The sequence below is a fragment of the Dipteris shenzhenensis genome, chromosome 30, assembly GCF_047967505.1.
Source record: "Dipteris shenzhenensis isolate YYH24624 ecotype China chromosome 30, Dip_SZ_1.0, whole genome shotgun sequence".
Lineage (NCBI taxonomy): Eukaryota > Viridiplantae > Streptophyta > Polypodiopsida > Gleicheniales > Dipteridaceae > Dipteris > Dipteris shenzhenensis.
In genome coordinates, this window is record NC_141625.1 from 12,065,937 (window position 1) to 12,138,025 (window position 72,089).

Genomic DNA, 72,089 nt, shown 5'->3' on the forward strand with positions numbered 1-72,089 from the left:
AGAGAGAATAAACTAGAGAGAGAAGGACTCAAGAGTCTACATAAGAGAATATCTACAAGAGGGAGAGAAGGCTCATGGAAGAGGCTTGGGGAGACTAGAGCTACAGCAACATGAGGCCTAATGGTGGAAGAGATTGATGAACAAGGGAGAGGAGGGCTCCTTTTATAGAGATTTTGTTACCCTTCTTCACCCATTTACAATTGCTGCCTGTAGATTCCTTTCCCCATCAATCACATAAGCACGTATGTCACCATCCATGTCCTTTTTGGCTACTCTTGCCATGTGTCCCATCAAAAGATGCTCAAGACTCTTAAAATATTGAGAAAGTCAAGAGTCTCCTCACATGGAGCCCATAGGGACCCTCTCTTTTCCACATGTCCACATCCTCCTTATTCCACATAGGAATTCTAGAAGGATTCCTCTTGACTTCACACTCCTCCACATGCCTTCCACACGCTTGGCATGTGGCCTCTCTTATATTATTGGAACACATTAACATGAGCCCACCTCTTTATATGACGCACTCTTCCTATTTTTTAAAAAACTCATAATATCCCATACATAAATAACTCTCACCCCATACCAAGGTATTTATAATTCATACCTATGGTATTTACAATGAGCCATTCCACTCATCCTCTCAATCCCATACAATATCATAGAAAATAGAAATAAGTGAGAGCCGCTAGGCTATCACTTGATACTCAAACTCTTATCAAACATAGAGAAAAACAATATCAATGCCAAGTTCAAAATATCAATTTTTGGTGTCACAATATGCAACCTATGGGAGTACATGAAAACAATGTCATTATGAATCACTTCACAACCCCCCTTGACATTGTGAGTATGTCTTTGATCCCCAAGGCATGTCGATGTCATAAGAAAATATCTATTCACAGGGCTTTGGTGAAGCTATCCGCCACATTGTCCTCAGATGGACAATAGATGAGATCAGTAAAGTCATCAGAAATACAATCCCATACATAATGATAATGATTTTCAATGTGTTTCATGCGAGCATGAAAGATAGCATTGTTGGCTATGGCAATGCAACTTTGGCTATCATAGAAGATAAAGTTTGCTTCGCCGTCCTGTTCATGATGCAAGTCATGCAAAAGCTTCCTTAACCACATTAACTCCGTAGTGGCTGAATTTTCAACTTTGTACTCTGCTTCATTGGAGGAAAGAGAGACTCGCTCTTGCTTTTTACTAAGCCGTGAGATATAGACCAAACCCAATGAGAAGCAATAGCCAGTAATGGACCATCTATCATCAATGTCCCCTAACCAATCTAAGTCAATGAAACCACTCAGCTTTAGATCACAATCTGAAGCATAATGCAAGCCAAGAGACAGAGTGCCATGGACATATCTGAGAACCCTCTTTGTTGCATTCTGATGTGTGATCATGGGACAATGCATGAACTGGCTCAAAAGCCCTGTCGCGTAGGCAATATCAGGCCATGTGGAGCATAGATATATCAAAATGCCAACCAACTACCTATATAAAGTGCCATCAAAGTTTTCAGCAATATCATGCTTACTTAGCTTGATTCCCTTTTCCAATGGAGTAGCCACAGGCTTACAGTTCTCCATTTTAAATTTCTGCAACAAACCCCTTCAAATACTTTGTCTATGACATAGAAATCCCATCATGGGTCTTCCAAAACTCAATGCCAAGACAATAATGCAATAGGCCCTAATCTGTCATGTCAAAGTTGTGACATAAAGCAGACTGCACTACTATAATTTGCTGCAAATCACTGCTAATGAGTATGATGTCATCCACATATAGTACCAACATGACCAATTTTGATTTTTGTTGTAGAACATATAAATTTGGCTGTGTATGAGTGTTTATGAAGCCCTATGACATCAAAAACTGATGTATCTTCTGATACCACACACGAGGTGCTTGCTTCAGCCCATATAGAGCCTTCTTGAGCTTGCATACCTTGTGCTCTTGTCCCTTCACCTCAAAACCTAGGGGCTGATGTATATAGACGTCCTCTTTAAGATCTCCATTGAGGAAAGTGGTCTTGACATCAATCTAGTACAGTGACCAACCATAAAATGCAGCAAGAGAGATGATAGAACGAATGGTGGTCATCTTGGCCACTGGAGCAAAAGTCTCCTCATAATCTATCCCCTCCTCTTGTGCATACCCCTTGGCAACCAAACGAGCTTTGTATTTCTCAATCGTGCCATCTAAATGGTATTTCACCTTATAAAGCCATTTCATGCCAACCACATTTTTTCCAATGGGCGCATCAACCAAGTCCCATGTGGCATTCTTCTCAATGGATTTAATCTCAACTTCCATAGCTTTCTGCCATGCCGGATTATGTTGAGCATCCTTGAAGCTCTGAGGCTCATTTTCAGCTTCCATCACTGAGGTGATCAAGGCAAAGTTGACCTTTTTTTAAAAATTTTGAGTGTTGGCCCTGGTTTTTCCCAAAATAGGCTGATCCTTAGCATCTTAAATGGTCAACCTTTCTCAACGTGGAATAGATTTCTCTCCTGTACCACTCGGGGCTGCATCAAATTCTTTAGTGGCCTCACGACATTGATAATGCCTCCAAACATGAGGCTGTCTATTCTCATTAATTGGCTACAAATCTGAAACATTTAAGGGAGAGCCATCCTCAACATGTGGCAACCCATCTGAACTATGAGAAGTAGAAGGGGAAGCATCAAGAGACTCCATCTCATCATCCTCAAACTAGATGATGTCCAAAGGGGTGTCATCGTATGGTGGCAAGTCTGCACTAGCGGGCTACATGCCCAAGTGCACACCCCTCACACACTTCATTTGCTGGTTGCTACAATTTTGGCATTCCCTAAGTCATATTATTACTGTACAAGTAGGACAATGCCCTATGATGGACATGTCCAAACCTTGGCATGCCATAAATCAGCCTGGGAAGTGTTTACTTTCTTTGGATCCTTGATCGTGCATTGGTTATCCTCAAATTCAACCAACATATGTTGATCATGGGCAATGTTTGAAACTGAAATCAGATTTTGTGTCTTGAGAAGCATCATTGGCACATGTAACCTGTCTACCACCATGAACAGGTGTGATGCTCTCAAACCACTCCTGGCGAGGAGTCACGTGCTTAGTAGCACCACTGTTGATATACCATGTATCACTTGCAACAAGGGAAGCATCCCTTGATTGATTTTTAGCATTCAAATCCCCTCTGGCATCCATCTTCTCATTAAATGCAGTAAACACAAAATCTCTATCACCTTGGGCAAGATGAGCTTCACCATGTGCATCTGAAGCACGAGTTTTAATGGGGGCAGGGCAACAAAATTACTGCTAGAGCTATCCCTTTGCCTTTTCTTTTCATTGGCAATCCTTTTTTAACACTCTGCAATGTAATGTCCTGGCTTCTTGAGATAGTTACAATTGCCCTTTTTCTTATTTTTGCTCGAACTGCTTGCATTCCCCTCCTTGGGCTGAGTTGTGTGGCTGTGTTTTGGCTCAAACTTTTTTTGAAATTTTTCCTTTCCACCCATGGCAAGCGCTTGCTCCCCCTAATGAGAGGCTTTGGCAAAATTTGAGCATCTCTCCTCTTCCTGCAATAAAAGCCCAACTAACTCATCAAACAAGAGTGGGGCTGCCCTAAGAACAATGGTCAATGATGTGACGAACGTGCCATATGAGGGCACTAAGCTATTGAGAGTAATAGAGACAAGCTTCTTGTCTTCTATTTTCTCATCAATACTTGCGAGCTAATCACGTAGATCAGTGATCTTGGCAATATGATCAGTGGTGGCCTGGCCTTCCTACATCTCGAGATCCTTGAGCTGATTTATAAAGGTAATGGCCCTTGCCTCATTCTTAACATGATACATGTTTGCCAATCTTTCCCATGCTACCTTTACATCCTTGCATAACTTGATAGTCGTCATAATGTGCCTCTTCACATTTGGGGCATTGTGGTGATCAAACTTCTTCTGCTCCTCCATCGATGCTATGGGACTAGCAGGAGTGCCTGTAGCAGACTACTGTCTACCTATACTCTGACCCGAAGAACCTATGCTGGATGTAGATGAGCCTGCTGGCCTCACCTCATCCCCACTAACAATATCCCACAAGCCCTTACGACCCAAGATGTTCTTAAGCATGAATGACCACAAGGCATAGTTTGGTCCATCCAGCTTGTCACCCTTAGACAAATTGCCAAAACTATCCAAAAGAGTCAACATGATGTAAAATGGGATACCCACAAGCTGCAAATGTACCTACAAAAAGAACTGCAAGTCCCAAAAGTACAACTAGCTACAAATGTGCCTGCAAATCCCAAACTAATATTGGCTGCAAATGCAAAGTACACCTGGCTACTCTAAAATGCCACTGACTACACAATTCAATCACTGCAAAAATGGCATCAACCAATCACTGCACTCTACACTGCAATTTGAAGTGTAATCCCAAACTCAAAATGCATAACCCAAATCTGAAATAGCGTACCCACGAGTGCTCAAATGCATCCAATGGAGCTCAAAGGTATCCACAATTGTAAAGTAACTGCAAATGCACCCAACAATGCAAAGTATCTGCACATGCACCTGAAAGTGCAAGAGTATGGGATGCAAAAACATCCCGAAGCAAAATACATAGCTCAAAACACTTACTGAAAGCACACCTTAGCCAAAACCACGTGAAAAACAGTCCACTGACTATGTGGGTAAGTTGGAGATGACGAAGGAGCTAAAATGAGCTGTTTGGAGCTGAATGAAGCTGTCGGGAGTACTTCTGAATACAATACACATGTAGGGAAGAGCTTAGAGAAGTATGGACATGCTTGGAGCTGCTGGAACACACCCAGGAGAGGCTGAAGTTGAAAAGAGTCCAGATCTAAGCAAAACATTGAAAAACAGTCGAAAACTACTCGAAATCACCTTCCAACAAGTCATACAGACTCCCAACACTATCATGAAATTGTATGGATAAAAATTGCCTAAAATGGTGTGGGATAGGTTTGTTTGTATGCGGGCAGCTCAAAAATTTTGAAAAATGTTGAAATCAGACCTCAAAAGATCAAAAAACTACCGCATGACACTTTTTTTTCTGCTCTAAAACAAGTTTCTGGCGAGGAAACAAGGCATTGGACTGAACTAGAGAAGGAGCTGAATGCTGGAGCTTACTCAAACCAAAGCTGGAGAGCTGAATGTGAAAACCAGGAACACGCACTAGAGCACTAAGCTTGCAGGTGTCTAGAAGCAAGCGCGGAAATGGGGGCTCTAGAGACAGAAGCGCTCTAATACCAAATGTAGGAACAAGGTAGAGACAAGTTCTGAACACACGTGAGCAAGAGTGCACACACAAGAAAGCTCCAATAGAAATGTTTAAATGAAACAATACAAGTACTTGGTGTATATAGTACCCAAGTACTACTGGTCAACCGTAGGGTTGACTTTATGCCTACAACACCATATCTTTGTAATCTCTTACAGGAACTAGGTAATTTTATATGCAAAGAGAAAATGTTAGATGTAGAAAATCAAGCCAAGGGCAAATATGGCCCATCTTCAAATCCTATCTATAGCTTGATAGGCTAGGTCCTCCTTAAGTACTATCAGCCCAATTCTATAATATTAGGGCTTCTTGGGTGGGATAGACCACCCTTTAAAAAAATTGTGGAGCATAATTCTCCTCTTCTTGATTTTTAAATGAAAATAATGAATCCCCACATCCATGTTCATTGCCTCAGTTAATATCCAGCCAAAATCTACATTTGGATTCATTTTTTGGCATTCATTATTCCTATATATTAGCTTCATAGGGTTGACTTTATGCCTACAACACCATATCTTTGTAATCTCTTATAGGAACTAGGTAATTTTAAATGCAAAGGGAAAATGTTAGATGTAGAAAATCAAGCCAAGGGCAAAAAAGGCCCAATCTTCAAATCCTATCTATAGCTTGATAGGCTAGGTCCTCCTTCAGTACTATTAGCCCAATTCTATAATATTAGGGCTTCTTGGGTAGGATAGACCACCCTTTAAAAAAATTGTGGAGCGTAATTCTCCCCTTCTTGATTTTTTAATGAAAATAATGAATCCCCACATCCATGTTCATTGCCTCGATCAATATCCAGCCAAAATCTACATTTGGATTTATTTTTTGGCATTCATTATTCTTATGTATTAGCTTCATATATCCTTACCAAATTTTCCATTTTGACCTCACTTGCCCTTATTCTTCACAAAGTAAGCATGCAACCTTTTCTTTCCATTGGTTTGAGAAGTTTCTTCTTGAAGCTCAATCTTAGGAATCATCTCACTCAGTATTCTTGTGTAGTAGCTTCACATGTTCTTTACAAATTTGGACCTCATTTGGCCTTTCCTTTTTTATCTTGAAGCTCAACCTTAAGAATGATCTATCTCAATCATCACATTTTTTGTCCCTACTAATCATTCTTAGGTTGCTCTGACACCTAATTCAATTCCATAGTTGTCTTATTATTAAACCACCATTCCCCATATTAATCTCCTACCTTGGACATAGATGTTAAAATATCTCTAGGGGTTGAAGGCCACTCCACCTTAACCCCAGTTATATACAATACTCAAACATATATATATATATATATATATATATGGATGACATAGAAGATTAGGGTATTCTACACACACCAAAACGTGTGTCTCTGTCTTTTGGCTCTCCCTCTCTCTCACCTTCTTCTATTCTGCTTTTGTTGTTGAGATCTCTCAATTGGTATCAGAGCGCGGGTGTTCTAATTGATCTCGAGTGTGAGCCTGGAGCCCGCCGAACTCTACTGCTATAGCTCCGTGGGAGGAAGGAGAATAATACCTGCATCCTGGTGTGCATAGACCTTGCAAAAACCTTTGGAAAGTTCTCTAAGGGGTTTTGGAGCAAAAAAAAATATGTTTTTTGATGATTCCCATGTTCCTTTCACTGACTGAGAGTCCGGAATGACTTGTAGAGGCAACCATTGCCTACTTTTGGTGTCCATTACACTTTGGGAGTTCAAAATCCTTCATTCTTATTGGATTTCTAACTCACTCTCTCTGCTTCAACATTTTTCTGCCAGTGTGTTGGAACTCAAGTTTGAAGCAACCATTCACATATCTGTCAGTTCTAGTGGACTTAGGAGGTCCTAAAACTTCTGTGTTCCTCATCATTCACACTCTAGTGGTGTTTACAAATAGGCCTGTTTGCAAAAACGTTTTTTGGTCCATGTGTTGGACCCGGTGATTGGGACCACGATTTCCAAAACCATTAGTTCCATTGCGTTTTAGAGGCCCAAAAACCTCTATATGTCAACTCTTGCATTACATAGAGATTTGGAGAAGTTCTGTATCTCTGAGGTGCCAAATTGTCTATTTCTTTGTCAAAAATCCATTCAAAGGTTCAAACCTTTGATTTTTGAATCACAAGTCAATTGCAAGGGTTGACTCCCTATTTCCCATTCACGATTGGGATTTTAGAGTTCCAGCAAAAGAGAGATATTTGCAAATTTCTTGCTGAGTCCGATTATGTAGTGATGCCCATGTTTTGAGGCATCCTAGGTTCTATTTTCACTAGCGATCATTACTGTAGGGCCGTGATTTCTTGGATATACCTTATACAAATCACTCTAGTTGTTGCAGTCTGAGCCATGTACGCTCATTCGTGGTTTGCATTGGCTTGTAGTGGATTCTTTACAGGCCATTTGGATGCGTTGTGATCCTTGTTGGATGCGCTGATTGGCCCAGATTGCCTTGTGGGATGCTTTATTGATGGACATTTAGCACATAGATGCTATTTTATGATGAGGGAAGCTTCGACACATTGCAATTAATGCACTCATAGTGTTATGCTCTCTTGGATGAGACATTGTTGATGCTTATGCCTATGGACGATGTTTATGCTTGAGACATTTGGCTCTTATTAGCATTGGGTTTGCCATTTTTTTGTCATTGCATGTTGACATTTTCTTTTGGGCCAGATTTGCTCATATGGATGCATAGTATAAGAACATGAGTCAGATTCATTTTGATGCTTTGAGCCTTGAGTTTTGGTGACACTATCCTTCATTAAGGCAGACTATTTGGGTGCACCTGGTATTTGGTGTGATTTCTCTCTTATAGGTACTAGCATTTGGGATTTTGTTTCACTTGCATCATGACATCCTCTTCAATGTCTAAATAGGAGTTTTTCAACATTAAAAAGTTTGATGGGACAAAATTTTCTTTATGGAAAGAACAGATAAGGGATGTGCTTATTCAAAAGAAGTAGATTAAACCCTTGGCAAGGATTGGACCTAAGCCTACAGATATGTATGAGGATGATTGGAATGAGTTAGATGCATTAGCAAAGTCTATTGTTAGACTTCATCTTGCAGAGTCAATCTATTTCACAGTAGTAAACGAGTAGACTATGAAAGATTTGTGAAAGAAATTATGTGCCACTTATGAGAAGAAAACTGCCTCTAATAAAGTTTACCTCATGAAGAGGTTGTTTGAGTTGCAGATGAAGGAAGACGTCTCCATTACTTCTCAGCTAGCTTCGGGCTTAGAAGATGAATTTTGATGGAGAGAGTAAGGCAATATTCCTCTTGTTTCATTGCCATCCTCATGGGATACCTTTCGTGCAACTGTCATCAATAACTCTACACCTAATAGAGTACTAAAGTTTGATGATGTTGTGGGCAGCTTGTTGGCCAAGGAGATTAGACAAAAGTCTATGGATGGAAACAAGTAGGATGCAACTTTAAATGTGCAAAGGGGCAGATTCCAACTTAGGAGGAAGTCCCATGAAAGAGGAAAGTCTCATAGCAAATCCAGGGCACAGAACATTGAGTATTACCATTGTGGCAAGAAGGGCCACATGAAAAGGGATTGCTACAAGCTCAAAAGAGAGCAAAAGGATAAGAAAAATAATGCAAATTGGGGTGCAAATAAGAAGGAAGAGGGTCCAAGGGAGGAAAAATGAAAAATAAACATCGAGGAGATTAATGCAGTCACTAATAATAGTGACAATGACATTCTCTTCATATCTAGTCAACCTGCAAACTTACTTACCACTTCAAATGATGCATATTCCCAGGGTTGGATTTTGGATTCTGGTGCGTAATTCCATGTTACTCCCCATACGGAATGGTTCTCCACTTATGATAGTGGAAAGAGAGGTTGTGTGCATCTTGGAAATACCTATGCATGTGACATAGTGGGAGTAAGTGACATAAAGTTTTCTTTTGCAAATGGGTCTGCATTTGTTGAGAACTACTGTCTAGGTCCTCTAGGGTACATTGAATGGTATGAACACATGAAATCTTGAATGGATCCTTCTTCTTATTAAACCTTTGAAATCCGCGCACCCTCTTTGGTAACACTAACCACACATCTGACGTTGGTACTGAACATGCAAGTCTGATTATAATCAAACATCTTGGAAGAAGAGGCATGGAGTGGGAAGAAACCTTCTTCTCTCATTTGCGCATATTTGGGTGTGAGGCATATGCACGTGCCAAAAGAGTTTCAGAAGAAGCTAAATCCTAAGTCTAGGAAATGCATCTTTCTAGGTTATAGTGAAAGTGAAGAGATGGGCTATCATCTCTAGGATCCAGAAGCAAAGAAGATGATATAAAGCCATGATGTAAGATGCATAAGACACCCATGAGGGATGTAGAAATGAGGAGAATCACTTTCCAAGATGTGAATCCCCCTAAATATGTTGATAGATAGCAAGTTGTCCATGCACCAAATGTGCAGGAAATGGTGCCACTAGGTAATCCCATAGGTACACAATCAAGGGAAGATTATGAATCATCTATTGATGGAAATGATGAGCCAAATGTGGCTGATATGCATGTGGGACAGCAAGCTGAAATGCCCTTGAGAAGATCATCTAGAGTGTCTAAACCGCCTAAGAGATTGTTTCCAAGGGCACAAACTATGTGATGCTTACTAATTGCGGGGAGCCTTCTTGTTATAGAGAGACTATGATGTGCGAGGATCAGCGCAAGTAAGAGTGTGCTATGCAATCAGAGATGAATTCACTCGTGCAAAATAAGACTTGGAACTTAGTTTCTTTGCCACATGGAAAGAAAGCATTGCCATGTAAATGGGTCTACAAAATGAAGGTCACAGGTGATGATGTGCCTAAGTACAAGGCCCGTTTGGTTGCTAAAGGGTCCAAGCAAGAGAAGGGTATGGACATTGATGAGATCTTCTCTCCGCTTGTGAAGATGACAGAACCTCCTCCTCGTCGCTACAAATTTTGAAGTCCCTTGTATTTTAGACTAGATGGCCATCAAAGTACACAAAATGTTTATCCATATACTAGCCAACGTATGCAAAATGTTTAGACTAGATGGTCATCAAATTACGCAAAATGTTTATTCATATACTAGCCAATGTTTAAGCTTGGAGACTTGTGTACCACCTCCATATCTCTAGCCCTTCAAATATGCTATGCAATGATACTAGCAACAATCTCCCAAGTCTGGTTAACAAAAATAGGGATAGTGTCTACGTGTGCCAAATTATCTATGATGTCAAACAAGGAAGTTGGATCCTTTCAAACTCATATATAGCATTGAATATATGCATGGGATTGTCTTAATATGTATGCTTAAAATTGTTCACTTATCAAACACATTATGTTGATTTTGCAAAACATGTGCAAGATCGTTTGTTAATTAATCATGAAGTCAAAATAAAAGGAATAAGACTCACATATATCTATGAGTATATGCTCTAAATAAGAGTAATTGCCTCACCGAGACCATTACAAAGACATCATAGAAAACTTTTCTCACATCAACTTGACCCATAATGATTTGAAACTAGTACCAAAGTGAAATGGCTATAAATTGATGTCAAGTAAATTTATAGGAATATAACAATTTTGAAATCCTCCATTTTGAGCTTAGAAATAAAAAAATTTTGTAATATAGTGACAGATATAGATAGTCAAAGGTAATGCCAATCGTGATTCACGTTTTACATTTTACTTTACTCTCCTTCCCCCATTCCTCTCTCTTCCCATCCTTTTAAGTAGTTTAATATACTCTCTTGCATGACTGTCACTAAAGTTAAATCTACTTAGAGCAAGGTGGATTGCCATGATAATTGCCTCACCTCTAATGTGAGGCAACCATAGCTTCCTTACAAGATGTAGTTGACCAACATTGTATTCCTCATGTATGAATTGGAACTTCTTGCCTACTGTTTTTGCGTGATATAGCACATCATTGAACCTTTGTTTCGTTGATGGAGTTGTAGTTAAGGAAGAGTCCGGAGGGCCCTACATCACTCGTTGAAATGGAGTTGTAGTTAAGGAAGAGTCCGGAGGGCCCTACATCACTCGTTGAAGGTAAACTATACATGCTATGATTCGATGTTCTTAGTTGGCAATTAAGACAATATACTCTTGACCACTAGGAACCCTTTTAATTTCTTGCAAGTAACATAGGAAATATCATTAACATATTCTCCCTCATTCCATCAAATGACTAGAAAATTACAATTTTTCACACTATTTATGCAACATTTATAGAGAGACTTATCCACCAAGATTGTGTTATGATCATATATACCATGATAGAAGTAAAGCATAATGAAGCATGTGTTACATGTAGGATGATAGAAGTGATGCATAATGGAGTGGATATTCAACCTTGTGCTCGACAAGGCAACTATAGGCTGTTTCTTGCTGCTCCAAGTGAGTGCAGCACTCCCGTTGTCAATAACAATTGTACAATCTTCCATGCTAAGAACAACTCTCTTAGCTCCAAACCATGAAAAATGGCAGCTTTTGTTGTGCTTGCTCCTCCATGAAAAATGGTAGCATTTGTTATGTTTGCTCCTCCATTAAAGTATAAGTGCACACCAAAGTGGCATATATCATGGTTGACAATATACCAATCGAAAAAAAAGAGGAAACCTTTTCCAAAAATAACCATCCAAAACATGCTTTATCCATTTTTTCCAACTCTCCTAAGACTAGGGTAGACAAGGTAGCTTCCATATCTTTTTAAAAGTACATCATTCAAATTTACAATAACTATCTCATCATGATAATGCTTCATTGGTTGTTGGAGGACTTGAAAGTCCACATTCCCACATGCAGGTGCATGTGTGTGTGAACGTGCGTGCACACACACAAGTATCTAAAAGAAAGGCAATTGAGAAAGAAGACTTGCGTAATATATGTTAAAACTTAATTGTCCATCTAAGCGATAGAGAGTTCTTTTTAGAATGCACCAATCATATGGACCATTATTTACAATAATTTACTAACTTGCCTATTGCACTTTATCATTTTTTGTAGCTTTATTGATTTTCCACTATGTTTTCAACGTCCATTCCAATGTGCACCTCAGCATCAATTACTATGTCAATGCATGAGTAGCATAGTCTTTGATAACATGACCAAGACCAACATAACTTTCCAACAATGTTATTGGTATTTGGAATGTTTGTTACTAAAAAAGGTACATAGATGAGAAATTTTCACCACCACACGTGGATATTTCTATCAAAAGGCTTGGCATGCACTACTATTTCCATACAATCCTTTCCTTCAATGAAAGAACCATCACTAGGGTAGACACTTCCATGCTTGTTGCATCTCTTGTGCTAGTTTTATTTTCAATTGTTGTTTCCCTATCAATACTGACATCTTACACTTTGCCATGCCTTATTGCATTCCAATGCCTAGAAAAAACATCATTTCCCATTATATGTGACTCTTTTCCTTCAATGCATCTTTTATGGTGCCACAATAAACTTTAGAGAAAAGAGCTCTTCGTAATTCCAGTTGCCAACTTTTGGCCATTTAAATCCTTCAAGAGTGTCTTCTTAACTAATGAGCCCACACATTCCAATCCATTGTGAAAGATTTGGAATCTTCCATGCCTTTTTGATCATAAACGCTTCCCTTGCGAGATCCCATCATGATAGGCTAGTACATAGTCCATTGCAATTAAAACCCAATATTGTCACTTGTGGGCATTCAACGAGCATAGTTTATAAGGATATATAATATCTAGACATAGAAGTGTCAAAGCAAAAATTTATGCGCATGACCTTGTAAGCCTAGTTATTTTCATTCAAGTAAATAAACACACAATCCCTTTCTTCATTTAAACAAGCTGATTCCGTATACCGAGGAGAAATATCAAAGATTGCCTTCTCTTGACTTCATCTACATCTCTTGCAAGAGCATATCTTGAGATGAAGTTGATGCCATAAGTCTTCACTCTCTCTAGCAAGGAGAATATCTTAAGAGGTATTCACTTCCATAGGCCTTGAAAAATTTTTGCCTATTTCGCTATCCATGTCTATAATAATCACATGCATCAACATTGATAAATCAATTAACTAACATGCATGACAAAAGAACCACCTCAAAGGACCAAAAAACCTACTCCAATAAAATAAGCTTTATACATCCATCCTCTTATGCGATCATACTATCTAGCTACTCTATGAATCTTTGGCTTACATGGTGAGCAAATGAAATGCTCACATCCTTATGCAAAACATGGATTCTTAATGGACCAAGTTCATCATGGCAAAGTGAAGTAAGCTCAAGGATTTTCTCATTGTCATAAAGCACCTAGAAAACGTAATATCTTCACCTTTCTAGTTGGTTTTCTTTAGTCTCCATGTATTTGTTTCCATGCCACCACTTACACACACACACACATATAGTGAGTCTATAAACTACACAAACTCTTAACGGACTAAGTATTTCAAGTTGACTCAAGGAAGCTTAGGGATTACACATGCATTCTTATCATGCTATCAACCTAAATCATGGACTCTTAGTGGACTACATCTGAATATTGTAAACTGACCCATTGATCAACTCAAGAATCACTTGGTCTTGCAAATCAACCAACTAGATTGTACCATTTCTCTAAACATCAATCAACCTATATGTTTCATTCCATCCGAGTGAGATTGATCTCCAATGGTCGTACCTTTGCAATGTGCAAAAGTACCAACATTCTCTTCTTCAAATTCTCCCAAATAGTATGCCAATCATGCCAAATTCTCTCTATTCAAAGAATGGTGCCTCCAAGAGCACATGAACAAGGTCTAGAAATGCAAGAACGATCTAGAAGATAAGTTGTGGAGACATAAGATGAGGTGAAATAAGATAGACAAGTGGCATGATGATGTGTAAAGCAGATCCAAAGTCTATCTATAAATAAAGCCTCTCTTTTATGGTTGACAAGGACATTGGAATACATTGAGTTGAGTGTGCCAACTTTGTCTCCCTCTCATGGCTTATTTGATATGGTTTGATCCTTCATGATCATATATGCCTATCTTACATTAGACTGGGCTTAACACAATCCCACATTCTTGACAATGGTATCAAAGCATAGGTTTAGCTAAGCTTGTTGTTGAGATTTCATTCACATTGAGAGAATTTTAGTCCATTTCACTTCATTGAAAGTTTTTTAATGAGTATTTGTGAAGAAACTTTCCATTTGTTCTTCTCATGAGAGAGGAATCCATCATATTCTTTTTTAGTTCATCTTGAGTTGACAGATTTAAAGAGGTTTTCTATTCCCTAAGAGAGAACTAGAAGTCTCTTGCCTATCTACAACACAAGATAGTAAGATAGCCACAAATAAGAAGCTAGCAAGCAACAGCAACATGACGCCACAACAACAATGAGCGGATGCAACAATACCTACACTTGACGCAATGACCTCTATCATCCATCTACTCCTTAATAGGGACCCTCAAATTAAATTTGGGGCCCTATTAATTAATTAGTTGATGATCACGAGGAGAGTCGATTAACATTTCCACAAGCTTCCAGATACTTCGGTGAAGCACCTCTCGCGGGCTATAAAAGGGGAGCAGGCAGTGCTGCGGGCTAAGGGAAGAGAGAGACAGAAGGGAGAGAGGGGAGATGAAGGAGAGGAGACGGAGGGCAGGACTCAAGGAGAGGAGACAAGGAAGAGGGGTGATCCATGGAGGGAGGAGAAGGGGGGCTGTGAAAGCCTCCTAGTGAAGAAAGGAGGAACTGGTGAGTGGAGGGAAAAGGGGAGGAGGGAGACTAAGCGAGGAAGTGGAGGGAGAGGGGCAAGGAAAAGCTGAGCGGTGGGAGCGGAGGGAGAGGGAGAGAGAGAGGGCGGAGAGTAGGGTGGAGCGGAGAGGTGAGCGAAGGGCAAGCTGAGTGTGAATTGAGGGGATTGAGGGGCATTAATTGAGGGGATTGAGAGGGATTAGCATAGGTAAATTGCGACTAGCGAGGGAGGGACGAGAACATAACTAATTGATTAGAAGTACTATTCGCACTCCCCTTGTACTACCCATTTTTCAATTGTTAGCACTGCCTTCAAGCACAGCTATCGTTTCACTTTTCTTAAAAAAGTGTCCCACACCATTTTTCGCCACGTGGCCCCTTACTATTTTGGTTCTCTCTCGCTCTCTCTCTCTCTCTCTCTCTCTCTCTCTCTCACGGAGTTTGCAAATCATTCGAACTTTCCTATACATGGGCTTCCATTACAAGTGTTGCAAATTAATCCCCATTTTTTCCCCCGAGCAATATGTATCATGGCCTTTTCGCAATGACAGTCTTTGCATTTCTTTGTTTTTAAAAAACAATACTTCTCCTTTGCGAGCCAGTCACCCAGTTTCTTGCACTATTGCCCCACCCCCCCTTTGTTGCTGGTAGGGTTAAGCACTTAGGCCCTTGGCAAATAAAGTGAAATTCAGCAATCAGAGATACGATAAGGAGGACCCTAAGGCCAATGATAATCGCATATACAACATTTGTATCCGAAATCAGAGGCTTGGTCGTGGGAACAAAAGGCTCTCTTTTTGCAGGCAATGGACACAGACTTTTTTCCAAACTACAGAAACAAAGCCACTTGTGCCGACGGATGAGGGGAAGGTATTTCTTTGGTCCAATAACAAAAGGTTTTTCTAGCGGGGGAGGGTAAGGGGAAGAGTGGTAGGCTGTGCAAAAGGATTGACCCTGGCAACCACTTTCGGCACGAAAACTATTGAGATATAACGTGTGATCCTGAAGACCTGTTTGATACATGTGTTTGGTTGACAAACAAAAATTACGGCGCCTTTACAAGCCAGTCACCTCACGGTTGACAACATTACTGTGACAATCATCCAAGAAACCTTTGGGGAATCACTTACAAAAGACATTGAAAACGAATCTTTGTGTGGCCTCAGCCAATACGCGTATAAGCAGAACTAATATATACAGTCTTGGAAGGTTGGTGAAGACCAGTAGAACGTCACCTAATGATATCTTCCTCTGCACCTCAGAAACCAGGGTTAAACAAGCTCTTTAATGCCCCAACTTAAAATCAAACAGACACCTACAGAGTTCTGTGCAAAAGCAGATGGAATATATACTCTCACCTGCTCAGATTTCCCGGCTTGCCCACCCATCGCACGAGTACTGCTGGCAACTATACCTCAACAGTTTGCTTTGTCTCTTCACAGACCTAGGGCATGAACCAAATGGGATGATATTTGAACTACAACTGAGTTTGAAATTCGATCAAATTTAAATGCTCAATCCGCTCATGTAATTTCTGAAAGCAGAGTGCAAGAAAAAACACCTTCAACTGGCAATCCAAGTCAAAAAACTACATGATTGAGAAGAGACATGGGATCATGCTTTAAACATTCAAGAGTAAACCAGAGTGTAGTGAAAGCGTAAACCAGAGTGTAGTGAAAGCGAAGATGTTATATGAAAAGATTGGTAATCAGCCAGTGACTCCCCATAAGATCCTTCAGGGTCTAACAAAAGTCATTACGACTGTGAAAGAAACATCTAGCAGAGACTGAAATTATCACCCGCCGTTGAGAGAAAACAAGCAACGTGAACGTCAGGGAAAAATACCAAAAGACCATACATTCAAGGCTGTCATTTTCATAGTACCTTTCCATTGTTGAGGGTCATCCCTGGGGTCCATGACTTTAAAGTAGTTGACCAAGATGCTTGTTCTTCCTGAAAAGTAGGTTTTACTACTAAGAAACTCTGAGAAAAAGAGCAATCCTTCAAGCTCTTTGAAGATGCATGGATGACTAACAACAAAGGCCTACCTCATATCTGTGCTTGGCTTTATCCATCTCACAACGCTCTTTATCAAGCTCCATAGCCATTTTTCTTAGAGCTGACCTCTCTGCTGCCAACTGTTTTGTTCGTTCTTGGAGCCCAGCTCTGTCCTGAAAGGAGAATTTTTGGATCATATCGTTGCAGAGTCTAATAGAGTTACAGGAACACATCAGATATGTATCTGTTTTCTCCTTCTAGTCTATCTGAAGAAGAGCAGTAATCCTAGTCTTACCTCCTCTGCTGCTGAGAGGATTTCCTCGTGCTCCACACCCAATTGCTCTATTACTCCCCTGCATGGCATTATCATACTTTATAACTGTATAATAATCATGGAATTGAAGGATAATGTACTGATGTTATAAAGCCAGGATAGCAATCAGCAGCTTTAACTTCACATCACAAACTTCTTTGTCCTAACTTTTTGGAAGGTTCACCTCAGAAACCTAGTAACAGAATTAAATTTTTAGAGATAATCTTTTGAGAGTGGCTAAGAGAAAACCTTGAACTGTCTTTCTTTGTAAGGTGCCTGCTCATTATAGATGCCTACAGTGTTGGAATGCCAATAAGATATTTAGTTAGTATGGAATTGCACATAATGGAAACAAATTATTGACACTACTGCAATGGCATAAACACTATTGCATGGCTGAGATGGTAAATAAATTTTACCTGCTCCTGGATGATGCTGCGAGCCTCAACAAGCTGTGCCTCTAGCTCAAGCTCACGCTCGCTAGCCTCACATGTCATTTCAGATCCCTTCTGAGCATCTTGAAGTTGCAGCATGCGCTCCTGTTCAATGATAAGGCTATTAGATGGAGCTTAACTGGAATGGCTCTTTTTTACAATTCAAGAACTAAAGATTCAAGAACTTAACTGGAATGTATATTTTATACAGTTCCAGAACTAAACATTCAAACTCCGTTGAATTAACACACGACAAAGACTGATACAGTTACTCAATCCTACATAACACCAAAGCACATCAATAAAATGTATTCTCTTCCTTTTCTTTTTCTTAAGCTCGATTATGATCTCCATATAGTGAAACTCTCAAAGGTTTTTATTATCTTATCACAACGCTTTGTTTCATAACTGCTATTATCAAACATAACTGCTACTATCAAACATACAGCTAGATTTTGAAATGAGTGTCTTGAGACTTGAAGTGTACTAAGTCTCTTAAAAAACCAATCCAGATGGCATATGAGGAGAAAGACCTGCTCCACTACAACACTCCCAAGAAACTCTCAAAACAGTCGGGATGACTTTTCTGATCGAAGTGAACGTGTTTTTTCACATGAAGCCATTAAGAAAAGCTCATCGTGACTCAAACTACTGTCGAACGACAACATTCACATACACACATTTTATTTTTTTGTAAAAGAAATTTTGCATTAAAAAACGTTTCACTCGTAGCTGCCACACACACACACACACATCACCCCATGCATGGATCTCTCTCTCTCTCTCTCTCTCTCTCTCTCTCTCTCTCACATAGTGGACTCTTGTTTGTACTAAGGTTTGAAAGGGGGCCGTGTAAAGTGCCTCTTGGGTGGATATTCAAGCTACGCAACGTGGCTGCTAATGCAATATGCGTGGCTCTTCTTCCATGCACATGTAATTGGTCGATTTGGGTTGGACGATTCTCGTGAAAGTGTTCTATCTAAGGCGGTTTCATGAATCTATATACTTACTCTACCCAGTGTCTCAAGCGCACATAAGAGCCGACTCTGGAGTGATTGTGACGCATGTACTCAAACCCTTCCACCCCACACACATATGTATGCATGCAACAATATGAGGTGGAATTGCAATCTCCCACAGCACCTTCATAATTCTTAAATGAAATACAAACTCAAATCTTCATTGAAAGCCACCAGACCTTGATTGAAGCCATCTTCGCTCTTAAACTCTGCTCAATTTGATCTCTAGCCATGTGAAAGGGAAGATCAAAAACATCCTGCATTGAATACTTATAGTTCTATTAGATGTGGTCTACCCAATGTCCCAAAATGAATTCTACAAATCCCCGTGAAGTAGTTGTCATAACATACCGTGCGCCCTCCTAGTGGAGTAGGTGGAGGCTCGTTATCGAGTACATTATTTGATGATCCCCCCTTTGTTACACAATTTGATGTGTTTAAAAAATCCCGCATATCGACCTGCAATGTCAAAAAATGATAGCCATCACACATCACTATATTAGAGCACAGCAATATGAAGATTTACTTACTGAAGCCTATAGAAGTAGCTCTTTCGGAAGCATGGAGAACATAGTTGCTAGGCGAAACAGAAACAGAAGAAACGAAAACAGAAGAAACCAAGGAAACAAAGTTTTCGGCCCCACCGAAATGGAAACGGAAGAAACGGCAATATGGTACAATTTATATATAAAAAATTATTTTGTATACATAATACAATTATCAATAGAGTGCAAATTATACATAATACAATTATCTATACTTGAAGCATCATGCATGCTTCTATGATTCTAAATTCCTATGATGATTGATCTATCTAGTATCATCTATTATCCATGAATGATGCTTCAACTATCAACATGTGTCATGAACTAAGTTCTAACTTCTAACTTCTAAGAACTTCTAACTTCTAACAAGTTTAAATTAGACGTTTGAGAGGGAGGATGGAGAGGTGAGAGGGAGGATGGAGAGGTGAGAAAGGATGGAGAGGTAGAAGGAGGACGGGGAGGTGAAAGAGGATGGGGAGGTAGAAAGAGTCCGCCGAGGAGGATGAGAGGTAGAAGGAGGATGGAGAGGTAAGGGAGGAAAGGTAGTGGAGGGATGGAGAGCTGAGAGCAGGCTGAGGATGGAGAGCAACTACCAGCCTGCAGGATGGAGGGATGGAGAGGAGAGCAGACTACGGGTGCCAGGGCCCAGGAATCAAAGATGGAGAGGCTGGAAAGCAGCAGGATGGAGAGCAGCAACACCAGAGGCGGCAAAAACGACAACAAGAGGCGAAGAATCGGCGAAAAACGTTTTAATTAAAAAAAACAATCTAATCAAAAGAGGGCCAATAACAGCCCCCCCCCCCCAAAAAAAAAAAAGAACACTGTTTCGGCGTTTCCGTTTCCAGGCCTGAAACGACCGTTTCTAGTAACTATGATGGAAAACTGGACCAAGAGCTGCAAGCTTTCAAAAGCAGTAAACCTTGGAAACAAAATACCAGAGACTGAAAGACTGATTTAGATGACCAATAATTTCTGCCTAAAGGAAGAAAGCTAGCCACTTGTCCAATAACATCAATGCCTAAATGCATGAAAATGAACTTCAAGCGGCCACACAACAGAAAAAAGGGAGATTGAAGACCTCCTTATATGCTGCAAGGAGGTGAGGATAGTCTACAAAGATATCCTCATCAGCCCATGGTGCCTTGCAAGAGTGTCAATGCTTCAATCTGACTGCAAAAGAGGGATGTTAACTGCCAGTGCCTCTCTTGAACTTGTGAAGTAAAATCCAGTCACCTTCTTATCTCCAGCTGATCCACTTCAGAAGGCTCTATCAATAGTGAATAGATATATGGATTCAGCCATGATACAGTGGAACACTTGATGCAGCGTCCACTTCTTGGAGCTGAAGCTTCATGGCTTGAATGATGGGAAATGGTCCAAAGTTCAAAAAGGATAGCTTCAAGCAGTCCTTCCCAATCTCCTTGATCTTTTGTTTACTATCCTCGTGCACTACCTATTGGTTTGTTTAGTATGCCTCCTATGCTTTGGCTATTTTCTCGATCTTCATGGCTACATCATTGATGACCTGAATGATGGGAAATGGTCCAAATATCTAATAGGACAGCTTCGGGAACTTCTTCCCATGTAGCCATTCCAAGATGTAGTCAATCTATAAGAAGAGGTTAAGTGCTTAATGTACCACCTGTACACAGCAGAAACGAACACAAACTGTTTCCAAAACACACCCAATAGTACACTGTAAATGAACCAGCATAAAACACTGATATACAGAAGATATGTCAGCAAGTAGAACCTCTAAAAGAACTCACTATATCTGAGCTCAGAAGTGGGAAAGGGTGGCTCCAAAGAGAGCACTATTGGAAAGGTCACCTCCCCATCTGTAAGCCCCCAAATGAGGAGAGCGTGGGGGAGGGAGACCTAGGGCAGAAGATGCCCAGAGAAGAAAGAGAGAGGGGGCTGCCACATGGGCAGCACCTCACAAGAGAAGAAGGCTGCAAAGGACGGAACCTGTGGAAGGAGCAGAAGGCAAGGACAGCAAGCCCTGGATCTGACCTGGCAGAGGCACAGATATGGCAGGGAGTGCAGGCCCAGATATGCGGCAGGAAATGTGACTGTCAGATGGATGCTGGAGTTCAGAAGGGGACAGTACAGGATTACACAAGCGCTTGGTGGGTGCCTCAATGAGAGTTTGCTTTCAGAGCGAACATTCAGGTAGTACAACATCTGGTATGTATTTGATATTCCGCATTTGAGCCTTTATAGCATGCTGTGGAGAGACTCTGCTCTTCATTTGTCTCAGGTGAGATAAGAGATTGGAAGGAATTGGCCTTCTTCGAAGGCAGAAGAGGAAGTATTGGTGCTTCTTCAAATCTCGGACGCAGATTGCTAGAAAGTGATGGACAAAGAATACTGAAGCCAGAAGAGTACCTGCTTGAGAACTCAGCGAGAGTTCATGGTCCAGGTTATCTGGAAATATTCATTGGTTGCAGACCTTGCCAAAGGAAGGACGGGTTGAAACAGACCCTCAGAGCATGGTGCCTGGAAGACTCCAGGTTGTTCACTCATTATGAGGGGGACGACTGGAAGATCATGACGGCTGGATTGCTCGAGTTCAAAGGCGGGAACGTGACTAAAGAAGGTGGTACCACGAGGTGCTACCAGAGATGGACCTCTGTACCAGGATGGTGTGCGGAAGCGGAACCGGACCTGGTGGAGCAGGAGCCACTGGATGAAAAGCCAGGAAAAGATTTCGACTCCGAAAGGTTCCAGAGGACTACGACCAGGAAGTTACTGGAGCATTTTCATCGACGTGTTGGCATTGGGCCGAGATGTGTCGGTGAGAGGGGGTGTTGGAAAGGTCACCTCCCCATCTGTAAGCCCCCAAATGAGGAGAGCGTGGGGGAGGGAGACCTAGGGCAGAAGATGCCCAGAGAAGAAAGAGAGAGGGGGCTGCCACATGGGCAGCACCTCACAAGAGAAGAAGGCTGCAAAGGACGGAACCTGTGGAAGGAGTAGAAGGCGGGGACAGCAAGCCCTAGATCTGACCTGGCAGGGCGCGATGACATCAGCAGTGTACGGCGCTGGACACGTGGCTGGGAAGAGAGCCTGGCAGAGCCACAGATATGGCAGGGAGTGCAGGCCCAGATATGCAGCAGGAAATGTGACTGTCAGTGGGCAGGAGGCAGGTCTTTTATAGGCTGGATACTTGCCTTGAAAGGAGGGCCAAAGGGCCCTGGAAGTTTGGGCCAAAAAGCCTTGGGAAGTGTGCCCTTTTTAGGGCTGGACCAGCCACACACTGGTCGCCCAGTCTGGTCGGCCAGTCTGTACCAGGCTGGTCGGTTTTTTTGCCAGCCCCCTTGGGGCCTATAAAAGGAGAGGCCCTGGGCCTCATTTCACATCCAACAGTTCAGCAGAACCAGCAGCAGACAGGAGCAGCCAGAAGGCATTTTCTTGGGCCTCATCTTGGAGGTGAAGGAAAGTAGAGGGTGTGCTGCAGACTGAGCTCTCAAGGGCTGAACCTTGGCTGTCTCTCAGGGCAGCAAGGTGTTGTGATCTGGACGGAAAGTCTACAGAAGCTCCAAGTGGAGCACGCGGGCTCGAGTCTAGAGATAGCCAGCAGATTGGAGAAGGACCTTGTGGTTAGATCAGAGGACCACACCATTGGTGGGACTCTGGATCTATCTCTTTTGTATTGTGTCCATAGTTTTGCACGGAAATATATTTTGGTGGTTTCTCTATCTGGCTGGTTCATTGTCTATTGATGAGTCTGCACATCTATGTGACGCACATTAAGTAAAGAAGTTTGTGATTCCACACCCACACCGCACACTGTGTGAGCTCCTAGGCATTACTATAAGTCTTCCGCTGCGTGTACCCTCTGTTGGGTCTTTTCTAACAAGCACAAACTCTAGCAAGTGCCAGGCAAAATGTTATGCTCTAGCCGAGATAGCATGACCTCGGATAGATCGGTGGGCATTTTCTCTTAGATGACCAACTTTTGTAATAGTTAATGTGCGTAATTAAAATGGTCAAGAGAAGTAACTGCCAAGGTCCTAGGTGAGGGCGGAATGGCATTGACTAGATAGTTCTGAGTGCTAAGGCCTAGGTGCACCTAAATGTGCAATAATGCCAAGGGGCAAGTGGGTTTTAATGTGCCCCAAGAGAGGGGTAAAAAGGTGCACCAAGTGGAGAGGCCAAAATGCTGACATTTGGCAAGGAGAACTATCTAGGGAATTGAGGGTCTCATGGATAAGTATGAAGGAAAATAACGAAGAAAATGTACGTAATATGACAAATCTACTATCCCTGAGAATTGGCTGGGAGGAACAACTGAAAAGCCATCGCCCGTGACTATTTTCAACGACGAAGGAGAGAATTAGAAGAATGAAAGCACTAGGATAGACGAAGTTTGTTGACATTTTGGTATCAGAGCGAGGTCAGAGCGCAGTTTTTGAAGGATATAGATCACGTTTTGTACTGGACGATGGGCGGCAGACTGGAGCAATGGAAAAGAATCAGGCGCAACTTCTAGAACAGGCGTAATTTTGACGAATCTCAGTTTGTATATTCGATTCTGATTCTGCAAGTAAATCGGCGTGGAATCTGATCTACTTCGAGGTCTCAGCCTGTCCTGGCAAAATTGGAATCTTGAAATCGATATATGACAATTCCTGATCGACAGTTTGGAATTCAGCGCTGAAAACTGTTCCAGATTTGGACCTGTTTAGATTCCTTTGTACTTGAAATTGGGCTTGTTGCAGAACAGTGCATTCAGGAATCAGATTCTGAGATTAGAGTGAAACCTCGGAACTGACGAAAGCAGGGGCGAAAGTTTCGAGTCTTGAAGTTGCATTCGGTGCATTAAATTCGCTGCAGATCGACTATTCAGAATCAGTTCCTGATACTTGGACTTGGACGAGTTTTTGAGAAGAAGAAAGCCCAGGGAGCATCTTTTTCCTTTCGTTTGAGTTTCTAGTTTTTCGATTTCCACTCTGTTATTGCGTACCGCAGAGAGAAATTCGAAAAGTTGTATATATATTACTTTGGAGTTTGGCGTGTTGAGGAAAAAAAAAACAGAAAAGGGAGAGAGTATATATTTTCGGGAAAAAAAAAAAAACAGAGATATATACATTTTATTTTTTCTTTGAAGAAAAAAATGGATACCGAGGGACAAGATTCTAGGATGAATCCTGAAGGATCTAGGATTCAATCCACACGACAGATGTCACATCATGCAGTACCTACTTTGATTGGTAGGATTTCGATATTAGAGGATGCTTTACAGCAGATTATGAACCAGCAGCTTCAAGTGAATGCTGGTCAAAATGAGATCAGGGAGATGGTGCAAGCCTTGTCGACTAGACCGTCTAGGATTGATAAGGGCAAAGCTCCAGCAGAGCCAGAGCCCAGTATACATTCCTTAGAGCGCGCAAGGGTCAAAGTGCCCAATATTGCTAATTATAGACCGGAGAAGTACGCTGGTCGGATGACCGAGCGCAGCTCTGATGTGATCGAGGTTTGGTTACACAAGTGGGAAGAAGCCTTCGCCATTTGTGAGATTAGATCCGATCTAAAGAAAATCCGCGAGGCCACACACCTGTTTATTGAGGCAGCGGACAGATGGTGGATAAAGCAACAAAAGGATCAAGTTGCTCCAACCACCTGGGAAGGGTTTAAAGCTGAATTCAATAAACACTTTCTCCCACCTGATGAAGAATCCCGAGCTTGGGATGCTTATAGAAATCTTCGTCAGAGGAGCTTGTCAGTGGCAGAGTACACTGACAAATTCAGGGAATGTGTCATGAAGATAACAGAGCCTCTCCCTATGTCGGTTCAGTTAAAAGACTATATCTATGGACTGAACGACAAGATCAAAATGGAAGTTCGGGCTAAATATGTGACTACACTAGATGAATCTATAGCAGTAGCCCTGAACTATGAGGATGCCAGAGGCAGATCTGGTGGATTTGTGCAGGCAGGGACTCAGTATGAGCACCCGAGAAAGGGGGGATTTCAGAGGAAATGGGTTTCAAAGACAAGTGTCTCGCAGCCAAGTGGCCAAACCAAGCAGGTGAAGCCGGTTGAGGGACCAGTAAAAACAAGTACCACCGTTGGGGTGAAAAGGAAAATAACTCCAATGGCAGCCCGGGCTTGGTCAAAGTCCTCATTGACCCCTGAACAAAAAGAGAAAGCTAGAAAAGAAGGATTGTGCTTCGGCTGCCTTCAGCGACATCAGTGGAAGGATTGTCCACTGAATAAAGACCGTCGCACAGCTAATATGATAATATCTGAATGCGACGTAGAAATGCAGGAGAGTCCCAGTGCGGAACATATGCAGATGCAACTGGCGGGACCTTCTCAGAGGAGATAGAGGATGACATTTTGGTATCAGAGCAGGTTTCGATCCTGGGACCTGTGGGTTATGGGCCCACCACGCTTCCGCTGCGCACTGAATAATATCACTGTTAAGCACAGGTATCCGATGGCTCAGATTGATGATTTGCTAGATGCATTACATGGAGCCGTGATTTTCAGTAAGATAGATCTTAAGTGTGGCTACCATCAGATCCGGATTAGAGCCGAGGATGTGCATAAAACCGCTTTCAGAAGCAGGTTTGGTCATTATGAGTTTTTGGTAATGCCCTTCGGACTTACCAATGCTCCAGCGACCTTGGTCATGCTATCTCGGCTAGAGCATAACATTCCTTCCCTCTTCAAGCATCAGCGTCCTCAATGATGAAATCTGGGAACGCTCTCCGTAACTGGTATACGGATCCCCAGGTAGCTTCCGATAGAGGCTGACCATGCCATGCAACCAACACCGTGGGTATCTTCCGATTTCGTATTTGCATTGTTCCTCGGTCCAGGATTCTTGTTGGCTTGCGCCTTGCAATATCCTCTATCTCCTGAAACAAAACTACACCTTCGATTAGTGAGTCACCTGTATGCAAAAATTTCTTTAAGCACGAAACATGAAAAACCGGGTGCACCTTACACCCCGTGGTTAATTCTAAAGAGAATAGGCAGTGTAGCCTATAAATTAGAATTACCACAGGGGTGTAAGGTGCACCCGGTTTTTCATGTTTCGCGCTTAAAGAAATTTTTGCATACAGGTGACTCACTAATCGAAGGTGTGGTTTTGTTTCAGGAGATAGAGGATATTGCAAGGCGCAAGCCAACAAGAATCCTGGACCGAGAAACAATGCAAATACGAAATCGGAAGATACCCACGGTGTTGGTTGCATGGCATGGTCAGCCTCTATCGGAAGCTACCTGGGAATCCGTATACCAGTTACGGAGAGCGTTCCCAGATTTCATCATCGAGGACGCTGATGCTTGAAGAGGGAAGGAATGTTATGCTCTAGCCGAGATAGCATGACCTCGGATAGATCAGTGGGCATTTTCTCTTAGATGACCAACTTTTGTAATAGTTAATGTGCGTAATTAAAATGGTCAAGAGAAGTAACTGCCAAGGTCCTAGGTGAGGGCGGAATGGCATTGACTAGATAGTTCTGAGTGCTAAGGCCTAGGTGCACCTAAATGTGCAATAATGCCAAGGGGCAAGTGGGTTTTAATGTGCCCCAAGAGAGGGGTAAAAAGGTGCACCAAGTGGAGAGGCCAAAATGCTGACATTTGGCAAGGAGAACTATCTAGGGAATTGAGGGTCTCATGGATAAGTATGAAGGAAAATAACGAACAAAATGTACGTAATATGACGAATCTACTATCCCTGAGAATTGGCTGGGAGGAACAACTGAAAAGCCATCGCCCGTGACTATTTTCAACGATGAAGGAGAGAATTAGAAGAATGAAAGCACTAGGATAGACGAAGTTTGTTGACACAAAATACAGCACAGCCCTAAAGCTGGCCGGCCAGGTTCACCCAACCAGGCTAAACAGCCGGTCAGATCCAGTGAGCAATCTGGGCCAGGCTCATTGCACCTTACCAGGCCGACCTGGTCAACATATTGACCCGAGCAGAGGGCTTGTACCAGCTCACAGAGTGGTCCTATTTCAATATCTTCATCATTATCGCCTTGAGCCCTTCTCCCCGCACAAATCACTGCAGAGTGCAACACTAGGTCCCAACATTCTGCCTCGAACAGACGCCGACTACATCTGTCAAAACATTGTATTTCCTACCCCCGCCAACCCTGATCTACTTCCCAGCATTTTCGGCTCACAAACGGGGTCAATGAACTCTAACACCCTTTCTCACTGACTCAATATGAGCCAACCCCTATGCATCGAATAAGGTACTTCATCTGATCACAAGAAAGAGCCGTGGTGAATAGGTCTACATCATTTTGTTTTGTTGGGCAATAGGTGAGCTCGATCAATTTGTCCATTATCAACTTTCTGATGAAGTCGTACTGACCCTCAATGTGTTTTGTCCGTGCATGAAACTTTGTAATCGCAATGCAGCTTTAGTTATTGCAGAAGATCTCCACCGCTTCTTCTTGTAGAACCTCCGTATCTTCAAGGATCCACCTAAGTCATAAGGACTCGCATGATGCCAAGGCAGCTCTATACTCTGCCTTCATGGATGAAAGAGAGATCATTGTTGCTTCTGTTACGCTCAAGTCGAGGTAGCATGACCTCGGAAGGGTCAGTCGACATTTTCCTCTAAAGGATCAATGTTTGTATTATATTTGTTTGGGCTTCATGTAAATGATCAAAAGGAATCAAGGTCAAGGTCCTTGGTAAGGGTGCCATAGCACTAGACTAGGTGGATCTAAGGCTAAGGGACCTAAATGCATGAAATGTACCAAGGGGCAAATAGTTTTAATGATATCCCAAGAGAGGGGTAAATGATGCATTAAGGAGGGACCCTAAAATGAAGACATGTGGCATACTAGATCCATCTAGGGAAATTTGGGGCTTGGTGGAGATTTAGTAAGCAAGAGCTTCAATGTAAAAAAATTTAGACGAGAAAGCTTACGACCACTGAGAACGGCTGGAAGGTGATTCAATGTGCCTACGCCCGTGATTTGACGTAACAAGCTAGAGGTTTTCGTGTAATATTTAGTATCAGAGCGTTCAAGTCGATCACGAGAAGTGGAGCGGGACAGGCTGGAAGAGCTATGACCGTATGGTCGTTGTAACCAGACGCTGCCGCAGGTTCGGTGATTGTCGCGAACAATTGACAGACCACGACAATCCACGGTATTTAGCTGCAAGCGATTGGGAACAAGGGAATTGAGAGAGGCCCTGGACTGGTTGGGAGCAAGATTGCACTCTAGTCAACATGATCGTTGCTTGGTTTCTTATTCGTTTGTAGATGGACGGCAAATAACAACTCTTCCCTAAGCCGTAGCGTGCTACCACCGGGAAGCCAATAAAGGAGCAGGGAGCTTCTCTTACGGAATCAGAGAAAAGGCTAAGAGTGGCGCACACGCTGGTTTACTGGTTATAACCTTTAGGACTAGCTGACCGTAATAATTCAGTATCTTTCATTGTTGAATGAAGATGTGGAAGACGGGATTACAGGAGCCTGTGAGCATGGGCTAGTTTTATAATTACTGTGATTCCGTTCGTCAACCTGCAGCTAGCTTAGGGCCATGGAACTGATCTAGACATCCACGACGAACCACTTAAAGGAACTTTGGCTTTTGATATCTGCGTTACGTGGAGGTCCTTCACGTTACATATGTTTAATGAGGTAGCGGATAGGTGGTGGATAAAACAGCAGAAAGATGGAGTGGCATCCACTACTTGGAAGGGGTTTTAAAAGGAATTTAGAAAACACTTCTGACCTCCAGACGAAGCATCCCGAGCTTGGGACCGATATCAAAACCTTCGTCAAAGAAAGTTATTAGTGGCGGAATACACTGATAAGTTCAGAGAAAGTGTAATGAAGGTTGATGAACCCCTACTTCAATCAATCGAAGTATAAGATTTTAACCTTAGATTGAATGATCGAATCAAGATGGAACTTCGAGCTAAGTATGCGAATACGCTAGATGAAGCAATTGCCATAGCCCTGAACTATGAGGATGCAAAAGGGAACACACCAAATGGGTTTGTGCAGGTTGGGACTCAGTATGGGTACCCGAAGAAAACTGGGTTTAAGAAGAAGTGGATTAGCAAAGCGAGTGGTGCCTCACAGCCTAGTGGTCAAGCCAAGCAAGCGAAACCAGTTGAGACTCCAAAATCAAGTACCACCATTGGAATGAAAAGAAAAGTAACACCAATGGCAACCCAGGCTTGGTCAAAGTCTTCTTTGAACCCAGAGCAAAGGGAAAAAGCGAGGAGAGAAGACTTGTGTTTTGGATGCCTTCAACCTCATCAGTGGAAAGATTATCCACGAAACAAAGATCGTCGGATGGCTGAGATGGTGGTCTCAGAATGCAGATTTAGCTAGCAGGATCTTCTCAAAGGTCAGTACCTGTTTTGTTATATGTGTATGTTGCTAAGTTAGTAACTAGTGCACTTGATAATATCCTCTCAAAGCCCGCAGCAACGGGGTATACAACCTTTAATGATACGGAGTTAATTAAGATGAAAGGACAAGTAACTGATCATGATGTCATTGTGTTGTTTGACTCAGTGTCAACGCACAATGTAATTAACTCCAAGCTTGTAAAGAGGCTGAAACTAAAAACTAGCCCATCTGACTATGCATATACAATCAGGATGGCAAATGGAAGTTCAACTGAAGTATGGGACCAAAGGGTTACCCAGTTGGAGCTTCGAATTCAAGACTATGCTGAGAAGCTTGATTTTGAAATGACTAAGCTTGCTCATGCAGACATAGCCCTGGGTAAGGCTTGGCATTCTAGGAAGAATCCAGCCATAGATTGGAAAAAGCACATTTATCAATTCAAGATGAATGATGTGTTGTATGTCTTACGAGGTGAAAAAGATATACCTCAAGGACCGTTGGTTTCCGTAATGAAAATTCGAAAAGCTCAAGAAGAGTTTTTGTTTCTTTGTACAACATCGATAGAGCCGGTTGATGATTCTTCGGCTAGCACTGATGTTGTCCAAAATGGAGAGATGGCCAAGCTGGCTGATCAAATAGCAGAGGAGTTCTCTAATTGTTTTAGGGATGAGCTACCTTATGGGTTACCTCCAAAGCGGAATATTTAGCATAAGATTGCACTAATCCCGGAGGCAGAACCTGTAAATAGACCTCCCTATAGGTTGAGTTTTACTGAAGAGACGGAGGTGCGAAGACAATTGGAAGAATACCTCAAGTTGGGGCAGATTCAACCAAGTTTCTCACCTTTTGCTTCGCTAGTGATATTAAAGAAGAAGAAAGATGATACTTTTCGCCTCTGTATAGATTATAGAGCATTGAATAATATCACTATTAAGCACAGGTATCCAATGGCTCGAATCGATGATTTGCTAGATGCATTTTCAGTAAGATAGATCTTAAATGTGGATACCATCAGATCCGTATTAGAGCCGAGGATGTGCATAAAACCGCTTTTGAAGCACATTTGGACATTATGAGTTTTTGGTAATGCCCTTTGGACTTACCAATGCTCTAGCTACATTCGTCATGCTTATGAACGATTTACTACGTCCGTATCTCGAAAAATTTCTAGTACACTTTATTGACGATATTCTGGTATTCAGTAAAAGCATTTATTGACGATATTGTGGTATTCAGTAAAAGCATTATTAAGCATCACGAACACTTAAGAATAGTGTTCAGTACTTTGAGAAGCCAGTCTTTATGTAAATAAAAAGAAAACTATACTGTGTATAGTTAGACTTGAATATTTAGGATTCATAATTACTCCTGAGGGGGTAGAAATGGATCCAAAGAAAGTGACTGCGATACGGACTTGGCCAATCCCTCAGAGTTTGACCGCTTTGCGATCATTCTTGGGATTTGTTCAATTTTATCGTAGACATATCAAAGGATATTTCGAAATAGTATCGCTATTGACTAATCTGACCTCAGATAAAGTACCTTTTATATGGGGACAGAATCAACAAGAAAGTTTTAACACGATAAAACAAGCTGTGATCTCAGGACCGGTGTTAAAAATAGTTGATCCCCAGAAACCGTTTTTCCTTGAAACCGATGCAAGTGGCATTGCAGTAGGAGCAATTCTCCTCCAAGAGGGAAGGCCAGTAGCCTTTGAAAGCAAGAAGCTTTCTCCCTCTCAATGAAATTGGCCAACTCATGAATTACAGTTGTATGTTGTTGTCCATGCTCTGAAAACATGGAGACATTATTTGTATGGATCATAGTTTTATGTTGATGTTGATCATGATACTCTGAAACATTTTTGTAAACAACCTCACTTAGGAGTTTAACTTGACGATTCGATACCGAAGAGGGAAGGATAATAAAGTTGTTGATGCGTTGTCACGCATTATGCATAATATAAGTTTCACGGTATTAGAGAGTGCTCTAATGACCGAGATTAGAGAAACTCAAAAGGTGGACGGGTTCGTCCAGAGCCTTTGGCCTAAGGCTCATGTATTCAAACCCGGGGAAAAGGATGACCTGGCATCCAGAAAAGGCCAAACTTATGCAAGATATGCCATAAGGGATGGTATGCTGAAAAGAAATGGCAAGATAGTAGTACATAATCAGAATGATCTCAGGCAGAGAGTCATTCAACAGTGCCATGATAGCCCATGTGCGGGACATCTAAGAGTCAAGAAGACATATAATCTCCTGAGACAAGATTTCTTTTGGCCAAAGATGAAAAGCATATTCATGAATATGTGACACGTTTTTCGTGTCATGTAAGTAAGGCAGAGCGGGTAAAGCCACTCGGACTTTTACAGCCCTTGGAGACTGGATAGGTGGGAGAGCATTTCCATGGACTTTATTGTAGGTCTGCCTACGACACAAGGTGGATATGATTCTATCCTTGTGGTGGTTGATCGTTTTACCAAGATGGCTCATTTCATTCCAACTAGAGAGTCTGTTAGTGCACCACAAGTGGCAGATTTGTTTATTAGACATATATTTCGTTTGCATGGATTACCCAAATCCATAGTGTTAGACCAAGATGTCAAATTTACCGGTCATTTTTGGATTGCGGTCTTTGAGCCACTAAGGACTCAGTTGGGAATGAGTAGTGGGGATCATCCAGAAACGGATGGTCAGACAGAAAGAATCAACCAAATTTTAGAGGATATACTTAGAGCATATGTGTCATTGAGACAACATACATAGGACAAGTGGTTGCCATTGTTAGAATTAGCCTACAATGATAGAAAACATTCCTCTACAAGGTTCAATCCTTTTGAGCGGAACTATGGTTATAGACCAGCAAATCCAACTATAGTTGGAATACCTCAGAAAGTACCTAGTGCAGCGAACTTTGTGGTTCAGATGCGTGAGATGCTAGCACTTGCGAGAGCTAACATCCGCCAAGCTATGGATAGAGCTAAGGCGTATGCAGATGAAAACCGATCCGCTAGAGAATTTAAGGAATGAGAAAAAGTTTTTCTCATAGTTCCTTCGCACTAAGTCTTTGACTGTAGGAGAGTGTGCTAAGTTATGACCTCGATATTATGAGCCATGGTTAATTCTAAAAAGAATAGGCAAGGTAGCCTATAAATTAGAATTGCCACAGGGTTGTAAGGTGCACCCGGTGTTTCATGTTTCTCGTTTAAAGAAATTTTTGCATACAGGCGACTCACTAATCGAAGGTGTTGTTTTGTTTCAGGAGATAGAGGATAATGCAAGACGCAAACCGTTTCAGGAGATAGAGGATAATGCAAGACGCAAACCAACAAGAATCCTGGACCGAAGAACAATGCAAGTACGCAATCGGAAGATACCCACGGTGTTGGTTGCATGGCATGGTCCACCTCTATCAGAAGCTACCTGGGAATCCGTATACCAGTTACGGAGAATGTTCCCAGACTTTATCATCGAGGATGCCGATGCCTGAAGAGGGAAGGAATGTTACGCTCAAGTCGAGGTAACATGACCTCGAAATGGTCAATCGACATTTTCCTTTAAAGGATCAATGTTTGTATTATATTTGTTTGGGCTTCATGTAAATGATCAAAAGGAATCAAGGTCAAGGTCCTTGGTGAGGGTAACATGGCACTAGACTAGGTGGATCTAAGGCTAAGGGACCCAAATGCATGAAATGTACCAAGGGGCAAATAGTTTTAATGATATCCCAAGAGAGGGGTAAATGATGCATTAAGGAGGGACCCTAAAATGAAGACATGTGGCATACTAGATCCATCTAGGGAAATTTGGGGCTTGGTGGAGATTTAGTAAGCAAGAGCTTCAACGTAAAAAAATTTAGACGAGAAAGCTTACGACCACTGAGAACGGCTAGGAGGTGATTCAATGTGCCTGCGCCCGTGATTCGACGTAACAAGCTAGGAGTAAACAGGTTTTTGTGTAATAGCTTCTTACTGAGCCAAGAAATGACCCCTAACCCAGTAGAAAACAGTAGCCAGTCGTGGAAGGCCAAGTGTCCCGGTCTCCAGCCCAATCAAGGAGTTTTGAAACGGCACATTTCGAAACGGGTTTCGGGGTGTCGGAAACGTTTCAGGGCCATCTCGAAATGTCTGTAAAAACGTTTGGTGCATAATAGGGTACTAATAAATTTAGAAAAAAAATCCCCAAAAAATAAACATTTTAGTTTATTACCACGAGAACTCCAATGCTTGAAAGAAACTCATCAAACATAGTGCACAGACATGTGATATGTCACTTAGAACATGAAATTTGAAACAAATTACTAGTCTCTAAATCAGAAAATCAACAACACATCATTGAAGATTCAAGAGTCAATGGTCATATTTCAGAATTGAAAAGGATGCACGAATCATGATCATGTCACATGACAAGAAGTTCAATCTTCAAGCTGAAATGATGCTAACAGATGCTCCAGGTTTTTTAGGTGCTCCACTGTAGCACCAGCATGCGGCGAAAAAACAATCACATGACAAGAAGTTCAATCTTCAAGCTGAAATGATGCTAACAGGTGCTCTGGGTTTTTTAGGTGCTCCACTGTAGCACCAGCATGTGGCGAAAAAACGAACAGAAACTCTTTCCAAAACACAACCAACAGTTTACTATCAATGAACTAACATAATATGACAGCAACTGGAACCTCGAAAAGAACTCACTATATTCATCCATGGAATTGGGAAAGTGTGGCTCCAGTTAGAGCACAAACTCCATCAGGTGCTAAGCAAAATACAGCCATGTATCAAAACTGAGGGAGATGAAGGCTGCTACAGCTCTGTGTATGCTCTTGTGTGCCTCGATGAAGAGGGTTTCAGATGGATGCAAAGACTGAGGTAGTTGCCTCCTTTATATTAGGCATTCTATCCCTAACCCTGGCCAACCAGGCTCAGCCAATGACCAGATCTGGACCAAGTCCATTGCACCTAACCAGTCTGACCTAGTCAAGCTGTTTGACGGGCCTGTAGCAGTAGACCGGATGGTCAACTGGACTGGCCAAGAACTGAGGTCTGTTGACTGTTGAATGTGAGCTAAAGTACACACCTGACTGTATTATCCGTTTCCTTGACAAAATGTATGGACAGCTGTAAATGGGAAATTCATGCACTTGATGAAGCCTTGCTCTTAACAACTTCTACAATTGTGTGTCCATGTCATCCTCTGGCCGTACTGGCAGTAACAATGGTGGTAAACCGTAAGATCAATATCTTAAAAACAAACCTTGAACTTCTGTAACAAAGCTCTTGATGTGGATTGTTGGCTGAGAATTCTGAGGCCAAATTGACAAAGATTAGGTAAACGTCCCCACTCAACATAACTCCCCATTCACCTAGCTGGCTGATATTTATAATCAACAAGAAACACTGCTGGAATGGTGATATCCAGACCCTTCTTCTTGTAGTTAGGTGAAACCACAAATACAATACTTTGGCCATTGAAAATTCAAGGCGACTAACTCTATGGGCAAGAGAGTAAGTTGGGGACTCTACCCTACACTGGCAGGGATAATATCAGCTAAGCTCTTGGAATCTGTAAAGTTCACAACCTTCTGCTCACCTATCTGAATAAAACTAGAACATGGCCCACTTATCCTTAATCTCCTCGATGACAATGTAAGTCATTTTGGTCGGGGAGGAGGATGCAATGGGACTAACCACAACCACCGTCTCCTCACAACAATTTTTGTCATGAGAACAATCCTGCTTGTTGTGGCCCTATAACACCTGACTCCACAACAGTCAAAGTTCAAATTTCGACTTAGATATCTATGTGGCCCTATAATACCTGAGTCCACAACGGTCAAAGTTCAGATTTAAACTTAGATATCTATGTGAAATGACACCTAGAAAACAAAATAAAACTAGAGAAGCAAAGATCACCTGCATTGTTCGTAGAAGAGCCCGAAGATCAGAGTTCTCTGCCATAAGCTCATGCTTTTTGGATTCATAGGCATCGACCTAGTTTCAAAGGGAAAAAATTAGAGGGTTAATCCCTACAAAATAAACTCAAAAGAATGAAATGAAAATCTTCACTTTTGTTAGCAAAGAAAACATCCTTGCTTACAATCATCTTGTAGAAGTCCCCATCAGCTTTCTTTCCATTCCAAGTACCGCGTTGCCGTCCTTCTTTCTATACAACCAACATAAGAATTAAGGAGATCAATTTACACCAAGACATAGGAAATTGGCATCACATCTAGAAAGCACAAGTTACATAAAAATAACCTTGTAGATACACATGCATGCATGCATGCATACATACACACATATACATATGCGCATTATTTGTGCGCGCACTCACAAGAGTCTCTCTCTCTCTCTCTCTCTCTCTCTCTTTTTGTAACATTCCATTGGGTCCCATGGGTCGATTTCAGGCCCCCAGAGGACGATAATAATAGTTTCTTTCTTTCTTTCTTTCTCTCTCTCACACACACATACACAAACACGAGAGCTCCTCAAAGAGCCACCAGGTTACCTGGATATATGGAACCTGGGTAGGTACTAGGAGCATTAGCTTTGAGCACCTGATACTCTTCTATTTTGCTACTCTACTATTTTTTTCATTAGCTTAGCACTTTAGCTTTCAGGAAGGGCCTTAGTGAGCCCTTTGCTTCAGCCTTAGTGGCATGTACGAGTTACCTTTTGGTTTTGCACTTTGTCTCATAGGCTCGTGAGGCCTCTTGCAGACGTTAATACATCTTTCTTTCTTTCTTTCTCGCAAAGAGCACTTGCGCAAGATAAAAGAAAGGGTCAAGGCACACAGCCAGACTCTACCAAGTGCATGATCATGGAAGTTTTCCAGTCAAACCATACAGACCAGCAGACAACCGATAGTCGGCAAGCCCGAGATCCACAGCCAATTACACGACAAACTTTACAGCATGCTAACGCACGATCATACTTGGGAAGACCTCCCCTTCATGTTCACTTTAGATCGGGGAAATGACCAACGGTCGTTATAGTTGCTCTTGTTAGACGTAAGAGCTTTGTTAGGAGACCAAAACGGACTACACACACAAACAACTGCCCACGCTCCATCATAGGTTTCCTGTCATCTCAGCCGCATTTACCACTGATCCCCACTCGGCCACAATTCCTTATTCCTTTCATGTTACATTTGACACAATTTGATTATGTTGTATTCATTGTGGGTGATGATGCCCAATTAGAGGCTCCACCTTAGTAGCTCATTGTATCACGTTAACTTCAGTCTCATATACCCTTTGGTCTTTCAAAGACTTTTAATAAACTCTCTCCACGATACTGGGCTGGATTTTGCTTTGTACTTTGATGACACATATGATGATAGTGATGATGCAGTGGATCATAAGCTTGGTATCAGGTTATAGACCCATCTCTCTCTCTCTCTCTCTCTCTCTCTCTCTCTCTCTCTCTCCCCATGGATTAGCAATGAGAGCCATCGCCACAATGCTACCAATCAAGAGGCGCACATACCACATGCGGCACAGAGAGTGACAAGAGCACACACGATTATGGTCCGGTTTATCTTAGCCCTCCTCAGAGGAAACCGCCAAAGACAAGGTGTCACCCTTGACGTAGCCCATCGGATACAGAGATCGAGGAGACCATGCCCTCCGCCACCCCAAGAGACAACTCAACAAACACGATGCACTACTCGGAATGTGCAATTGTGTGTCGATAGCATTTAAAAGGCCAAAGTTCTTGCGAAGCATCGAACCCTCTATCTAATTTATTATAAGAAATGTCAATATGACTTAAAAATTTAGGACGATCAATTGTATTGCAATGAGTTGATGATACGAAGCATGTAAGAACAAAAGAGAACTCAGCAAGCATGTGCAGTAGAATAACATTCCTACATATAAAATATGAGACACATTTAAAAAGTAGAAAGAAAAAAAGTATATTGATTGACAATATGAGACAAAGACATGCAAGCATGTCACATCCCAGGGAAATCAAAGGTTGTAGATTTGAGAACCCCCAAACACTACTCAAAGTCCTTATGAAACCTCCTTTTAGATGGGCAAACGAAAAACCCCAAAAAACAGTGACTCTTCTCATGGGAAGAGGGAAAGAGAGTTCAAATAGTCAATATCTAAATGGGAGATACCTCCTCAAATTCCTCCCGAACTATTGAAAACTAGCAAATTTAAGTAGAGTCCTTAAGTTGTCAAAAATGACAACAAGAATTATGTGCTATAAGTGCCAAAGTGTGATATAGCAGCCACATGGGCATATCAACATGCAGGGCCATCCACATGCCCATGAGAGAGCTCAAACAGATTCCATATACCCAACGCACCTAAGGTGGATGACTGCACCATAGACTTTATCCTCATACCCCAAGAAACAACCATCACAAGTACCACTCACTAGATCATGAAATTGTTGAACATCCAAAGAAACCAAGCCTATTGTTCAAACATTGACTAGACATGCAAGATGTTGTCAGCACTTCATTTGTCATCCTGCTCCACTATCCTTGTACAATATTTGTAGGCTCTTCAACATACCTACTTATAGACTATGAGAAGCTTTGGTATTTGCAGCACAAATACTCCCCTTTATCTTTATGTTACTTCCTATTATAATCAATCACATTCTATACTATTGGAAAGTCATAATTTTTAACTTTTGATTGCAATAGACCTACATGCAAAATGATGTCGTTTGTCCTCTAAATAAAATACCTGCAACAAGTTCATGATTTCCATCCCTGATTTTGACTCCTTTTTCTTCTCCATTAAGACTTGATTAAGCTTCTCCTGTTCCAAGAATAACCAAAACAACAAAAAACTTAGCTCATCAAGAATAATCTAAACAATCATATCAATTGTGGATAACAATATCTTTTCCAAAAACGTTATGAAAATGACATTCTACCAGACCTAGAAATCCTTCATTGATTGTGGCAAATATTAATTTAAAAATCGCTTACATTCACTAGTGCTGAGAAAGTTACAAAAGTAGCTATCAAAACTCAACATTTGTTAAATTGTTCTAAGATATTGCTTTATCAGAGGTGTAGCAAACAAACAAATGGCCTTCTTTAAGTGGGCTCACTTGTTTCCCACATGGAAGAGGTTCCAGAATGGTTGTCTATCCCATGGGATCCCCCTACCTTAGCTTCTCACAACACTAACTTCTCCATACCACTACCACCCCCGAGCCAACAATACCTACTTGTTCTTTAGCTTTCCACCGAACACATCACAAGCTAACTTCTTCCTACGTCGCTTGCATCTTTACTTTGCTTGCTGATGTTAATTGCACCCCTGCAAGAAGATAGAACTGCTTTGATCACACACTCCCTTTGCAATGTCACTCTTGAATCTTGCCCCTACACCACCAACTCCACCCACCCACCACCCATTGGATCCATCCCTTGCAATAGCTAGTAGCCTAGTAAGAGGATGAGTGTAAGGCATTGCGCCGTAACTCAGATTTGAGACCAAGCATCCCCTTCCAACTGAGACAGAGACCCAACAAGACTATCATTGTCTAGTCCATCGCAGTACAGTGATTTCATCCGTCAGAATGAGGAAGAATTACTAAACATTCTGTTTAGTAGTAACTTTAAGGAGTCTTGACAGAAGTTCCTCAAGCGAAAGTCCCCATCCGCCTTTGTCAGGTCTGGAGTGTGTCATCGACAATGAGAGAGCAACTAATGTTTTGGGCTGCCAACAAGAGCCTTTTGAAGTAAGTGTGTAAGAGGGTAGGTCAACCTTTTATGTCTGGCCTCATGGGCATAAGATCATGAAGGGTTACACAATGAAGGGGCAGATTTTTACCCTTGTAAGCCCCTCTACTCATGATCTTCTCTGCGTAACCTTGCTAAAACTTTAATTTCCAATGGACCTATGTAGTCAGCTATCTTAGGTCCTCAAGCGCTTAATAGCCATCTCACATTGATCGAGTGCGAGTAGTCTAAGATTAAGCACATAATTTGTTGATCCCGGTTAAAACAAGGACCGTGCATACAAAATTTCATGTCGTCTTGACTATAGGACATACCATTTTTTACTTGGGTCATCAAAGTATTAAGGCTGATCCACAAGAGTTCCTTGGCTACACAACTCAAATTAAATAGTGCATTCAAACTACACAACTCAAATTAAATAGTGCATTCAAACGAGGAAACTAGGCATGGCAGCAATCTAAACTTGACCATATATTCTTTCTAAAACTCACAAGTTTTCAATGACTTCTTTTAGATTAAACGTGGGGAGTAAGTGCTGGCACATTGATCTTTCGGTTACTCAAATGGTAATTATCAAGCGGAGTGCATTGTCACCAACATGTTAAGAGCCAAAGAATTTGTCTTTAGGACCATTCGAGAGCTTCAATCATTGGCATAACATCATGGATCTATTGCACCGCTTCTCTCGAAATTCCTTTCACCTTACCTAAGAACCAATGCCTTTATAAGCCACGTCTCCAATGGCATTGGCCTGGCACACTCACGCATCGGTAAGTGACTCAAAGAGTGAGGATCTAGTGCCCCATACTCATCATTCTAAATTACATTGACAAACACAATTTGTGGGTGGTTACATCACATTTATCTCAATAATGCTCTCATATTGTGACGCTTGACACATTTGATAGGATTGTCGCTTGACACATTTATCTCAATAATGCTCTCATATTGTGTCGCTTGACACATCTAATAGGATTGTCGCTCCTACATGCTTCGCGGTTACATCACATTTATCTTATAACGCCGTCATGTTTATATGAGTGGACCTTAATTTGCAAGGGATCTACGACTAAAACCACCGCTGTCCACTAGCACGCATGGTCCCCAACTCCAACCACAACGAAAACTTTACTAGCTGCCCATCTTTATTGCATCAATGCTGTTTTTCATAGGTATCACACTCAATATCTCTATAATTTCTCCCATTTACCTTTTCCTTATGGTCTATACGCTATATCTTTGTGCAATCACATTTTTCAATACTTAATAGAAAGACTTTTTCTTTTGCGGAGGGAAGGTCGGGGTGTGTTGTGGGAAGAGGGGTTGAAATAATTGGATTGCTGTAAGAGTAATGAGCAAACGTGGGGCAGAGTAAGGTTCACTCATTGCTTACACTCTACTGCAATGGAAGTTCTAAAATCGAAGGATTCAGCAAGAAGAAATTCGCGAAACTTTATTTTCTTTTCCAGAGAAAAGAAAACTTCTATTAATGCTTGAAAAAACCCCATGCTTCTAGCCTCCGTAAAGGGACGAAGATGGTAAATACAATGAAAAGGTTGTTTAGAAAACACAGCCTGTTCCCAGGGTATCGGCTCACTGCCTAGGTTGCCTCAGGAACAGGGGCTAACAACCTCGGAGGTGGTCTATTCTACCAGCGGATAGGCCAAGCCATTCTGCTTAACTTTAAAGTTTCACATCCAGCCCTTGTTTAAATTTTCAAGCAACTCATCGTGTGGATCCCTTATTAATATCAAGTAAAAGCTAACATGACACAAACACATATCAACAAGCCTTTAGTTGAACCATTGATTCTCGCACGAACACTTCAATTCAGCAAGAAGAATTCTGCAAAACTTTAAAGCTTCACATCCAGCCCTTGTTTAAATTTTCAAGCAACTCATCTTGTGGATCCCTTATTACTATCAAGTAGAAGCTAACATGACACAAACACATATCAACAAGCCTTTAGTTGAACCATTGATTCTCGCAAGACCACAACATCAACAAAAAACGTCACTTAGAACTTTACTTAGAACTGAAAAGATATAGGAGTTGTGACTATGATTATCTATAAATTAAATCCAACAAGCACTTGCCTGCAATTTGATGTATTCTTTCTCCTTCTTTTTCATTTCATGAAGTTGCTGTGTACGAACTTGCTGTTACAAAATCATTTCAATGTATTATATCTGACCAGCCCCAAAAAAGAAAGATAAAGCCCTGGAAATCTCTTTCATAAATAATGTAATAATTAATCTGATATCTGGATGTACTTGATTTCCGATGACCATGCGCTGAAACTCATCACGCTCTTGCTGAAGCTTCTCGATTTGAGCTCTGAATGCAGCTGATGCTTTCTGCTCCTGTTTTACAAAATATATGCTTTTTAAGCAACTATGATGAAATAGATATATGCAGAAAATGGTTTCTCTTGAAAGTGGACATCAAAATCTTCCTTTCATCCTCCCCTGATTAGTTAAAAGTTTGAATGAAGAACCAAGGCTCCATGGTTTCACTCCTGTATGAACCATGAGTCTAATGAATGCAAAAAACAGTCTGCATAAAATCACAAAACATACTGCCCGTGTGAGTGCAGCTAATTCGCGTTCTTTGGAAGAAAGCTGACCCTCCAAGCGTTCCACTTTGGCTTCCAACCGAGCCATATCAGAAAGAAGCCTGTGTTAGCACCAAGGGTCAGGCTATCAGACTTCCATTGTCGTTATGTGTTTCTCTCTAAATACCATGGATAAAGAACACAAATTTCCACGTGCTGCCATTGTCATGATGTGTTTCTCTCTAAATACCATAGATAAGAACGACAAATTTCCATGTGCTGCCACAGATATCACAAGAATGCAGCACAATAGAAGGATTTGTGAAAAAGCACAGGATCATTCACTCCTCAGTTGTCCCTAGACAATCAGCATATAACCCTGAGGAGACCTTAGCATACCAGACAGGGAATAAAAATGAATACAAAGGGCAGTATAATTATCATAATTACAACAGCATAAGCCTCAAATATTTAAAGTGTGCCTGTAATTTTCATGTGATGCTCTGAGATTCCCAAGGAGGATACTGTTAAAACTAATTTCTGAGATGGAATGTCCTAAATCAAGTCCAATAAGACATCTTAAATTTTGGCATTCTCGAGTCCAAGATGGAAACTTTGGAGTGTCTCTCTCTCTCTCTCTCTCTCTCTCTCTCTCTCTCTCTCTCTCTGTCTCTCTCTCTGTCTCTGTCTCTGTCTCTGCGCACCCCACCTTGGATCACATCTTCACATTATGCACCATCATAGCGGATGCCAGAAAAAAATATCAGAGGATGTATAAGTGCCTTGTTGACTCCTAGAATGCCTTTGACTGAGTGCCACATGCTCAACACTTACGATTCCACATTCCCTACAATTCTAAAGGTCATAACACAGCATCACCTGTATCCCAAGGTAGGCAAACATGCCCTTGGAGCATACATCACAGCAGTCGTCTATGCCTCACCTCTGCAAAGTGAAGCTCAGGCTGCCCCTTATTACCTCTGCTACCCTTCCTCATCAACTCAACTGAGCTTGCCCAGGCTGCTTGGGGGCAAGGGGGGAGGAGTCCCCTCCCTAAGTAGGGCTAAGGGCCTAGGCCAACTCAGGATTGATATATAGAAAAGGGGTTGAAGGGAAAACACATCGACATGGAATGCTCGAAGCTGAAGACTTTTGCATTGACTCCAACAGGAAAATATTCCAACTCAACCATTGCTTCAATCCCTACACCAGTCCCATTCAAGAAAGTGTACCAAAGACAACATGACAGAACACAAGCATTTCAGGTCTACAAGAGCAGATTTCTCAGCTACTGCAAGAGATTAAAGACCCTAAGCTGCTACTTGCAGCAATGGAGATGAAATTTCAAGACATGGAAAGCACTAATAACTAAGAAGTCATAAAAAGACATTTTAAAAATGCAATACATCTCCACATATGCCACAGCTTGTTTCTACTTTTAATGAAATGATCACTACCCAAATGAAGGCAATGGAAGCAGAGCATAGTAAGATCCACCGGGATGTACCTCAGGTTAAGGATCTTTTCGGGATACCTCTTACCCATAAGGGGGTCCTACTTTTGGTTTTTTCCCCCCCCTTGGGATCCCCCCAGTTTTATTCCGCAGGGCATGGGGGCGCGGCGGGAGGTCGGGTATTATTGTTAACTAATTATACTAATTAGTTAAAAAGCATTTCACATATTGCATAGGCAAGCATCCCAATCCCTCTAGACCTGTGCATGCTGCCCGTGCAATAATGTGTTTATGCTCTTAACCTCTCCAGCATTCAATCCTCTCCATGACCTCTCCACGTCTATAGAGCAGCGGAAAGGGCATTGAGAGGTGATGGAGGCAACGGAAAAAGGACAAATTGGTGGTATAAAGGCACGGTAGAGTCATCATTCAGGGACAGCAACCCCCACCCCATCCTAAATAGTACACAGCCTGTGGGACCACTAGTGCTATGTCCTTTGCTTTCTGAAATGGCAACGGGACTTTATGGTCCTCACCCAGCAACTTTTCTGAGACTTTCAAGTTTCCAGGGGAAAGATCTCATAGTATACACCAACACACACCAAAGCCCATAGAAGGGGCTGCCCATATTACATGGGTACACATGGCTGTCCATACACTGATCAGAGATCCCGCAGCAATGGAAGAGTGTGGATCAGGGGGTGGCAATTCTCTTCCACTCACACCTCCAGACACACATAACAGTCATAAGAACAGCTAAGCATGCCCGCTACATGTGGATTCGATTGTCGAGGAAGGCCCCATCCTCACATATGTACATCGCAACATGCTGCTTTCCACCAGACATCCGATTGTGCCAGAATTGGAGGGGACAGGTTTCACCTTTCTTGGCACTTTATGAAGACATCCAAGGATACGTATAGTTGGGGGAAGGTCCTACTCATAGGGGACTTAAATGCCAAGACCAGGGACATGTAGGCAGCGACTCCAGATTTCCAAGACGGAAAACGGGGGGTTCAGTCGCAGATTGGAGGATGTACGCACTGGGTCCATTGTCAGACAATATGGGGGATATTTACTGGACACGTGCACCATTCATGAGCTGCTCATCTACAATGGGTTACAGAGATGGCCAGGATCAGAGAGAGACATCCTGCCACACGGATGGTCACAGTGTGTGGACTACATCATGGGATCCTCCGCCTTCACCTCAGATTTCTGACCTCACAGTTCAAACTTACTTGTGCCCGAAAGGGGGCTATTGAGGTCAACTGCCACACACAGACACATCACCTCTTTCCATCAAACCTAATGGTTCAGCAGCCCAAACAAGCAATTGAACGTCCCATCTCAGATCATAGAGATTTCATCTAATCCCACATCACATTCTACGAGTTCGATGAGAGACACTACATAAACATGAGAGACCACATCATAGCAGTCTGGCTCTCCCATTGATCGTAATGGTCACCTTAGGACATGTATGGAAATTTTCATTCGCTATCGCTGATATTACTAATTTCTCCCTTTTAAAATTGAAACTACATTAAACTTCCGGACAAGCTCAAAGGTGGAATTCAGAAACATTTTAGAGATTATCAATGTGAAGCAAGAACAGATTGTTTAAAAAATCATTTGCAAAGACCAATCCACAATCTCTGTTACCTTTGTCTCTGTTCATTTGCTGATTCCCGAAACTCGATATCCTTCTGACGCTGCTGTAATAAAGCATAAATGCAATTGCAGGTGCGCACGACCAATGCCTGTGATAAGATAATAACAACAGGGGACGCTTTTGTGACGCTGTACAGTAATCCTGCTACTCATGAATCAAAATATCAAATCCAAGTTTGGGATAGTAACCCATCCGGGGAATCAAGAGGTGCCTTTTCGTCAATCCAAATTTAACATATAACACAGTTCAAATCCAAGTTTGGGATAGTAACCCATCCGGGGAATCAAGAGGTGCCTTTTCGTCAATCGAAATTTAACATATAACACAGTTCAAGTTACAAGGAGTTTACAGGATTGCTGGAAAAGAAATCGAGTGCTGCAGGGAAACCAAATGTCACTAGAGATTGATTGAGGTATTTGATGCAGTGATCCAAATTGTTTGTGTCTGCGAAGACAATTTCCCTGCACAAAAATCAATGACAGCCATCTTCTGCATTATCATCAGGAGCATATATATGGAGGTGCTCATTCACAGCGTGTACTACATGACTGAGCAAGTTTCAGGTCACTAGCACAAATGTGCACGTTTAACTTTTAATCGTCAATTTGGACCATTCAGAGTGAGCGACTAGATCTTCCTTTTAGACAGAGGGACCTGTTAATCTCATTTCGTTCTTAATCGTTCAATTTTGGAATTAAATGAGATGACGATGTAGAAGGGCTGAATATGTTTACCCCGATATGAAACCCGTATCCATTGCAGGCTGCAAAATGCAATAGCAAGTATTAGCACGAGCCTTGCGAAACGAACCAAGCATGTGGAAGGATCTAATCGCTGCCGTGATAAAAAGGAGCACAATTGTTTCCGCTTCCCAAAGCAAATATAAACGATCCGACGTTTTACACAGTCGCATATTCTCGAAACAATCGACCAAGCCGAGAGCACTCGTTGGATAGTGGCGCCCGCTCCTGTAGATTGACTAATGTGAATTCGGCACACAGGATATTACGATGTACAGTTTGAAACTTTCTGTCGCGAAGGCTAGAGGAGCATAAGTTCGACACACTGCGAAGTGACCTTGACGACTAACTCGCTTTGACAGCGAATTACCGGGTCACAGCGCAAAGCGAAGCGATTTTTGGCGGTGTTGTGACCCAACATTATGGTGGTTAAGGAACGGTACGAAAATCTGAGCAGATGTGAGCTCAAACGGGCAATGTGGCTTCTAGCAAGCAGATGTAAGGGGAAGAAGTGCTCGGAGATGGAATCTCTCTCGCTATTGCCCCCTCACTTCCCCCCGCCTGCTCTCTCTCTCTCTCTCTCTCTCTCTCTCTCTCTCCGACCTTCACTTCTGGTGGACAGGAATGCCGGCAGGAAAAGACGGAAAACGGGAGAAGGAAGCGAGGAGAAGAGAAGTAACCTGGAGGTCTGCGTCGCGTGGGAGGTCAGTGAAGCCCATGGGGGGGGGGGGGAGGCGGAGAAGATCAGGAGGCAATGCGGTGAAATGGGAGGGAGGAGGGTAGATCTAAGGCCATGGAGAGAAGGAAGGATGGGAGATGTGGAAGGAGATGGGGATGGATGGATGGAGGGAGGGAGGGTGGGTGGGAGGGATGGTGGTGCTTCTGCTGCTACTTCTTCTTCTTCTTCTTCTTCTTCTTCTTCTGGCTTCTGCTTCTTATTAGTTTGGTTTGTTATTAAGTTTGTTTGTTTGTTAAGTTTTTGAGAATAGAGTGAAATGAAAAGACAGGCCTTGTCCTACTATACTGCCGGCTTCATACCCATCCCCTCTCACTCCTCCATGGCTATTATTTCAAATTTCAAACGTTTCTCTCTCCTCCCTCTCTCTCTCTCTCTATCTCTCTCCTCTCCTTTCAAACTTTTTGTGCCAAGCACCCTTTTTGATCACCAGCTTTGCTTTTGAACCACGAGAGTGACTCTACGTCGTTGCATGTTTTGAGTTCAATCCCTAGTATCCACACCTGATCCCCCCCATCAACGCCCTGTGCCTTGTCACCCCACGTTACAGCATTCTTCTTCTTCTTCTTCTTCTTCTTCTTCTTCTCACTAATGGGTGTTTAAGCCTCACATAGAAAAAACCCGCACTCGAAACTGAAACAAAACTTTGATGCCCTTCAAGCAACACGTAGCTCATGTGGCACATGAATCGAAAACAGAAGCCCAAACCATGCCTGAAGATTGCAATCGGACTGCACGAGCAAGTAAGGGTAAGCAATGATCCGACAACCAGTGAAAAGCCACCACAATGAGCCCTTGCACTCCATCGATTATGTGCCTATAAATTCGATAAGATCTAGAATAAGCCATGTGTCCCTATTTCCAGTTACAGCATTCCTAACTAATTGCAATCTCTAACACACATGTGCTCTCTCTCTCTCTCTCTCTCTCTCTCTCTCTCTCTCTCTCTCTCTCTCTCTCTAGTTTGACCTCAATCCTAGTAATAAACTTAAATCAGTTCTATACCCATACTTTTGCACGGGCATTAGATGTGCGAGGGAATTTACGTTGGTGATTTTGAAATTAGAGGCATGCCGGTCTCAACTTGCAAGGAAGAGTGGTGCCATTGCTTGCCACATGGCACCCTTCTCTGTTAGAAATATAGAGATAGAGATAGAGATAGAGAAGAGAAGAGATGATTGGACCCAGTGCCTAAATTTGACATTATTTCATTGTCATTGGGTGTTTCTTTGTCCATTACCAACATTGGGAACTTTTAGATGTCAAATGAAAAAGTAGAAATGGAGAATCTTTTTCATTTTTCATATAAAGTAAGTATGTACGATTTATTTTTTATTAATGAATATTTGTGATGAGACACAACTTTTCATTTGAAAAGAACACTCCTTAGGCTAAAAATTCCATCTCTCTCATCTGCCTCGACACATCTGCCTCGACATTAAAAGATTGTCTCAATGGAATGAGACATCTTGCACCAACCATTTTTCGCCACCCAACACATAGACTAGTTGGTTAACGTGATGGCCTCTCGATGTGGGTGTCTGGGTTCGATCACATAAATCAAATCAAGTCTCCAGTCAATTTTAAAGCGCTCTCTCTCTCCTCTCTCTCTCTCTCTCTGTCTCTCTCTCTCTCTCACACACACACACACACACACACATATTTTAAACACTTCCTTTGAATTTGGATCTCCATGTTGCACATCTCTATGCACCCTCACATAAATATTTATCCCTACACTCCGTACATCTTAGCAATGGATACAAAATTGACATCAGTTGACGTCTTTACTAAGGTTGCTAGCCAAGGTCCTTTGCTACATTAGTTGCCATGCATAGTCCTTATCGGGTTGAAATGAGTGGGTCCTTGTTATGAGGCCAGCCAATAAGAGTTGAAGACATGCATATTTTTTAATATAATACTCCAATATATATTTACATACTCCATCTCAATATAAGCAAAGCAACCTGGCCTAAATCTACAAACAAGAATCCTTAGTAGTGGCAGAGCCCGCTATGCTACCAACGTATCATGATTGAATTTCCCATGTGCAAAACACTCAAGGCATGGACCTCTCTCAATAGTTATACAACCTCCAAATCCTCAGAGCAAGTGTTCTATACCCCTAAAACATGAAATGGAATGATGATTGTCAATGCCATTATAAAGAAACAAATTCCATCCTCTTCGAAATAGATATTTGCATCAAATTATACGAATTTTATGCCTTTATTTAAGAGCATATGACATTTGCACGTTGGACTTGTTGCGTTGGAAGCAATATCTTCAAAACCACCCTTGTATATTTTGGAAAATGGTGACAATATTAGCTTGGTACAAACAAATAGATAGAATGAAAGTGACCGAAAGGTAAAAGGTAGAAGCTTGGCCCACATTAATGTCCTTCCTTAGTTCTTTATTGTTGCTCTGTGTGAGTCTTATGTGAGTCATGCTATGAAATGCTCAACATTATGTCTCCTAAAGGCATCGCATCTTAAAGTGGCCCCCCTCTTATGGTATCTTCCTTCTTTTACATGGAAACTGGATTGAGAAAGCTCATCAAAATACCAAAAGGTATTGCATTTTAAAGTGGTCCCCCTCTTCTCCAATGATATCTACCTCCTTTTACATGGAAAGGGGATTGAAAAAGCTCATCAAAAGACCATTCTTGCATGTGAATTGCACATACACAAATGAGCGTAGACTAATGCCCAAATATTCATTGGCAATAAAAGAGCTACATTTCTTAACATTCTAATGACATTTTGTCATCTCTTTTTTGCCTTCAAAACATGTGGGTTTGCAATGTATATCATACTAGCTCATCAAACACCATATATGTGACAACTAAAAAAATTTTTAGGAAAAAGTACATATATATAATGCTTGAAAAAGTACATATATGTTATATTTAAGGACGTTTCTCGGCTTATTTTGTAAGACAAACCACATATATGTAATGCTTGAGAAAGTATTTTGTAAGAGGAAATTGTATCACTTGCAATTATGAATGGTTTACAGGCCCATAAACATGGTAAAAATATGCATTAAGTTTTGAGATGGAAAATGACACAAACGATTTTAATGGATTCTTCCTTGCAAAATGTGTTGCATGTGTGCATGCTTGCATGCTTGCATACATGTGATGTGTGCATGTGCATGAGAATACATGCAGACATGTGTGCATGTCTCTACACAAAACCTACATTAAGCATTGCAATGCCACCACTAAATTTGATAATGCTATTTAGGCTTGAAAATCCTTCCCTATAGGTATTCCCTGGCTGCCATAAAGCTAGCAACAAGTCACTTTTCCAATCTTAAACGGTAAATCCCAAGTCCATTGCAAGAGAATAATTTAAAGCAAAGCTATAAGCTAGTGATCTTGTGAAAAATATAAACTAATCTTAATACAAGAGATGCAAGACTATTCTAGAAACCTTGTTGCATTCACTAAAAGGACAATTCCAAATATTTATAGTGCTTTTAACTAGTAATTAATGTTTAGACACAGCGATGATACTCATCATGAAGTATATTTAGAAAAGATCATAGACTAAAATTTTCAAATTCCAAAACTAAATTGGATAGTAAATATATCACATCAATGCAAGAACCATCTTTTTTAAATCACAAAAAGGATATTATATTAGGGGGGGCAAAGACCAGTTACAAAAATTGGATGAGCAAAAGGGGGCCACATGCCTCAGCTTGCATTGCGCACAACAACAAAAGGAATACCCCCTAAGTCCAAACAAAAGTACTCATCAGAATAAGGTTCCTACTTATCACATGTTCCTTATGAGTCAAAACCCAACCAAAGTCCCTGAGGATCCCTTTAACCAAGGTCACAATTAATGCTTCACGATAACCGACTCCTTCCCAACTCCTCCAAGATCTGCATGGCATCTGAGTGATCATTGGACCACACAAAGGGTGTTGAATACTAAGCTTAATATTCAATTTTCCAAATATGTGGAAACCTCAAATGAATGTGGTTAGGATATTTTGGTTGTGATTTTGAGGAGTCACAACACCATTATGCTTAGAGCTTGTTGGTTTTGGCTTGAAAATTGGTTGGCTCCATGTTGTAGGGAGAGTCTAAGAATGTGGATGTAAACACAATATGGTGGAAACCTCGGACTTAATTTAAGATAGTTATTTTTACATATAAACTACTCATATGGTTTAATGTTTTGTTCCTCTTATGGATAACTTTCTCTTTTGGCCATCACTTCTTTTTCTAAGAGAGAATGTATATGTGGAATTCAGTACATGTCTTCATTTTAAAGAATGAAATCTTGTCTTTGACATTCTATTGAAACTTGAGATATGTATCTTTTTTGGAGAAGCAAATTGTAGGCCATCATAGTGAAGGAAATTAGCTTATGATACAGAAAGGGTATTGACAACTAATCTCAATATTCAATTTTCCAAATATGTGGAGACCTCAAATAAGTGTAGTTCTAGTTGTTATTTGGAGCATTAACAACACCATTGTGCATGGGTTTTGGCTCAAAAATTTGCTGGTCCCATGTTGTAGGCAGAGTCTAAGCATGTGGATGTAAATATAATAGGGTGGAAACCTTGGATATCCCGGAAGAAAGTCGAAGGTGGGAATCGATGCAAAGCCAAGATTGAGATTACAATGAGTTTGAAAGAGTGCAATAAAGGATTGTGGAGCTATACCTCACCAAAATAGCACGACCAATGACTGAGCCTCCTAAACTTTAATGGGACCTAGAAGGTCTTGAAGGAATGTGCGCAACAGATGAGCCATCCCACAATTCCTAGTGATAATACCCCATGTTTAACCAGTTCAAAACAATCAGAGGTGGATAGTCATGAAGTACCACAATACTTCAAGAACTATACAAGTGGTAGTGCCCCCATAGCAATGACAAGACCACTAGGGGAGTCAAAAGTACAAGAAAGTGATAGCATTGGTGAGACTCCAGTATATAAGGGACCAATAAAAACCAAAACAATTAACCTTGCCCTTGAAGGGGAGGAAGAAAAATCAGTATTCATTGGGAAAAACCCAAGAAGAATAGACAAAACTCAAGGAACTCCTAATGGAATACTGACACTACCTAGCAAGATGAAATGATTTTCACCAGAAGTGGCCGCATACCATGCCCACCCTAAGGTATGTGGGCCATATCAAACAAATTCCAAATATGGCTCCATAGTGTATGATGAACTAGAGAAGCTCTTAGATGCAGGATTCATCTATGAGATAGAGCACACCGATTGGGTTTCCCCCATCATGATTGTGCCTAAACACAGCAGGAAGCTACGGATATGTGTGAACTTACAGAATGTGAATGATGCCATCATGAGGAATTACTATCCCTTGCCCCTAGCATAAATAGTATTGGAAAAGTTGGCGGGATTGAAAATATACAGCTTCTTGGATTGATTTTGTGGCTACACCAAGTGCAAATAGATACCAAATAAAAATCTAAAATGGCATTTGCAATGGAGAATCTTTGCCTACAAAGTCATGCCATTTGGATTATGCAATACCCATGCCATATTCCAAAGAGTCACGTTCACCACTTTCAAATCTTTGCTCAACAATTCTCTATAGGTTTTCTTTGATGACTTGTGCATACATTCCAACAAGCAAGCCCACCTACAATGCCTTATGTAGGGAGTATGGCATCTCCCTAAATCCAACAAAATGCTAGTTCACAATCACCCACGGAGTTTTGGACACATTGTCTATCAACACTGAATAGCTATTGACATGGGAAAAATTGAAGATTTTGCATGACCAAAGCTCCGGTCCCCCTTGTCACCCAATAGTGTGACTTTTCAGGAAATATCATTGGGATGTTCTCATCCTCAAGTGACTTGAAACATATTGGTCGACCCATTTGCCAGCGAATGGGTCATGTAACGATTTGAAAAGCTACTAAGTTTTTTCAAGTAGATTGGTAGAGCTTTCCAAAGCAATAAAAGCATAAGTTCCTAGTCACCTCATTGGTAGATTGGCAAAGCTTTTCAAAGCAATTGGATATTATTTGCATGAAATGTTATAATTGGAGTAGAAAAGACAATAAGAACTTTTTGGGTGTTCAAGTTGTTGTTGCTTGAAAGGCTACTAGGAACTTATGTTTTGAACATGTTTTTGAGTTTTTGGGTTGTATTAGTTACTTTGAAAAGCTACTAAGAACTTACGTTCTGAATAGTTTTTTTAGTTTTGATATATATAACTTAAATATTGACTTCAAAATACCATGGCTCATGTAAGGAAAAAATATTTGTTCATAATTTAAAAAAAATGGTTTATTGTATGGTTTGCCAACTATAGTGTGGTTTTTTGCCTTTTGTAGAAAAAATTCAAAAGACCCACTCCAACTACAAGAAGAAAAGGAAGAAAAAGCGAAATTGATGAGGATTGGAAGTTTTTGGGTAAACACATGTTCTATGTGTGGGAGGAAGACCACATGATAGCATCCTGGATGGATAGCATTCAAGAGATTCACAAATTCATAAATTCAAGACACATTTAAGTACATGCACAATTCATTGAACCAACTTAGAGAGATGAAATCAATGTATAGTCTCCCTCCAAATATTTAATTATTTGAGTATGCATGTTCTAAATTTCAGATGGATTACCATTGACACAATGAATGATGAGTAAATAATATTCATATCTTGACCTCTTCTTATAGGATGAATGAGGAGGCCATTGTCACAACAAATTTGAAAGACGCTCTTGGTGGTTGTGAACATCATCATTTCCTTGAGGCTTTTTTTGAAGAGGAACAGAAGTGTACGGAGAATCCAAGACAAATGCATATCTCACAAGGTTTAAGGACATGGAATCCATTAACAAAAATACTTTTAGGATGAATGGTATCTTATGTAAGTTGTTTCTTACTATGATTATATTACACTGGGTAAACATCTCCTTCAAGGAAATTATAAGGTTGATTTGTAATTAAAAAATTTTGGGCAGAAAAAGTAGTGTGTATTTATTGCTTTATATCATGTCATACATCAAATAAGGATAGAACCAGAACTGACTATTGTGGCGAATATAGCCCTTACATCCCAAGGATCAATAAAAGCAAACATCTCAAGGATGAAATGAAAAGCTGAAGGTATCTTCCTTAACATCTGAGGTAGCAGTAGCAGAGGCGTCTGAAGAGTGTCCCTGGGCAACAATAGTGTCAGAAGAATGACCATGAGCAGCAGAGAGGCCCTATAGAGGGTCAATAGACATATTGGGTAAGATCAGCCGGGATAGGAGTATTCTGAGTTTTGGCTCCTAGAGAGGCAAAACTTGAGGCTGTTTAGATGAGTCAATAGCAGAGCCATGGATCTGAGTTTTGGCTCCTAGATGAGTCAATTGCAGAGCCATGGATCTGAGTTTTGGCTCCTAGAGAGGCAACTTGAGGCTGTTTAGATGAGTCAATAGCCACAAAAGGGGAGTTGATGGAGAGGCTCCCAAAAGTAGAAGTAACTAGTAGAGGGAACTTTGCTTGTAGAGGCATGAGCTGTTGATCCTTAGGAAGAGGGAAGGGGTTCACCAGTTGTGGTAGATCTTCTTTGAAGAAAAGAAGGAATCTTTGCATGATCATCTGAAATAAAATAGGACAACTTGTGTCTAGTAATATCTGCACTTAACCTTTGATGTTCAAGATTGTATGCACTAATGATGAAGTCAATTCTCCTTTTTTCTTGTTCCACCATGCAGCAAACATAGCATCAGTAGAAAGAACTTTATGATTAAATTGGAAGTTATTCCTAGATATCCAAATGAACCAAAGTGCATGGGCCCTGATGATAAACCAAGGCTCATGCCTTATCCTGCAAGCATCTCCTAATAGAATAGCTTTCCAATTAACAGGTTCACCACATTCCATCTACATAAATTTCCATACTTTCCTGGCATGAGGGTAGACAACAAAAAGGTGGAAGACATCTTCAACATGGTTTATACATCTCATACATTTGCCCTTGCCTTTGCCAATGCTGAGTCCTCTTGAATTAGACCAAACAGATTTATGAAGTATTAGCCAGGTAAGACAGGGCATTTTCTCAGGCACACTCTTAGTCCAAATTCTGTGGAATCTCTAATATTATTTGGTTCTATCATCATTCAACTTCCACCTACTGTATGTAATGGGGCAACAAAACTTTGTGCCATGTAGATGGAGTGTGGACCTATGCATGTTGGACCTTCCCACACGTTGCATAGTGGATGACTAGTTCCATGAAATTCCACCATGGAATATCATCACCAAGGACCATGTCTTGTATCCCCTTGGGATTTGTGTGACTTTCAATAATGATTTTGATTGGGTAGTGGTAATACATTCTCCCATGGTTGTATCTATGGTTGAGAATTTAGGTGCACATGGGTGCAGGTGGATGTATCCATGAGGTGGTTGGTGCATACCATCGATGCATAGTGCTATGCTCTATGTGGGTGGGAACCTTCTCATGAAGGTAATAATTTTGTCTCATTTAGACTTCTTATGCAAAAAAAATTTGAATTAGACAATAAATAATAGACTCTTTGATGTTTTTACTTAGTTGATATGATTGTAGGTGAAAGCTTTCCATGTGATAGCCTTGTAGCATTTGAGCCATAAGGATCATAGAGATGCTAAAGAAGCCAATATTGTTGGCACTAGTTTATGGAAATACTTTAATGAGTATCAATACCTGCCACCTTTAGAGCATGCATGTAGGGAAGGAAAGAGAACATGGAGATTAGGGTTAGAGAAGAGTCCCTCATTCATGTTACATATGATGGAATTTCTATGTCCATTAGGGGGCACTATGCTAGGGATTGGAAGGCCTTGTATGTGAGCCGTGTTAAAGTATAGGCATGCTTGTTTAGCCATGGACAATGATTCAAACATATGCAAAAAGTCCTTATAGCCTTGTCTTTCAAAATATGACACAAAGGGTGAGTTAATTATCATTAATCAAGCTTAATATGATAAATAGTTTCTCTCATTATTATTTAAATACAAACACTCGCTATGTTTTTAGTTATGTTTTGTATGATATAGTTTTATGGTGCAAAGCTTTTGGTTTTCTAAGAGAGAATGTATATGTGACCTTTAGTACAAGTATTCATCTTACAAGAATATAATGTTGTCTTTGACATTATATTGGAATTTAAGATACATATTTTAGTTGTGTTGACAATTTGGAGAAGCACATTGTAGGCCATCATAGTGAAGGAAATCAGCTTATGGCACCCTCGTTTGAGAAAGGGTGTTGGCTACTAAACTCAAAGTTCATATTTCCAAAAAAGTGGAAACCTCAAATGTGTGCGTGGTTAGGATATTCTAGGTGTGGTTTGGAGGAGTCACAACACCATTATGCTCAAATCAAGGGTTTAAGATGGTCATTTTTATGGATGAACTATTGATATGACTTAATATTTTGTTCCTACTAAGCTGACTTCCTTTATTGAGAAAGGGTGTTTACTAATCTCAATATTAAAATTTCCAAATATGTGGAAACCTCAATTGTGTGTGGTTAGGATATTCTAGTTGTTGTGATTTAGAAGAGTCACAACACCATTATGCTTAGACAAGAGACAACTTTGACAGAGAGACCCCCTAGCACTCAGCAACGTCGACTGCAATTCTTATAGGTAGAGTGTTCCCAATGAAAGCATCTTTTTTGAGCTGATCCACAATGCTAGTAGACTCCACAAATGATACCCGCGATTCAGCCATGGTTGAGGTATTGGCAATGGTCAGGTAGGAACACATCAACGGATGCAAAGACTATTTTCTTGGCATTCCTCAAGTGGCTAGCAGAGTCGCTGACTGGACTTTTGATTGCTATTGGAAAAGCAGAAGCATAGCAAAATTAGCGATCAAACCATTCATCGTGCTCGATTGGTAATAAAAAATGAAGCAAGCAACCACTAACAATGACTTAGACTTGCAAAATGTAAGACAAGTAGCATCAACGGCCATTGTCAACAAGCTTCAAAGTGGAAAGATAGATTGTGTGCATCTTGGAAATAACTATGCATGTGACATAGGAGCAGGTGACATGAAGTTTTCTTTTGCTGGCAAATGGGTCCACATTTGTTTTAAAAATTTTGAGACATGTACCTAAGCTGACCAAGAGTCTCATTTCAATGGGTCAGCTAGATGATGCTCATCTTCAGACCACCTTTGGCTCTCAGAGTTGGAAAATTTAGAAGGGCTCTATGGTTTTGGCAAGGGGTGCCAAGTGTGGGACATTGTATCCCTTACATGTATCAAAGGTGTATAATCACATTGTTCCAATAACTAAGCATCCAAGTACTTCTTTGTGGCATTGCCGGTTGGGGCACATGAGCCAAAATGGAATGAAACTCTTATGCCATTTGGGTTATGTACAACATTTGAGTTTTTCTGTTTGAATTTTGTGAGCACTGTGTCTATGGGAAGTAGACTAAATCATTGCATAAAAGAAGGGGAAAGAAAGAGCTACCTAGGTGGTCCCATGCCTACACAGTCATTAGGTGGGCCTATGACATTCATTGATGATGCAACTAGGAAAGTGTTGGCTTATGCTATAGCTCAAAAGAGCGATGTGTTCTAGGTATTTTAGAAATGGTTGGCTTTGGTTAAAAATTAGTCAGGTAGAATGCTTAAATGCCTATGGCTTGACAATGGTGGAGAGTATCTCTCTCATGAGAATTTCTATGATACACGTGGGATCAAGAGGGAGCTTACACCCATTGTATGTCTCTTGATTTGTTGACTAGATACTCTATAGATCTCTATAGACAAGGCAACCAAAATTCATAGATTTGCGAACAAGTCTATTAGCCAACTCTACCTTTAGTAAGCCAATCTAGCAAGTCCTCTCCCTTGACTTGATTTATAGCTTGTTGATGTTCTGGAAGGTACTTGTTTAGTGCCTATTGAGGGTCTTTCTGGGCCTACCTAGGTAGCAATTTTGTTGACCTAGTTTGTTGTGCATCGCCTTATAATAAGCTAACAATCCTTGCTTATAAATAGGCCTTTTGTAGCTATGTAGCCTAATATCATCCCACATCTTCTTTGACCTACTACTATATTGTTCTATACTTGTCGCTTTTGTTACTATACTGATTGCAACCTTCATTCGTTTGACCTAGTAGTGGTGGACAATGTTGTTTCCACATGGTGACCTCACCCTTTAACCCTTCTTCTATCCATAAGTAAGCTAAGGTGCAACCCCTTGAGCTCTCATGCTCACGAGTGGTGTATTAACCGTGTTTCTCCTATAGTAAGGTGAGAAGCACACTTCTTTTCAACTCTAGCTCTTGCTTCTACTCATTGCATTTATATCTCTTGGGGTATGCCATGACTATATTTGTCCAATCCTCATCAAGGATATTATATCCTCGTTAGAATCAGATGCTTTCTCTACATAAGAAAATATGGATTCCCTTGGAGATTGGCCAGTGATAAGGGAGGGGGATGCTTGCAATAGTGGTTATTGAATTGGAAGGTGTAGTGAACACTAATGGAGTAACCATGGAGTGATTTGTTCCAATCCTCTATTGGGTGTGAGTAATCCACCAGTGTGTGGATTTATATACTTCTTTAGAAATCTACATATTGTTTCAATATGACCCATCTTATGGAAATTTTTACAATACTTTGGAAACCTGGGGATACCTTTGAACATTTGCTTCTCATATAAAATTGGTTTCATTGAGGATATGCTACCCTTTCATGATGCATGTTTGGTTTTATTAGAGCACCCATCACTTTTTCCAAGGCCTCATCTAGCTTGGAGACTTTATTGTCAATGAGATCAATACATGAGTAATGATATCTCTCTCTTTTATACTGCTGTTGGTGCTTGTGCCTATTAGATAGATTGGCAATCCCCTTGTTTTCTAACATCTTTTTCATCCACGCCATTTTCTAGGTGTAATATTTCTTTGAACACAAGACATATTCATGTTTTCTTCAAGGTACAAAGCTATGCCAACTTCTCATTCTTTTCATGAAAACCTTGTAGATGTTACTAATAGACTAAATATCTTATTTTTTGGCTATTCCCATGATACGTGGGTGCATGTATCATAGTCATAAATTTATTCTCCTTTGGGGGGGTAGGATAGGTTGAAGGCCTCAGCGTGAATTTGGAAGCGAGGTTTGCCACAGGGGGGCGAGAGCCCAGTCTATAGCTTCCACAACTCATCAAATGGCGGTTAGATTGACATCATAACTTGGAGAAATAATTCATGTAAAGTCCTTTAGTAATGTTTCGAAGTTGCAGTTGGCCTCATCAAGTAGTGCATCGAACCAAGACCTCGCCATGTGCACATAGATTATCTTTATTTCTTTGTATTCACTATCCTATTGGACTCAAAGACTTGATTGAATTGCTCCATGAAGTTGTGATCATCCCCAGTGCCTCTAAAATTTTCACTTTCTTTAGCCATTTGGGAGGCATGAGATAGTTCTATTGGTAGCCAACGCATGGCTACTATGTGTTAACTATTGAGGAGCACCAAGTGTGGGGGGTCCCAATACCCTACCTTCTAGACATGCATGCCCCTTGTCCATCACATCATATATGGGATTACTCCCTTAAGCCTTTTAGCCACATGTTAGCTACGCGTGAACCCCATAAACAAACCACATCACAGGCTTCACTAACCAATCAAGGGGTGAAGTCCACCACCACCAAGTTCCTCATTAGTCGTAGTGACATCACGCTTATGGGAATGATTCCATCGGTCATATTTTTAGCCATGTTCAATGATTCCATAATAAAATGTGGTTAGCTTAATGGCATCATGAAAATGAATTTGTGGCACTATATATATATGTTTAAACTAGTTCCACCACCCATTGCTATAAGCATTATCTCAACTTTATCACCAATGCAAGCTCTACCTAAACTCTCTCTCTTGTAGCAGTGATCTCATATTTTACAGCCAAATCCTTTGCTTCTATGACATCCTTTACAAGTGGCCAAAAAACCTCTTCCTTGGGTTGTCCCCAGGAACCAGAGGTACCTAGTCCACTATAGTTATGGATGTTAGATATCAATGCTCCACTCTCGTGTAACTACGCAGGAACCAGCTAACTCTACTTGTAAGCCCCCCATATGAGGAGAAGGCATTTGAGTAGCTCGGTTATCCGGTAGGTCCTGGTTTGGACACCAGAGATGGGGGCCATGTGTGGCTTGATGGCTGGGCGGCTTCAAATAGAGTTGGCACACTGCCAACTAGGCTACATGCAAGTGCGGGAAGGCATCCCATGACTGACCGCACTGAGGGTAGATGGAGCATTTCTCGAGGTAGCCCACTCTTGAGCTGCAGGGCCCGTTTCAGCCCCAGATGATCCTGGATGGCTCTGGGCCGAACGATAACCGTAGGTTAGTTGCTCTATTCTGCGCCACGGTTCTAACATGTGGTTGGTGACCAACCTCCAGTCGACTGTTTTGGGCCAACTGGGTCAGTCTCCCAATTGGGTCTAACTGACTATGACTGGTGGCTATATAAGAGCAAGCCCGTGAAGCCCATCATCATCACTAGCTACAACAACCCTGATTCCTTAGCATCCAGTCTTCGTCCTCTACTGTTTCCAGCACACGCCATCAAAGCTTCTCACATAGGAGCGCCCAGTCGGGAGGCAGTGCCATCTATTGTATCAGTTTTACAATAATCAAGTTTTTGATTCTCCATACTATCTGCTTTTCTCTCTTGTATACGAGATCTTGCTATCTGTTGAGCACAGATGTCGTATTCTTTTCTTACATGGTATCAGAGCTTGGGCTCTAGCAAGAAGATTTGGTAGTGTGTTTCTATTTGCGAGCAGATTGTGAGAGATGGCCCAGCCTGCAAGATTGTGAATCCCACCATTCAACGAAAGTAGAAAGTTGGACAGCACTAAGTATCCACTCTGGAAGTTCAAGACGAAGACCATCCTAAGTGCATACGAGCTTTAGGATACTGCTACTGGGGTGGACGTGAAGCTGGTTGTGAGACCGAATCCAGCCAATGCAGGACAACAAATAGTACCAACTATGGATTAGATTCTCGCGTGGACAAGAAGAAATGCAGATGCACTATGTTCTATTGTCTGTAGTGTAAGTGATTCTGTCATGGCATTAATTCAACATGTCACCTCAACGGAGGAGGCATGGACGGTCTTGAAAAATCAGTACGAGGCCATGAATCAGACGTGGATTTAGAATCTGGAGACTCAACTCGCGAACGAGAAATTGTCTGAGTCTGAAACGGCAGAGAAATTCATCACCAGGGTGAAGAATCTACACAATCAGATGATTGCGATTGGCATCACCATCACGAGTGAGAATCTAGCATGAAGGTGCATACAGAATCTAGCATAACATGGAATCTCTTTGGTCTAGCCATGGCAAGGGGCAACATGATGGATGTGGTGCCATTATTAAGCAAGCTTTATTCAAACCCAACTAGCATTCCCTCAAGAAAAGCTCAATGATGTCCATGATGCTGTAACATGGCTCACAACCCTCCCTTGGTGGCCACGGCCGCGAGAAGTCTCTCTCTCTATCTGTCTCTCTCACCACCAAAGTACGATGGTCTTGTTATGGCACTGAATACATAGAATAGAAATCCGCCCAACTTTGAGGATTTCAGTGCGATGCTTCTGAAGGAGGAGATGCATCAAAAGACGAGGACTGGAGAAGATTCGACTTTCTCGATTGGATCAAAGAAAGGTAACGGTAAGGACTCTAGTAACCCATCTTCTTCTTATGATAAAAAGAGAAAGAAGAAGATTAAGTGCTTCTATTGCAACAAGGCAGGGCACAAGCAGAATGAGTGCTGGAAGAAGATTGTAGATGAGAAGAACGGAGTAAAGAAAGAGTCCAACAACAGTGCACAGGCAGTACCAGTAGAGCTTTCATAGCAATTGAGGAGATTTGCACAGAGGCAGTTCATATACCTACAGATAAACCTTGGATTATTGATAGTGGTGCATCGTGCCACATGACCAGTCGGAAGGATTGGTATACCTCTCTACATCCGATAGGGAATGACATGCTCGTAGCAGTCGACAATGATGCAAAATGTCCAACAAAAGAAAAAGATACGATTGCTCTCAAGTCAGATGGAGTTGTAAAACAGTTGTCCGATGTTCTTTATGTGCCAGATATCAAGAGGAACTTGTTGTCCGTTTTTGCGATCATCGAGACCTCAAAGTTCACTTCGATAAGAATGGCGCACAAATTTTGGATCTTCAAGGGAAGGTCATTGGTAAAGGTACACAGTGCAACAACATCTACGAACTCTCAACTTTCAGTGTGTGACCCGATGTAACACTAAGCTGTGGCATGAGAGGTTTGGTAATCTAAACCTTAGTTCTTTAAAGGAGATGCATAAAAGTGGAATGATTGTAGACCTACCAGAAATTACAGATCTACCCGATGTATGTGAAGCTTGCATGATGGGCAAGCAGCATTAGTAACCCTTTCCTGAAGAGGCCAGTAGGGCAAAGGCTCCTCTAGAGCTCGTTCACACAGACCTCTGTGGAAAGATGGAGATGGAAGCTTTGGGTGGTTCCTACTACTTCATGACGCTGATCGACGACTTCAGTAGAAGGATATGGATATACTTCCTGAAGACTAAATATGAGGCTTTTAGTAAGTTCAAAGAATGGCATGTAATGGTCGAGAAAGAAACGGGGAGGAAGGTGAAAAAGTTGAGATCAAAGAGAGGTGGAGAGTTCACATCAAGTGAATTCGAAAGTTACTACAAAAGTCATAGGATCAAGAGGTAGAAACCCTCGCCACATACACCACAGCAACATGGAGTAGCAGAGTACAAGATGCGCATCATCGATGAAATGGGCAGGAGTATGATGAAAGGGAAAGATTTGCCAAAGACTTTCTAGGTTGAAGCATGTAACACAGTAGTTTACATTCTGAATCGTAGCTACACGAAAGCTGTGAATGGGATGACTCCACTACAGGCCTTTTCTGGTAAGAAACCTTCAGCTGCACATTTCAGAGTTTTTGGATGTGACTGTTTTGTGCGTCCCTGATGCTATGGGAACCGAAGAGCTAGAAGTGTATTTTCTTAGGCTACAGTGAAGAGGCGAAGGGTTACCGTCTCTATAATCCTGTTACCAAGAAGGTAATAGTAAGTCACGATGTGGTCTTCTCAGAATAGCCGCATCAATTGGAGGAGGATGCTTCCTTCCCAGATAACCAGGACCAGAATATCCATCCAGTACAACCACCAACAGCAGACCGAACTCCCCCAATGGTGCTTGGGAGGATTTAAGATAAAGAAGAGGCAGAAGAGCCTGCAGAACCACAATGGCAACGGTCATTCCCGAAGTGGGTAAAGCAACTTTTGGATGGCAGAGAACCTTGAGCCATTGAGGAGGAACCATCCGAACACCGCTGGTCCAAGAGATTAGAGGAGCAAAGAAGGGCACATGAACACTTGGTCAACTACGCTTTGATGACAGAGGTGATCCGTGCTGAAGAACCCGTCTCTTGAAGAAGCACATGGTGATGATAGGTGGATGGAGGCTATGTAGTCAGAGTATGGCTCCATAATAAAGAACAACACTTGGGACCTTGTGGATCGACCACCTAAACGCAAGGTAATCAGCACCAAGTGGGTGTACAAGACCAAGTACAAGTCCGATGGCACGTTGAATAAGTACAAGTCTCAACTCGTGGCAAAAGGATTCGCACAGGTACATGGTTTTGATTATCAGGATACTTTTGCTCCCACAGCTTGACTAACCACAATTCGCAGTGTTTTGGCTTTAGCAGCACAGGAAAGTTGGCCCATGTTTTAGATGGATGTAAAATCCGCCTTTTTGAATGGAGATCTCAAGGAGGAGGTATACGTGGAACAACCACCAGGTTTTGTGATCTCGGTTCAGAAGATAAAGTCTGTAAACTGAAGAAGGCACTTTACAGGCTGAAACAGGCCCCACGAGCGTGGTACTAGTAGATTGATGCGTACTTTCTGCAAAACGGGTTCAGAAGAGCCCATCTGATGCAAATTTGTATATCTACAAAGGAGGCAGGTGTATGATCGTGGTCCTTTATGTGGACAACCTTATCATAACAGGGAACCATGAAGAAAAGGTGGGATTCCCTCTTAACAAGGAGGCGACAGTCGGCATTATTACCTCAGTAGACAGGAAGGCCACCAACCCGGTGCTATCACAAGGGTCATGAGAGGTTTCTCTACCCACTGATAGCAAATCTGCAAAACCATAAAGGTCTCCCTCTTCCTGAAGGTTCTACAATACTGGGTCCTCTTGGAACATCCGTTGCATCAAATCTAAAGCCTCTGACTTACCGAAGCTAGAACGTTCCTCTTCTTCTACCCTTTCTGGCACCCTAAGTGGCTTTGCCCCTCTGTGAGTGGTCACGTGGGTTGGGTGGATTGTATCTGATCCTATGCTAGCCTTGAGTCTATGCTCAAACTTTTCCTGGCATTCTCGTACCAAGCCCTGAGCCTCTATTACATATTTTTTTTCCAAGGCTGGGTCTGAATAGGCTCCCTTATATAGGGGTGGGGGTGCGAGGCCTCAGGCATGCACTGGCTTGTTTACATCCGGGTATGGAGGTACACCTGGGTCGCTCTAGGAGGGAATCCATTCGAAGATAGAGGAGGTGGTGAGGGTGGTTGTCTCCTCATCGGAGCCGTCTTGAATGAGCACCTGGTCGACTCCCTCGCCTACCCATATGGCCTTCTACGGGTTTGTGGTGGTTGAGACACCTCATGATTTTGTGGTAGGGGCTCTTTATCCTTCCTTTCTTATTTCTTCATTACCTTGCCTATGGCTTTGGCCTGCATCCTTGTGATGACCTTCAAGGGTACCACTGCCACCTATCCACGTTTAATACTTAGCAACTTAAGGGTGATGCTCTTAGGCGAGGTGACCGGAGTTGCTAGTCTTCTCACAAGACAATCCTTGAATAAATGTTCTATTCCACACCTAGCACACAAGGGTGTAGGGCCTATCGTGGGTGAAACCATTGGGGTAAGATCCTTGTAACGGTAATCCTTTAAGAAATGCGGCCCTTGGCACTTGAAGCATGACACCGGAGGATTTGCGAAGCCCTTATGGGGCCACTCACTTGCCCTGTGTGGAACCTGGTAGGTATAACACTGGATTGGAGGACTTTGAGTAACAGATTTCATGTCTCTCACCCTTGTAGTCAAGGGGGTATTTTGGAACACTGGGACTTGCTAGTCCTCATGTAGGAGGTAGTGACTTAGGGTGCCACTTCCTTCCTCATAAGGGTAATAGTCAAGGTGACTATGGTCCGATTTGGTTCCTCCCAATCATTGGGCACTTCCTCTACCAATACTTGATTGACAAAAGTTATATGGTGTGGGGGAGGTTGGGGACCCAATATGGGTGGTGGGAGGGGTACCTGTTGTGCTTTGTACTGCCTCGGGCTAGCCAAAGGGGTACCTTGTGCATTCATAGGGTTAGGTGGGGCCGTCAAGGCTAGTGGGGTTCTCATTTGGTACGTAGGTTGGGGCAAGACCCTCGATAATCTGCATTGGGAGGTATCATGGTTTCCCCATTTATGGTAGTGTGCACAGTAGAGGGCTTGCCTTGGGGCACTCATTGGAGGGATGGTTGCCATTACATATCCCACACCACATGTTGTCTCTCTGTGGAAACAATTGGGGGTTACTCGACGCCTCCTTAGAGGTCCTTGACCTCCACTGTTGGCTCAACTGACTTAGCAAATTTGAGGCCAGATCAAGCCCTTGGGCTCGTTGTTCTCCTTGTTGATCGGCTCCACACTGGAAGATCTTATCGATGGTGATACTTTTGATGGGGTCGGGGTTTTGTCCTAGGTAACCTTGTCCATCATTTTATCACTTATATGGATAGCCACCTTGTTGCATAGTTTGAAGGAGTTAGGATTCATAACCATTAAGTGGTCATGCAGCTTTGGGTCTACCAATGAAGTGGGGCAACAACAATCATTCGTCGCTCATCTGCTCATATGGTTTGCAACAGGAATTGAGGTGCTTGATTCTAGCTATGTAATGCCAAAGGGATTCTTTGTCATTCTACTTCAACTCATATAATTGATTAATCGGGCTCCACTTATCTCCACTGGGGGTGAACCCTACAATGAATGTTTTCCTATACATCTCCTAGTTGACCTTTTCTTCCAGGTTGAGAGCTCCATACCATTGGCCTATCTTGCCATCCAAACTGAGACCAAATGCATTAGCCATTTCTAGATCTCTGGGAGCACCAAAGGCTTCACATATCTGCTCAAATCGCTCCACCTGGGAGATTGGATCTCCTTCCCCAAGGAATTTGGTCATCAACTTGGAGATGGTTATGGGTCGACTCCTCAAGGGGTTAGTGATCCTTGCTGGAAACACGAGTACAATCGAGGGTGGTGTGGCCCCCTTCCTAGCACATTCACCAAGATGCGCATCCCCTCATCTGATAGCATTGTTTGGGGAGCTAGTGGAGGTGGTGCCATTGTGGGCCTAACAGGATGTAGAGGTGGCCTCAAGTCTGGCCCTAATGGGCAGAATCCACCGAGTTGCAAGAACTAGCATTGGGGAGGAAGTGCCCTCCATCCATTGCAGCAACATCTATGGGTGGAAATGGTCGAACTCCTGGAGGGGGTGGGTCATGAGGCATTTGCATGGAGGTTCCTTGCATTGGGTAGTAGGGTGGAACTTGTGGTGCCACATAGCCGACAAAGGTTGAGGGCACTTGGAAGGTCGAGAGTTCATAAGAAGTCCCCCATGAGAGCCTCACACATCTTCTCAGCTCGGGTCTTGTCCTACGAAGTCCCTCATCCATGGGTCTTTGTCCTCCATGCATTCCCACTGAGGATTCCTTGCGAAAGCTGTGCGCCTCGGGTCCACAAAGGTGGTTTTAGTCCCTGTTTGCAACTTAGGAGTTGGTTGTTGCTAGCCTTCCCTTCCCACGGACATACTAGAGAAGGGGTTCTCCATGTCTATTGAATCCATCCGACCCAACCGTCCAAACATGTTGGTGATTGTACCTCTTAACCTAGACACTAAAGAAAGAATAGGAGAGTTGGGGGGAGCCAAACTAGTGAAGGGTGCTTTGGAAGTCCTCAGACCCATGGGGTCTTGCATCTCCTCATTTAGTATAGCTCGAAACACTGTCCTTAGGTGCGAGTTCCTTAGATGAAATTCTTCCAGATCTCAAGCGCATGTATAAGATTCCTAAAATAGCACACTCTGGTTGAAGCTTTAATTCTATATTTTTTGGACTACCCCAAAGATATCCCAATGGGTGTCCTAAGGCAATGGTCGTAGGGATGAAGCTAAGGCAACGATTGTAGGGATAGGAGGTGACACATGTCGACGGGATAGACTATAGGTTGTATCCCCATGGTTGTGGGGATGGAGCTAAGGCTACGGGCAGTGGGATGATAAGGTTGGTAGGATGCAAGCATACCAAGACGAGCATGGGGCTGATAGCAAGGCAATGGTCATAGAGATGAGCCTTGGGCCCGATTAGCGAGTTATTTGATCTCGATAACAGACCGTCATTCAATTTTTGCTGCAAAAACATCTTACCTATATTGCACTGTATCCATCTCCAACCTTATAGTAGATATTCCCAATGCACAAGCAAAGCGCCACATAGATCCCGAGTCGAAGCCAATAATCACCCCCTTACTCCTATCCTCGCAAATGTAAGTGACATCGAGCCCTTCTCGCAGCGATGACCTAGCCTTCGACCCACCGTCCATTGTTCCGTAACAATCCCGTTACATCGAGAAAGACTTGGAGAGCGTTCAAGTGACCACTTCTCCCTGCTTTTCGATTTCCGTCTTTCAGGTTTTTGCTCTTTTTTACACCTTCCCCCTCCCACTCCATCACCACCACCTCCCCCCTCCCCGTCCCCCTTCATCTCCACCTCCCCCTCTCCCCCTCCCCCTCCACCACCACCTTCCCCCTCCCCCTCCCCCTCCACCACCACCTCCCCCCTCTCCCCCTCCCCCTCCACCACCATCCCCCCTCTCCCCCTCCCCCTCCACCACCACCTCCCCCCTCCCTCCCCCTCCCCCTCCACCACCACCTCCCCTCTCCCCGTCCCCCTCCACCACCACCTCCCCCCTCTCCCCCTCCCCCTCTACCACCACCTCCCCGCTCCCCCTCCCCCTCCACCACCATTCTCTCTCCTCTCTCCCCCTTTTCCCCTCTCTCTCTCTCTTCTCTCTCTCCACCTCCCCCCCTCACTCTCTCCTCTCTCCCCCTCGTTCTCTCTCCCACCCCCTCTCTCTCTCACTCTCTCCTCTCTCCCCCTCGTTCTCTCTCCCACCCCCTCTCTCTCACTCTCTCCTCTCTCCCCCTCGTTCTCTCTCCCACCCCCTCTCTCTCTCACTCTCTCCTCTCTCCCCCACCCCCTCTCTCTCTCTCACTCTCTCCTCTCTCTCCCCCTTACCCCCTCCCCCTTACCCCCCCTCTCTGTAAACCCCCCTGCGACCCACCCCACCCCACCACCACCCCTCTCACGGTGGCGCTCTGCAGAGCCACCGCCGCCGCGCACCCCCCAACCCCCCTGCCGACGCCCCCGTGCACCCCCCAGCCCCGCCCCGCACCCGCCACCCCTCTCTAACCCCTCCCCCGCTCACCGCACCGCGGCGGCACCCCACAGAGGTGCCACCGCCGCGCCTCCGCCCGTGACGCGGTGTCGCCACCCGCACGCCCCCCCACCCGCCCGCTCCCCACCCCACGATGATGCACACAGCACTGCCGCCGCCCCCGCGCACCGCCTAACCTCCCCCGCCCCGCCCCGCGCCATTCCTTGGCCCCCCGCACCATCCCCCGCCCTTCCCCGCCGCCCCCTCGCTCACAACCCCCACCCCCACGCACCACTTAACCCCCCTGCCCCTGCCTCGTGCCATTCCCTGCCCCCCTGCACCACCCCCCGCCGCCCCCCCGCTCACAACCCCCACCCCCACGCACCCCCTAACCCCCCCCGCCCCCGCCCCGTGCCATTCCTCGCCCCCCCGTGCCACCCCCCACCCTCCCCCGCCGCCCCCCGCTCACAACCCCCCCCCCGCCACCCCCCGCCCTCCCCCGTCGCAAAGCCCCCCCCCCTCCCCTCCACCCCCTCACCATGCCCCCGATCGTCGCACCCCCTCCCCCACGCCGCCCCTCTCCCCCTCTCCCCCGAACCCCCTCTCAGCGTCCCCCCCGGGTGCCGCCGTCGCGAACTCCACCACCTCCCGCAAAAAAAAAAAAAAAAAACACACCTAACCTAACGCTAGCGTAGGGTTAAATTAGTCTTAGTTAGGTTAATAGTAACTACAGGTTAGTTAGGTTAATAGTAACTACAGGTTAGTTAGGTTAAGATACCTAGGTTAGGTTAGTATTCACCTTCGGTTAGTCTTAACTAGAGTTAGGCTAGGTTAGTTAGGTTAGGATAACTAGACTAGGTTAGTTTCACCTAACCTCAGTTAACTTAACTGTAGTTAGTTACACTAACTAAGTTAGACTATGGTTAGGCTAACCCTCACTAGGCTAGGTTGGACTAACTGATTAGTTAGTCTAACTAGATCAACTTGGTTTCAACCCCTCGGTTGGACTTAAAGTCCATTCACACCACCATTCGGACCCCCCAAACGCAAAATTTACCCTTACTTTAACCCCTCACAACTCATCCGTTTGGGACTCAAACTGAACCCGGTTTGAACCAAGATTTCACACACGGAAACAGCACGTTACGGGGTATTTTTCCAGCCCATTGCACACCATTTCGGCATCCCTAGCACATGTTCATTTGTGCCCCCGTGTGGGCCTCATTTTGCATTAATTCACTCGTATTTTCACGCCGTGACCTCCAATTAACGATCCGTCTGCATCGGCACATTTCCCTACACACGTAGGACAATCTTAGGCACATTATTATCACGACGGTCCCTACACAAACTAACACCACTCTAACTCTCCTAACACCACCACCTCCACACTCGCACTTGGGGTAGCGACACCCTTGGCAAATCACGCACAATCTACATGCAGTTACGTTTCGGCCAACGACTTCAACTCCAACGCTCTCCCCATCTGCAACTAACTCCACTGCAACAACTGCCCCTGCCAATCCTCTACCCCGAACCCCCCCTGAGATTCAACAAATTTCTTTAACTCCTCCACGCCCCAACATGGCTGGACGTCGTCATGACCATGATGGGGATATCGAGCTCGATGTAGAGGCTGACAACTTCTTCAATTGACGAAATCACAACAATCAAGGCCGACGTCCCTTGGGAAAACTGGAACTTCCCAAATATAATGGTAGGGGAGACCCCACTCGCTTCCTCCAGCATTTTGATGCCGCATGTTGAGCAGGTGGTGATCAATCCCATGAAACCAAGGTGGCTTGGTTTCCAATGGCCTTAACTGATGAAGCGTCAGAATGGTACCTCGACCTTCTCGTGGAAGAACGTGCCACATGGGACCTACTTCAAACCGAATTCAAACGTCGCTTCCAAACGGAGAAGCTACAAGATGATCCTGCTCTCCAACTCAGCAAGATCGAACAAGGCCGGAGGGAAGATGTACGCACATACGTGGGAAAGATGAAGAGATTGATCGCCAAATGTGACCCACGCCCAGATGCAAAGTACCTCACGGCATGGTTCATAGCAGGTCTACGAAAGAAAATCCACAAGGATATGAAAAAGATAAGTAGCTATGAAACATTCAGTGCTGCTCATGCGGCAGCCATTGACATCGAAGATGGCATGACAGACTCAGACACTAGCAGTGATGACGCCAGATCAAATACACGAGATAAAAGCTCGAAAAAAGGTAAATCAAAGGACACTGCCGAAACATCCAATGAAGATTGCCAAACTCAAACATATCCACGGCGAGAAAATGTCTGGTCCCCCACTGCTTGGCAAATCATACAGCAAATGAATGCCCAGTCCTAAGAGCAAGGATCACTACACAAGCAAATCCACCGCCATGGTTGTGGTGCCATATCTGCGTCGTCGGCGGCCATGATGAGAACAGTTGCATCTTCAACATGCGCAACAATCTGCCTCGACCACCACAATACCAAGCGGCACCCATGCTAGTATATAGGCAACCCGCACTTGCACAAGCACCACCAGCTCCAAGGCTAAATCTTGTTCCAGACACAAGTCCCACAACTCCTCAGGAATCCGAATCCACGACCGTATCCAAGAGCACCAAATCTAGCTCCTCAGGTAGTTCCCATACATCAATTACAAGCCGAGGAAGTAGACTCGCTATTTGAGTATGAAGCAGAGTACCCAGTGTACTATGTAGAAGGTGCAGAGGGTCTAATACCAGTCTATGCAAATCAAGTGCGACCCAACACATTTCGAGCACCAATCAAGTGTTACGGTTGTGGAGAAAATCATAGGATCGCAGAGCGCCCTCATCGTGGTAGCCCAGCCACTTTCCAACCCCTCTGCAGAGATTGTGGCATAGGACATGCCTGTATGGATTGTCCCATGAAAAATAAGGTCCCAGAACAAACAGAGGTTAAGCTTGACATCCCCATCGGCATCATTGGGGTGGACCATCAAAGTCTGGGTCTGGCAAGTCTAAGGTCACAACCTATCAATGTAATTACACGCCAACAGAAAGAGGCCACGAAGGACCCTATCATTCCAATCCACCAACCGAAGCGACTTCTGAAAAAGAAAGCACAAGTGCCTCTACCTCCGCCAAGCAATGAGCAGCCGAGCTCATCCACATCAACTCCCGAGCCTCGAATAAAAGAAGCTCCATTCCCGAATGCAGAGGTGGAGAAGGCTCGTTTTTAGGTACTTCAGCAATGGATCCAAAATGAACAAGCTCAATTTGAGGCTCAGAAACAAGCTCAAGACCCACTCCATGACTTGGCCCCACAAAGTATTGATACTGCTCTTTGTTCCAACAACAGACTCCACACCAGAATGTACCGCCACGTCAACTTGAAGGAGCCGCACTCTCTAGCATCCTGAGTTGCCCTGTGTCAATTCCCATCGGAATCCTCTTACGGAATTGTCCCAATCTCTGGGAGAGTTTCAAAGGATGGATTGAACTCGCAAATCCCCCTCCACCTATGAACGATATTGAAGATATCCCTGTGCGGTTGGGTGAGAGAGATGACATACGCAACATCACTGTGCCTTTGATCCACAAGGCATATAATGAAGTCCAAGCCATAGTGGATGGTGGAGCAGGTGTCAATGTCCTATCAAAGGAGCTCTACAAAGAATGGGGTCTCCCACCAATGCAAAAGGCTAATTTCAACATCTGCCTTGTCGATGATTCATGGGCTAAACCCTTGGGAATAGTGAATGGCATGTCCACAAAGATCGCAGGAGTCCGCTTTTCCCTTCAATTCACAATCTTGCATCTCCCCAAAAAATCCTATCAAATCTTACTGGGACGTCCTTGGTTACGGGAAGCATCAGTCCTCCATGACTGGGGAATAGATAGATTGACAATCCAGAATCGAGACACTGCAGTCAGGGTGAATGTGGGGACAGGAGCTATTAAACCAATTGTTCCTAGAGCATTGGATGACACATCTTCCACGACAA

At 42.7% G+C, this 72,089-nt stretch overlaps 1 protein-coding gene across 3 annotated transcripts; it reads right to left on the reverse strand.

Annotated features, from left to right (window-relative positions):
- Nucleotides 1-15,573: 15,573 nt before the first annotated feature.
- On the reverse strand, nt 15,574-46,656 carry LOC147881731 (uncharacterized). 3 transcript variants are annotated; one of them, XR_015543947.1, is made up of 19 exons: nt 46,489-46,656; nt 45,803-45,831; nt 45,418-45,529; nt 45,059-45,156; nt 41,966-42,062; nt 41,660-41,749; nt 41,483-41,545; nt 38,377-38,451; nt 35,766-35,831; nt 35,582-35,659; nt 19,134-19,241; nt 18,962-19,060; nt 17,749-17,868; nt 17,579-17,622; nt 17,312-17,369; nt 17,067-17,189; nt 16,903-16,971; nt 16,377-16,462; nt 15,574-16,269 (listed from the first exon to the last, which is right to left on the reverse strand). XR_015543947.1 is itself a non-coding variant. In XM_087401652.1 (18 exons), exons 1-18 carry the CDS (start codon nt 46,525-46,527, stop codon nt 16,496-16,498), a joined length of 1,404 nt encoding a protein of 467 aa, XP_087257778.1. In that variant the 5' UTR covers nt 46,528-46,656; the 3' UTR covers nt 16,469-16,495. The 3 variants fall into 3 exon arrangements, 2 of the variants coding, with proteins under 2 accessions (XP_087257778.1, XP_087257777.1); XM_087401652.1 differs by lacking the exons at nt 15,574-16,269; nt 16,377-16,462 and adding an exon at nt 16,469-16,552 and having other exon boundaries at nt 18,962-19,039; XM_087401651.1 differs by lacking the exons at nt 15,574-16,269; nt 16,377-16,462 and adding an exon at nt 16,469-16,552.
- Nucleotides 46,657-72,089: the final 25,433 nt, after the last annotated feature.

Excerpts from the sequence above, each read along its gene's own strand:
- LOC147881731 (XM_087401651.1), bottom strand. The coding sequence starts at position 46,527 with ATGGGCTTCACTGACCTCCCACGCGACGCAGACCTCCAG. Across the intron at positions 19,061-19,133 it reads CTCCACTAGGAGGGCGCACG|AACTATAAGTATTCAATGCA; the intron begins GTATGTTATGAC and ends CACATCTAATAG. Across the intron at positions 17,370-17,578 it reads ACAAAGAAAGACAGTTCAAG|GGGAGTAATAGAGCAATTGG; the intron begins GTTTTCTCTTAG and ends AATGCCATGCAG.